We start from the raw sequence: 57,838 nt of genomic DNA on the forward strand, positions 1-57,838 counted from the left end.
TCAAGGCTCTGACGGCACGTAGCAACTGTGGTTTGGGTCAGGATTTAAATCATGTTAGCTGTATGGTGTACTGGTTTAAACTCATTTTTAAAAAACAGGATTTTGATTTTGAAACTTGTTGGCAAACAGGAGAACAAAGACAAACAATCCTAAATTAAACCACTCACAATATAAACTACCTTACTGAAGACTGAAATATTTTTTTATGTGGTAAAAGTTTTTTCCCAATATATATATATGTTGGTTTTTATATATTTTTTATCCCCATTGCTATTTTTATTGTATTTTCTTCCTTCTTCTTGTCTCTTACTTTCTTGCTGCTGTAGAATGTGAATTCCCTCAACAAAGTGCTGTTTTATCTTTATTTATTTCTTGCCATTTTTAATATAAAAAAGTTTTTGTTTCCTTTCTTTACTTTTCTTTGTTGGACTTTTCATGTTGCCCTATCATTTCTGATCCCAACCTAAAGATCTAAAGACCAAAAGGCCACAATATTCAGAAAATGCTGTTTACATGACAGTATCTTAATATGCAAAGAGTCTTAATTGCGTTGACATCACAACATTCCTGTACATGTAAGTGCATTAGTTAATTAAGAATTAACATTATCTTTTGTTCACTTTGATTGACTATAAGAGGGGAAGCTGGAGTTGAGGTCAAACTCTCCTTCTCATCTTTTTCCATCCTAGTTGTTACACTGAATGAAGAATCAAAGATTATCAGATACAATTCAAGCAGTAAAAATACAAACAGAGCAGATTTCTGACTTTTTGCAAGACAAGGTCTAATTATTTTTACTTTAGAAATTGTTGAGCTTGAAATAAAACCACAAAGATGCTCAACAGTCTTAATAGCAGATTCACCTAAAGCTCTGATATCTGATAGTTGTGTAGCTGAAGGATGACACATGTTTGTGAAAATGTGAACGATTTTGTTTTTAAAGTTTTACGCAACTGTAAAAGTAAATTAAAAATTCACGCAGGTCATACAAATTGATTTCCATGCGCTGCAAATAAATTAAAGCTGACATCAGGCTGATAATAATTGTGTAATAATTCTTGTGGAGGAAGTCAGTGAAGCAAAGCAGCCATTGAGTTAATTAAAACAGACAGACGGAGTGAAAACGGAGTCAGACAGATGAAATGATGTCAGCAGCTGTTACAGAGTTTCCTGGGATGATGTGGTTACCAGTTTCCAGGATTGGGTCACCCAGTCATTAGACTTTAAATGAATACCTAAACCTCTTCCACCAGCTGACAAAAACCAGCGCTACCCGTGGTTTTGAGCTCAGAGACTCCCCAGTGGTTGGTTTTAGCCACAGAAAAGAGACAGAAGGTAAAACTTAAAGAAGAACTAGCATTTCTCGAAGTAATGCATACTGCCCTCCACTTTTCATGTCAGAGCTTTGGACTAAAACTTGTCATGCACAGTCACATGCAATAATGTGATATGTCAGGCTCAGAGAATGTGTTGTGAATGACTCTCAGCTACTACCACATCAAATTTGTAGCCATTTTTGTCTCGGTTAATGTTGATTGGCTGTGATGGCCGTGTTGAACTGTTCTGACATCAACATTTATTCAGTTGTAAATATTTATCCAATGTCTATTTTCTTTTTTGTAAGTTTCATTGAAATTTATCCAGCGGCTCATGAGATATTTTGCTAACAGACAGACAGATTTGGCTTTAACAGTTAATATCAGAGTTAGCAGAGTTACCAACTGTTAGCAGTCAGAATATGTGTTAAGAATCAGACTCATCTACTACCAGACCAAATTTTAGGTCAGGAGTTTTCACCACTTTTGTGTTTTCTTTAGGTCAGTTTGCTGTGGCACCTCCTGCATTGGTCTGACTCCAAAAGTTAATAGGTTGTGGATGTACATCCAATGATTACATTCTGCAAGTTTCATTAAAATCCGTCCAGTGGTTCATGAGATATTTTGCTAACAGACAGACACGTGAACACATGCCCACACACTCAAACACAGCTAAAAACATTATCACCCTTTGGCAGTGGGTGCTGAATCACAAGGGGAAAAGTCAGAGTCAGAGTCAAGTTACATTTCTGACTCTTTTTGCCAAAGACTGACTAATTCTTACCTATTTAGTCATATTTAAGAATAGTGTCAGGGAACTGTAAAAATCTGGCCTGTATTGTAACTGTGACCCGGCGTTTTGCATTATTTAAAACTGATTTAGTTTTTTTAAATCACTTTTGTGAGAAATTTCTATTTCAGCTGACACTAAAATTACACCATAAAGTTAGTTTCTGACTGATGGGCTAAGACCTTTGAGCCCTATGGTGAGGGGAAAAGAATCCATTACATGAGTGACAGTGAAAAATAACACACAGGTCATGTACTCTTGTCTGAATGGGCTCATGAATGTTTCAAATGACTCATTTTCTGCCTGTTTTATTGCAAGCTAAGTGCTTACACAGAGAGACAGGACATAAATGTACATTTCCTAAAACAAACAAAGAAAGTTGCTCCAGTTTTGTAAACCAGCACATGCATTTATGCCTTTTCTTGATCCATTCAGGTAAAGAAAGATTTGTTTTCAAAGTGTGTCAACTTTACTTCCTGGACAGTTGGTGGTCCTGTAGCTAAATATAATCGGAGATGTCTTTGAAACCCCATAACTCCACTAAAGGTTTCTCTCTCTCTTTACCGTTACCAAAACAAACACCAGTTAAATTTAAATCTCATTACCTCAAACTAATGTTCAACATCTTTATGTAGAATCAAGAGAGCTCCTTGGTGCTTCTGAAGCCAACTTTATTGCCTGAAAAATGATGGGAAAAGAAACAAAGTATGTGATGAAAGATAACCATGGTAATTGTGAGAGGTTTTTTTTTCTCATGAGCTACATAAAAGTGGTCCTCTTAGCTGCAAATGAAGGAGCATGCTGCAATATGTTGATTGTTAAAATGCAATTATGGATGACTCTCAGATGATTCAGTTGGCCTTATTATATGATACTTTGCCATTGTGAAACTTAATAATCTTCGGGATAATTGATGACATTTATGACAATTAAAAACAAACACAAAAAATAAAAACAAAAACATTACAGCCAGCAGGGGACTTTCTTTTCTCACTTCCAGCGCAGGGATTGAACAATTGCATTTATTCATATTGGTATGTAAATGAGTTATAAATAATGATTCGTTTATGTGCGATGAATGCAAAGCCGGTGATATTTTGACCCCATGAGTCTCACCACTCGTCGCACATGAATTTGTTTGTGTCATCTGCATCGAAATGTTCTCTTGTTGGCACTTCTGGCACAAACTATAGCAAAGGTGTTAATTGCTCCAGCAAAGTGTGATAACAACACAGCGCCTTGTCTGTTATTATGAGGATGAGGGAGGAGTACTGGACTGACTGCCGAGGAGATCATAGTGCAGCAGATTTAACACTTGAATGAGTTTCAAATAAAGTAAATTACTTAAATAAATTCATTCAGCTATTCAAGTTTACTTTAAAGCTGTGTTTAAGGGTTGTTTTATCAATTATTATTTTTGCAATCATTACACCTTCTTGTGTTTTGATGACTCACATAATAAATCTAGAGAAGAGATCAGCTCACACACTTTTCTGGTTTTTGGACTGTGCCACTCTGACAGACAAGTTACAAAACCTGGCGCTGCATGGCTGGACAAAATGGCACCTAAGTGTCCAGCGCCAAGTGTTGTGACGTCATTGTTGTAGCAAGCCCATGTTTGTAAAATGAAAATGGCAGCCCATGATATTACATCCTTGTCCAACTTTTTAATTTAGCTTTATTATCATCCACCTCCAAAATTTGAATGTAGATGATTATGCTTTTGCTTGTGTGTGTGTGTGTGTGCATGTTCCGGTTTGTTATCAAAATATGTAATAAACCACAAGACACATTTTAATGAAACCAGCAGAATGCAATCACTGGACATGCATCTACAACTAATTCACTTTTGTAATCAATCTGATGCAAGATGCCCATCACTGCTAACTGACTTTAAAAAATAAAAATATACAAATGGCCATAACTCAGTCAACTTTACAGATGTTGACCTAAAATGTGGTGCGAGGTACATATCAGGTCAGGTATCATATTCCTCAGAAAGGTGGGATCTGATCTCATCACCGTTTGGCCCCCAGTTGTGTGCTTTATCACTCTCAGGTGTGTGTCATAGCCTGCATACATGCCATGAAGATGAAAAGTCAGTTTCTGACTCCAGGGGAAATGCTCAACATTCCTGAGTTATGGAAAACTATGACCTCAGAGTCAGTTGGGTCAAGGCCTCCTGCTATGTGAGCTGTACCTGAAGAATAAATACTCCATGTGGAAGGATTTTACACACTGATGTGTGAGTGATTTTATCGTAACAGATGAGATTTACCTCCATGCTCAGTCTGATGCACAGACTGAGAATGAGCAACTGTTTTTTTTATTTATTTTCTTTCTTTTGTCTGAATTCAAAATCAAATGTCTTATCAAAGCAAACACAGGGAAGCAATGCCATCATTTATTTCACCATTGTGTTTAGTTATAAGGTGCTGGATGATCTTCAATGCCTTAAATGATAATTTTACTGTTTTCCTTGTTTCTCCTAAAGCCATACTAAAATACGCTGCTGCATAAACTTTCCATGATCAAAAATCCAGTCTCAAATATCCTGTCAATGATTTATTAAAAGCACCCTTAAATGCTGTAACATATGCTTGACTCTTTTCATTTGGCGAAAAGAAAGAAAAAAAAAACTTCACCAGATACATCCTGGTACAGAATAATGAGACAGTTGAAGGCCTGAAAACTGTGGCTGCACTTCTGACGTTTATGACATCTCAAGGAGAGCAAGTTATTTATTTAACTCGGGCACAAGCGTACAGGAAATGGCTAACTGCAACATTTTTTCCTCCTTACACCAACCGCTGTATATATTTAATAATTGATTCATAGAAATTGTGAAAGTTTTATTTTAATTTTTTTTATACACTGAACTTTCAAGACTTTTTCTTGACAATAAATGAACACAATACGTTCCCTGTACATAATAGTCACACACAGGTCTAAGCATTGAGAATTAAAATTTTAAAGACCTATTTTATATTCTCATTTGACATGATCAGATGTGCAATATACTGAAATTAAATGGTCAATAGACTAAATGATTGTATCCCCTTTTTTATTGTTAAGAAAATGCACATTTTTTAAAAAGTTTCTCTTTAGTGAGGTTTTGACAAAAAAAATGCTGACTTAATATATTTGATGTATTATTGTTGAAGCATTTTTAAAAAGCTACAAATGTCTGCATAGTAATGCACTATGTGATGCATGTGATATTACATTCTGACTTAACAATTAAAGACCTAGGATTTCTTGAAGAAATACAAATCGCCCACAACCTTTCATGCCATGATTTTAAACTGAGAACTCTTATGTGGGGAAATGACTGAGCTGTAGCCTATTTGATCAAACCTCATGTGACACGGGGAGACTTCACGTTCAGAGTGTGTGTTGTGAATGACTCTCAGTTACCACCACGTCACATTTGAGCTCAATATCTATGAAAATAACCGAGTTATAGCCATTTAATGTTGGCTAATAATGATTATCTGTGGTGGCCATCTTGACTCAAATTGACTCCAAAAGGCAATGAGTTGTAGATGTTTATTTAATATTACTTTCTGAGAGTTTCAATAAAATCTATCTAGTGGTTCGTGAGATATTTTGCTAACAGACAGACTGTTGATTCTAACGCAGTGCTGAAATTTTAAACAGAGATTTTGCTAAATTACCTCATTTAATTGGAGTTACAGAGCTGTTCGTCCATTTTGTTGTGGCAGTTTAAGGTATTTCATTATTGTACAGAAAAAATAATGAACATCTGATTTCAACTTGTGTGTAAGGTCTGAATGACAACATCTGATTTTATTTGAGGCTGTTTTGTAATTCAGGGCGTGAACAGTCCCAGGTGGGATGCTGAGGTTAAACTTTGTCGTGTTGTTCATTCATATTTCACAACTGTTGTGTTGCCGTGTCCTCTTCAAAGTATATGGGCTCTGTTTGATTTATGTTGACAAGTAAATGCTTGAACTTGACAAGGTCAGAAGTGTGAAAGACAACACTTTTGTTTATTGTCTCCAAGCTGAGTAGTAGGCATTAAAATGCCACGCAGGTGAAGACAATCGTTTGTAACCATGAATTTAATAGCTTCGACGTGTGCTTGTGCCCCCATCCATCTTACATTTCATCAACAAGGCATTAGGATAGAAAAAGCAGCAAGATGCTGGCGGCAAGCTAACCACTTCCCCGTCTTTAAATGCTCTTATTTCTAAGCACAAAGAAAATATACAGACATCTGTTCGGATTACATGTTTGTCTTTGCGAGGTACAGAGTAAATCAGCCAGGGGATCATTATTTGTTTCTTATTTGCTTTAATCATCGTGTTCAGGGCGGCGTGAAAGAAAGCATGAACCACATTTACAGAAACTGTTGTTGATTGACATCAGAGAAGTTAACAGGCGTCCACAGATGTAAGCGTACTCGAGGCTTTCATTATTTTGAATGTGTGGCACAGAACAAGCCTTCAGCGGCTGAATAAACACTGTAAGGACTGCTCACTGATCTGATTTACAGTAGTTTTCACTTGGAAAATAAAATACATTCTATTTAAATGAACACTATCAGTTATAGGTGCTTCTTCATTGTGCAAAAAAAACGTGTTTTCTCTCAGGATTCATTTTTATACATTACTTTATAAAGATGAAGTTTTGGCGTCTTGCGTTTGGGTTGTCCCCACAGTTCTCAAGCGTAACCAATATTCCCAGTCGTTTAAGCCCTCATAACATTGTGTCATTGTGTCAACCATGCTCACTTGACTCCTGTCACTTTTTATGGATGATGCCACCTGTTTGTAGTCTCCGTGAGTAATGTACACTCATCTGAGAAGTTTAACGTTGCATGGTTTTGCTTACAGGTCTTTTAAGCTGGTGCAGTGATCCAGTCCAAACTTATGAGATCTTTTATAAAACACATGATATCAACAGTACAGCAAAACCTCTGCAGAACGAATCGGACTTACTGTGGGCAGATCATTCCTCAAATGCAGCTCACCAGCACACGTATCATGCATGTATTTGCTCTAGTGTCAGTACATTATAATGCATGTTGACTAATGCACAAAGTGCCTGACTTCTTCTTGTTCTTTCAGCTGCTCCTTTCTACAGGGGTTGCCACAGCGAGCAAACTCAAATGAAAGTGCTTGACTCTTATGTCTTTTTAATATTAAAAACAACAACAATAAAAATCTTGTCTGATTAGAAATAAAGGTTTGACTGAAAAACACTTGCACCCATGTAGCGGAGAGGTATTTTCAACCCATAATCACATAACTAACAGTCTGACTGTTTATCCTACATTTTAGAGTAGAGAATCCTGGAAGGTCTGCTCAGAGATTATTCTTTGGCTTTAACATCTCTGTAATGATTTTGCCTTCCTGGTGCTCTTGGAACAGCCATTTCTAGGTTTTGAATTGGGAGCCAAAACCATCTAAGGGCCAAATAGCATTTTAACTATGATATACTGCTGCTGTCAAATGACAAATCTGTTTTTTTTTTTACTTTCAAAATTTTAAAACTCATTGAAAACATTTTCTCCAGCCACATATTTTATTATCATAAATATATATATATATATATATAAAAGATTGATCGTCTAGCTCAAAAAATTACAACAATAAATAAAAAAATCTTAAAATCTATCTAGGCTCACTTTTTTGTCATTTAAAATATAATAGTTACATTTCTTCACAGTTTTCCTAGCCTTTATAATTGTTGCTCTTCAGAGCAGTGAGTGTTGCCTGGATTTTATCATGGTAGAAATTACACAGCAACACGTCCCGCCTAGGCTCCAAAATAATGACAACTGTTTGATGAAATCTGCTTGTTTTTGGTTGTTTAGTCTTTTTCCTAATTTGTAAAGCTTTTAGGACAACATCAATAATAATTTAAAAGAAAAAGAATACAAGTACTTAAAATACATACTGGCACACACAAGAGCCCCACTAAGTGATCTGGGTAGGTCTGGGTCTAAAAGGACTTAAAGTGGGACTTCAGTCAGACAATTAATTTATTCACCATGAGGAGGTGAAGACTGTTCCTGTTGTGAAGGGGTTCATGATGACTTAAAATAAAAAATAAAAGAAATATGAAAGAGCTATACTGCCATCTGTTGGTGTCTAATTAGTACCACGAGGATTGACTTTTTTTTGTCAGATAAATGTGTCTTGGAAGAAGGGGAAAAGGACACTGTTAAACGACTGTGGACTTAATGATTAAATACCCTCAACTGGGAAATATTAATGACGGAACTCACCTTTCCGAGGTAATTATTTTTTTATTTTAATTTCAGAACTGTTTTAAATCCAGAGAAAATGGGGCGAAATGCACAGCCGTCAATCCTCGACTCTTTTTGACCTGAGGAGGGCAGCATTTCGCCACCGTTCCACTGTCCGGCGTCAACCACGAAGAAGAAGAAGAAGAAGAACCTCCTCTCCATCATGGCTGCCAGCAGATTAGCATGTTTGGGGTTAAAGTCCCTTTATTCTACATTTTGTGCACCAAAGCAGGTAGTGTATATATGTTGTTTCTGCGCTTTTTTGGAGTGGGTTTGCGCAGACCTGACACAAACTGCGAACGTGTCAGCGAGAGTAATTTAGCTGTAACTAGCTTTCTAATGTTAGCTTTCATGCTAATTACACTGGAACTCACCTTGAGCAATAACATTAAAATTTGCAATTTTATCTCGTACTATTTTACGTTATTTTCGACTAAATGAAACTTAACACGTTTCTACATCCTACTTTGAACGTAACAAAACTAAGTAATTGGTTTGTTTTGAAGTGTTGACCCGCTTTTCTTCAGTACATATTAAGTCGATCTAGGATTTCTTTCAAATTTATAACCCAACATATATCCTCAGGCTATAACCCATTTAGATAGCCATTCAGTCGCCATGGTAAAATTTTCATTTAGTGGTTTCCTTAATTTTCCTACTTAGATATGCTGAATCTTCATCATCTTTGCTTGGGGATTTTCAGATCTCACTTACTTGGTGTGTCAAATCTTTGCCATGTTTTTTAAAGTACACACGGTTGTTATGTAGTTGATATTTGTTCTCTAACTTCTTGATTCACATCACAGATATGTGTTCAGTTTTAGCTCCACATCATGTTTATCTTCTGTCAAACTGCAATAAATCGGTTTGGAAAGAAATGTTACATTTTGCACAATTTTTTAATCCACAATCCTTTCAATTGAACACAGTATGGTATATAAAAGTCATCTTAGAGTTTAAAAAGGATTTATGTTTAATAGTTTTAGATCACCATTTACTTTTTCATGGCTAGAGGACAAATATTACGACACTGTAGTTAATAGTTACTAATCAGTGGCTGTTTCAAATGTAGAAAAAAAAATTATTTATTTTTTATTCTTGCATTTGTTTGTTTTCTGACCAGCACCCTGTACACACTTAATTCTTATTATCAAAATGGAGGACTATATTTCTAAAAAGAATTTTTGAACCACCAAACTTGCTTAACAGTTATAAGACTCAAGCCTACACATAAACTATGAATAAGGGTTGGTAAATAACTAGCATGATGATTTATACTTTATTTATAGAGCATATAGCAGTTCAGATAAAACTTAAGTTAAACCCTTCCTGTAAAGATCTTGTTGCTTTAATGTAAACACAGCTGCACAAAGTCGTTCAGCTTTTAATGTTTGGAATTGTGTGTCAAACAAAGTTTGAACTGTTCGCTCAGTATATGACCGGGTTAGGTGGCAGTAATTGCATGTTGATGTTGAGCAGGCACTGAGGAGCTGCTGGGGAATGGTGGAGCAAGTGAGAAGTCACTATGTTGACTGGAGGATGCTGAGAGATGTCAAGAGAAGACAGATGGCATTTGACTATGCAGATCAGAGGCTGCGGATTAATGCACTCAGAAAGAACAACATCCTTCCCAAAGAGCTTCAGGTAGAGTGCGGTATTTCCATTTAAATACAATTTAACAGGCAATGAATGGTCTATAAGTAAAATGTGATTTTGAGAAATGCTCTTCAGTGTTTTCATTTAACTTCAAAGCTTTTCTGTTAAATAAGTCATTATGTCATACAAACTTCACCATAAAATGTCTGTAAATATTCTTTTGTTGTCTAATTTCTTATTGTAATCGTCACCATAGGCATTTTTTATGTACAGAGAAGGTATTTACTAAAATCATGGTGTTGAGTTGTTTGATGTGTAGAACCAGTAACTAAGGTGATTTCAGTTCATTTAAACTGCAAACAAATGAGTCTTTGGAAATCATTGCAACATATTTTGCAGGCAATAGCAGACAAAGAGATTGCAGCACTCCCCAGAGACAGTTGCCCCGTGAGGATACGGAACAGGTGTGTGTTGACTTCCCGGCCTCGAGCAGTGAAGAAGAGATGGAGATTGAGTCGTATTATCTTCCGGCACCTAGCTGACCACAATCAGCTGTCTGGGATTCTGAGGGCGAGGTGGTGACTGCGGCCTTGTTGGATACCGTCAGACTCTCTCCTGACAAGATGTTAAACTGGTCAAAAGCAGGAAGCCAGAACATTTTCAGTTCAATCTTCTGGATATATTACATTTGATGTCTAATAATTTGCTTTTGTTTTCTTGTGGCATATTTAAAAAAAAATCTCAATAATTTGTCTGACAATAATTGCAAGTGTCCATTTAACTCACTGTCCACAAAAATAGATGAATAAATATTACTTTGCATTACATTTTTACTGCCTTTTTTTTCCTGTGGAAATTATGTGGACATCAGCATTTTTTTAACTGTGGTTAACAATTTTTTCTTAAGAATATTTTTACTTGATAAAGCAAAATATGTTAAGTAATTGTAGCTACCTACCATAGCTAACTTTCATGTCATTGTTTCTAGTGTTAGTTGGATTTAATTGCCCATTAAAATGATTGTGTGCTTATTGCCAAGAGAGTATTTTATTGCTAAAAGGCAAGAGGCTATAAAAAACAAAGATAGATCATGTATGTCAAAAACACCTGTACTTCATTTAATCAAATGAACTGGAGCCAGTTGTTGAACAGGTATGGCAGTGATTGATGTGTTTCAGCTATCAATCAGGTCTTTAGCCATTAAAAAAATCAGGTCTAACTTCTGGATCTTTAAGCAACCATATAGGTAGACCCATTTTGTTTCAAATGAGTCAGGTTTATGTTGTACATCAAGCAAAATACAACAAGAAGATGCCCAATTTACAAAACGGAATTAAACATTCACTATCACAAACAGTGTTAAAACCAGGAAAGGTGGAAGTAAACTTATCTTTTTAAGAGAATAATGGTTAAAATAAAAATCCGTTATTGTTTATTTTTATGTAGGCGTTTGCTAGATAAAATGCAATGTATTTTTTTTACAAACATGCTTGTGCACCCATAGTTTGTTTACTACAGCACTAAACCGATGTTAACTCTTCTGGCCAGGTGGTGGCGGTACTGAGCGTACAGCTTTTGGTTGCCAACCACTAAGAACAGAAGAAGAGATTCACTATTCTTTATTGACACATCTGTGACTAGGGGGCAAACGTTCATCCGAACACACCTGATAAGGACAACACCAAAATGGATTTAAGCGAGCAGGTGAGCATTTTTTACCCAACCAGAACACGCAGAGACAAACACGACTTGGGGTGTTTTTGTCAGACATAGTTGAATATACTGGATGTTAGCGATAGCAGCGCGTTGCATGCTAGGTCTGAAAGCGCCGCAAAACTCCATGTGGGGAATTATATTTTCGTCTTTATTTCCAAGTCATGTCGTTTTGCTAAAACTAAAACGCCTATTTACTGGATATAATTATACTTTCTAACCATGGTTGGCAGAGTGCGCCTGAAGCTTAGTTGGTAACGTAGCTTGTAGCTTTGAATGGAGTTTGCCAGAACATTCCAGTAACTTCATGCTAACAAGCTACAGCAGTGCTGGACGTTGGAGGCTGTTACTAAGCAACGGCACGAAAGTCAGGATGTTTTAGTAAATATTCAAAATATCTAACATCCTTTTAGCTAATTAGCTACGTTGTTCATCATCATGTGATATTTTAGAAAGTAAGCAATGTCGTTTCAAGGTGCCTTTTGCTGCTACGTTAATCTATTGGTTCTACAAGCCCTAACTCATTGTTATCTTAAATTAAAAAAAAAACATACACATCTGCATGTCTTATGCAGTTTTAGCTGCTTAATTATTTTAAATGCTTAAGTTTTTCCCAATTCACAATAATTGTTTTTTTCATATAGTAGCAATATTGATAAATATATATCAATATGTATCATATAAAAGAAGACTTAGTGTTTGCTTTGCAATAATTTTCCAATGCAAATGTTTGTCATTCAGACTCTGTGAAGTGTACACCTCTGTAGGAATAAGTAATTTTGTTTAGGCCCCAGAGATATTGTTTACATCAAACAATATTTACATTTTAATATAAAATTGTGACTGTATAATAGCATTTTATATTGTTATAGATGATATAAGTTAACAAACAAATGTACTACCAGAGACATTAACAAAGATATCAGATGTCTTAAGGTCATGTCCATTTGTTTTCCCAACACTGTAGATGGGGAGGTTAACATAAGGGAAATGGCAAATTTTACACCATAATATGTACTGACACTAACATGTTGCTGCTATTTAATTTGTCCACTACAGATTAGTCAGCTAGAAGCAGACTTGCAGGAGCTGGGTTCCCTGTTGGAGAAGGCAGAGAGGAAAAGGGTGCAGGAATTGTTAAAGCAGGAGCAGAAGAAGGTGGAGAAAGAACTCTCAAGCAAGCGACAGCAGCGGGAGCAACAAGCCAAGAGAGATGCAGAGCCTTCTGCAGCGTCCAAAGCATCTTACACAGTGAAGATCACCAGCTATGGTAGGGGGCTGTTGTTTACGATGCGTTTATGAAAGTGTAACAGCTGGAAAAAGTATTTTTAAACTGTTCGCACTCTTCCATCTTTTCTGCAGCGTGGGACCAGTCTGACAAATTTGTCAAAATTTACGTGAATTTGAAAGATGTGCACAAAATTCCATCGGAAAATGTGGAAGTGAGCTTTTCAGACAGGTAACGTGGTGATCTACAGGTAACATTTGGCGTGTTCGCTCTTCATGAAGTATGCAATTAAATGTACTTATTGGCTCTGTTGCAGATCATTTTCAGTTTTGGTGAAAGACCTAGATGGCAAAAATCATCAGATGACCGTTCTCAACCTGCTACATCCAATCAATGAAAGCGACAGCTACAAAAAGGTGAATGAAACTTTCTTTTTTTTTTTTTTTATTTGCAAGGGAGGTCATACCTTTTTATTGTTGGTCTGTTCCTTTTAAAAAGCAGCCTGTTGCTTGGTTCTCATCTGTTCTTTGACTTATCTTACAAGATTTTGTCATCACACTGCTCCAGTTAGTTCTTCTTTTTTTGCCTAATTTAGATTATTATAAATCTGATATATTTGCTCTTTTTAACGTGAAATAATCATTTTACATCAATTCTTTATCAGCAAGCTTTGAATCAAAAGTCTCTCTTATAAGTAAGTGGATTTACAGTAGCCTTCAGTTAATTTTTCTAATAATTTGATGTTGTGTTGCCAGAATTGTGTAGGTTTTGGTTAAATTTAATGTTTCGTTGCTAAGCTAGCTCTCAAAGAAAAACATCAGCCACTTATGTAACAATCTGTGAGGTGCATAACTACCTCTTTAAAATGTTCATCACTGTTTTAATGCAAAGAATGTGCATGCATTTTGCTTTATGAAATGCAGTCTTAATGTTCAGTTTATTTTGTCCAGTTGACTGTCTCTCATTGCCCTTTTAGGACGAGTAACATTTGCTCGTGGTTTTCATGAACTGATTGATTTAAATAATTTTACTCCAGATTCTTTGATGCTTTTAATCTGTGGCATTGATATTTTTATAGCGCAGTTGTAGTTCATTCCTCTGCCATTTGACTTGCTTGCTTATTGTCTTTGCTTGTCTTAATATTTCTCAAAAAAAGCAAAGGCAGACATTTTTTATTAGAGCTCAGTTCAACCTTGTATAAATAAGTGTTTAAAAAATATATAAATAAATAACTGAATTTAGAAGAAAGGCTAAAAGTTACACAACTGGCTACCCATTGATAATAACACCACCTCTTATTGCAACATTTTGTTCTTTTTTTTGTTTTGTTTTGGGCATATGTGAATGTAATATTTGTTTTTTTATTTTGTCTTAGCCAATATTTTTAGTCTTTTTTTTTTTCAGATACACAAAAAATTTGTCTCCACCAGCCAGAGACAAATTCCTTGTGTGTTCTTTACACACTTTGTATATAAGAGTGATTCTGATTTTTGGTAAATTCTGATTTTAAGTTGAAGTAATGATCCTTAACAAATGAAAGCATTTAAAATGACCTTTACAAAATGGTTTTACTGAACACAAAGCCAAATACCTGTTGCCAGGTCAAATAAAAGCACTCATAAAACGCTACTTCAGTGATCACATTGTATTTTTTGTCCTTATTTAGATAATTTTCCATAACCAAAAGTTCTGACACTTTTCCTTCCAGATAAAAACTGACATGGTGTTGGTCATGTGCAAAAAGCAAGCAACAAAGAAGTGGGAGTGCCTTACCTCAGTGGACAAGCAGTCCAAAGAGAAAGAGTAAGTTCAAACTATTTAGTGGACATGACATTTGAGCATCAATCAGTTTTGGCCAAGATTGAACCCACAGCACAACATGCATGTGCACATATTCAAGACAAGAATGCCGCTCAGAAAAGCGTGCAAGTGCCGCTGTAACATATATCCTCTTCTCTCTCAACAGTAAACCCAGCATGGATGAGAATGCAGACCCCAGCGAGGGCCTCATGAGCATGCTGAAGAAGATTTACGAAGAGGGAGATGATGAGATGAAGAGAACGATCAACAAAGCCTGGTCAGAGTCCCAAGAAAAGAAGATAAGAGGGGAAGAAATGATGAACTTTTAAATGTTGATTTATCCACAGCAGGACCAAATTAGCACTGTGGGGGGCTCCAAAATTTGTGACTAAAATATTTAAAAACTCCAGCTCATAAATAATAGGTGAATAATAATGTCTAAGGCCTGGATGAACTGGTTCCACCCTGCTATAAAACCCAGGCTGATGTCTTGTTAGTCACGGCTGTCATGCATAGATGTCTTCATTCATTAAAAGAGGAAACGCGTCCAACAGATGGCAGCATTGTCACAGTGATTCATTGTTGCTTGTTTAAGATTTCAACACTCGGGGAGGAAACTCTGGGAGTGCACTCTGTTTTTTATCCATAGGAGGATTGGATGTTAATGATTTCCTAGCTATGTTTTTCTGCCTCTTCAAGTTTTTACACCTGTCTTAAATTTTTCATATTTCCCTTTTTTTATGTTTATCATTCCATTCACAAATCAAATACTGCCCGCAAAAACAGAGATATTATTACATCAGCCTATTGTAATAATTCACATTTTTGCATGCATCTTAAAATTTTATTGATTTTATTTCATCTTGTTGCAAAGTAAAATGACAAGTCTGTGTAATTCCACAATGTGATCTTTTGTGTTGTTTTTTGTTTTTTTTTTGTATTGTCAGACAGTTGTCCTCTGTAACTTCCATGTATGGTTGCACTGTTTGCATTGTTATCATCTTCTCTCAATGTGGAAAACATTTCTTTGGCTGTTGTCTGCATTTGCAGTTCTCAGGTCGTGAACTTCCAACACACATTAAAGTCTGGGTGCATTTATCTTCTAGCTGCGTTGTTTTTTTTCACATTTCTTTAAGCGAAGTTGGTCGTAATAAAACATACAAGCTTTCATTTCAGTAAGTTTGTTTCAAAGAAAATAATAAGTAAGTTTAAAAGGAATTGAGTTACAGTTTTGCAGCTTATTTTGCTTTTGTAGAAGGTTTAGCTAAGTCCTTCAGAGCTCCAGTTGCAGATTTGTCCACCAGAGGGCAGCTGTGTGCACAATTTACATCACACAGGAGAAATTTAGGTTCTTCTGTGTTGTGGTTTTGTAGTCACAAGTGAAATAACTACTTTCCACATCATCAGAATTTGTGTTATTTGTAAAAATCTTACTCTCAATTCATTTTATATTGCCCAGATTATGAGGTCCTGTTTCCAGGGGCTGTTATAGCATATGATATTTAATTTATTTGCCTCATTTAAGAAGCTAGATGAAAACTCGAACCCTTCATGGGCTCCCTGTGTGAGCTACAACACAGGGTTTTTTTTTGTTTGTTTTTTTTTTTTTTTTGACGTTTCATTCATATGCTTCAAGCTGTGATGGAGCAAATCATCTGGGTTTTCTCCATCAGTTCGCCCCGCCCCCCTCCGGTCTCCGTGACGTCACGCCCCCCTATATATCCGGGAGCTCTGAGTCCACAGACACGCCAGAAGGAAACAGACAGAGAGGCGCCACGTTTCACCGAGCGTCAGGCTGCTTAAAAAGAATTATAAGCAAGAGAGAGAGAGAAAAGAAAGAAGGAGCGGCCATATATCATTTAAACACGGACTGTTTTAGCGTTGGATGGATTCTGGCTGTTTCTCCGCGGCGCAGCGTCTTTCGTGCCACAACAACATGATGAATGCGGATTTATTCAAGCCTGTTCCGGAGCGTGGACTCCAGCAGCAGCAGCAGCAGCAGCAGCAGCAGCAGACCTCTGCTGCTCCAGCGAAAAACAGCAGGAATAAACCCGAACAAGCCAAACCAGAGATGGCCCAGGTGGTGACAGACCCCAAGACGGGAAGGTCCTACAGCAAGGGGAAGCTTCTGGGAAAGGTAGGAAGCGCTTTAACCTCTGCTTTTACACCAGGCTGCTTCAGTAGTTTGCTCTGAGCAGATGGGTTTTCAGTCTGAATTAATTAGGAGGCGTTGATGCTGAATTAGAGAAGGGGGGGAAAAAAGAGAAAAAACCCTCGTGGTGGATGTGACCAGTCTCATATCTCATATCTCTTTCGCTTTTCTCCTCCCTTCCTGTGCGCGTTTTTGGTGAATGAATCAGACGCAAGGTGTGTCCAGCTCCACATGTTGGAATCTCAGGAACACTCCTCCTTTAATCCCTTTTTTTTTTTTTTAAAAAAAAAAAAAAGGCCTCTTTAATCTATCAGACAAGTCTGGACTTATTTAACCCCCCACAACAAAATGAGCGAAGTGCCAACGTGTTGCCGTGTCGGGTTTTATTTATAATTATTTTTTATTTCTTTATTTATTTCTACCCACCCCTCCTCTCCTCTCCTGCCTGCCGCAGAGCTGGTAACGTCTCCGTCACTTTCACGGTTAATGAATGCAGCAGTGCGGTCTGCTTCATCCTTTACCACCAACCCCCNCTCCAGATTTGATTGCATCAAGAAATAAAATTAAGAATAAAAAAAACAGCAGTTTAAAGCGGACTGAAGCAAATCAGTCTGTAGCACCGCCAAAGATGTCGCTTATCTTGAATATTAAATGATGCCAGCATGTTCACCGTGTTTGTTTGTTTTTGTCCACACAGAGCTTCTAGAATTGGCTTAATTATTGAATAATGAATCATTCTGATTGCTTAGACTCGAGCTGCATTGATCCTCCAGTGAAAGATTTACCTTTTTTGAGGCAGGTTATTTATGACCGTTGCAGGGTTTCAACCTGCTGCATTTTTTTTAATACCCCCATGATTCTGTTTCTCCCAAGGGTGGCTTTGCTAGGTGCTATGAGATGACAGACCTGTCCAACAACAAAATGTATGCCGTGAAGGTGATCCCACAGAGCAGGGTCTCCAAACCACACCAGAGGGAAAAGGTATTCGACTTTCTTTTCCAGGGCTTCTCCTTTTTTCTGTCTCTTGCATAATAATTTAAAAAAAAAACAACGACCATGTATTCCCAGACTGATCAATTGTTCAATGTCGACAGATTACAAATGAGATCGAGCTGCACAGAACCCTGTCGCACAAGCATGTGGTGAAATTCTCTCATTATTTCGAAGACCAAGAAAATATCTACATATTCCTGGAGCTCTGCAGTCGAAAGGTGAGTCTCGGAAACCTCCAGAATGTTCGCGCTGGCACACACAGTGGCATGATTGGCATTGTTTTGTTTTTTTTCTTCACCTATTTTTATTTAATGCATTTGGGTTTTCCAGTAAATGTTGCTTCGCTGTTTATTGTAAAATTGCGATTCGAGTTGCGTGGGGAGTCGTCAGGAGGTGGCCTCTGCCCCGCTGACAGGACTAACAGTTCATTCGTTGTTCTGTCCCCGCAGTCCCTGGCGCACATTTGGAAAGCGAGGCACACGCTGACGGAGCCCGAGGTGCGATATTATCTCCGACAAATCATATCCAGCCTCAAGTACCTCCACAGCAGGGGGATCCTGCACCGAGATCTCAAACTAGGTAAGGGTGTGGGGGCCGTGTGGCTCACTGTAAGGAGATGGGACACCAAAAGGCATCCCAGGTATCCGATGTGACCTTAGTCATGCACATGTCATTTGTGGAATGCTGACTCAACAAAAGCGTCCGTCTCTTTCAGGGAACTTCTTTGTCAACGAGAACATGGACCTGCGTCTGGGAGACTTCGGCCTCGCTGCCAAGTTGGAGACGGTTGAACAGAGAAAAAAGTTAGTATTCTTTGGGAATTTTTATTTTTTTTATTTATTTATTTTTTTGTAGAGGTGCTTTAAAAATTAGGCTATTTTCCAGATCGCATACAGTCCTTTTGGTTCTAAGAACCTTAACTAAAACCCATTACATCAGCACCTAAGCACTTTGTTCCTCCTACAGCTTTCCTCCAGTAAGTACCCAACTGAACCGGTTTCCAGGCGGCAGTTGACTGTAGCGTTTAGATCAGAGTTTCAATACTTGTTTGACTTCTTCCTGTGGAAGGCTAGGGGAGGAAATTCTTAAACCACATTTATTGTACCTGTTGCAAAACACCGAGACTGTTTAGCATTCTTTGAGGTATTAAGTCGAACCATTGTTTTCTTCTTTTTTTTTTTCCTCAGAACAATCTGCGGGACTCCAAACTACCTGGCCCCAGAGGTGCTCAACAGGCAGGGCCACGGCACAGAGTCCGACGTCTGGTCCCTCGGATGTGTCATGTGAGTTTAGGTTTATGGCTTTATTTGTGCTTCATGATTTTTATTTTTTAAACCCAGATTATTTCATAAGCTGACAATGTTTATTGGGTTTCTTCTTCATAGGTACACACTGATGTGTGGCAATCCTCCATTTGAGACTCTTGACTTGAAAGAGACGTACAAATGCATAAAGGAAGTTCGGTACAACCTTCCCTCCACAATCTCCCCCTCTGCACAGAGACTCATCTCAGGCATCTTACAGAAAAATCCCAGTGACAGACTCACTTTGGATCAAATTCTAAACCACGAGTTCTTCAAAGTACGTTAAAGCCGCCACGGGCTCTGTTACTGTAATGAAATGTGAGCTTTTTTAGAGCTTCTGTTTATGATTATGGCGCTTCCATTTTTCCTCACAGTCCTGTTTCTCTCCCTCTCTCTTCTGATTTCAGGGTTTCACTCCTGACAAACTTCCTCCCAGCAGCTGTGTGATGGTGCCAGAGCTCCATCCTCCGAGCCCTGCCAAGAAATTCTTCACTAAAGTCGCCAAGAGCCTCTTTGGCAGGAAGAAAGCTAAAGGTAAGCGGTGATCATTTAAAGTAAACTTCAAAAGGTGCCTGAAACTAATAATAAACCGACTGGACTGTATTCATCAAGCATTTGAAACCACCTACCACCTTGTGTAAACGTGTGACCACAGTGTGCTGAATTTTTCTGTCTGTGCAGCAGATAAGATCCCAAATGAAGACAAAGACGACAAAGACATTTCCAAGCTGGTGTCGGGCATCGTCAAGTGTTCAATCAACCGGCAAATAAGCTATAAAACCGTGGGACCCAACGAGGTACGTCTTTCATCTTTTTGTTTGCTTCTCTTGTAAGAAACTGCCTTTTATTTTAAAGAACAAGTTCCAAATTTGAAAAAAGCTATCAGATTGACCTTAAAGCAAGTCTACAGCAGATGTTGCGTTGTCCTGTAAGTTATGACTTGTATACAGTGTTAACATTTATAGCTATAATTGTTTTAATTAGGTTTTTGGGGCATCCTTGTGAAGATTTGAAAAGTTCTGTCAGGTTTTGTTTTCTGCTACCATACACATAATGCACTTCATTAAAAAGGTTGCAGTCGTAATTAAAGCAGATACTAAATGCCACAGCAGCAGGATGCACAGTTGGCCTATCCCTAATCAGACCGGTCTGGTTTGTTTGCAGAGGCTGATAGGAGCTACATTGTTTTCTTTTGGCAGTGAATGTCCCTTTTATCAATGTGCTGAGGCAGTTCTGAGAACCTTAAATGGAGTCAGTAAAGCCTTAGCTGGAAACTAATATTCTCTCATGTCAAACTGCGCAAAGCAGCATTTGAAACATTTTTAATGTTTGAAACCAAACGTGACTTCTCTTGGAAATGTTTCGGGCTGTAAACATGCAGCTTTGTGGTAACATAACATAAGAAACAAGAAACCAACGGAGCTGCGTGCGAAAATGGTTTTGCCTCCTTTGCGATAGCAAGGAGTCGCACAGCATTTTAAAAACTCAAAACCAAAGAGGTGCCAATTAAAGAGGTGTTAGAAGCTGCAACGTCGTTGCTCCTCCATAGCAAGTTTGCAAGCTTTCTAAGAGCTGCTTCCTCAATGACTCGAGCAGTTTCTGTCATTTTGATTCCACACATTTTTTGGCAAGGATTCCTTTCCAATGTTCTGTGACTTTGTTGGTGTGACTGCATGTTTTTTTTAATTCTAACTTGTCTTGCTGCCCAGGTGCCCTCTCCCTCCGGTCAGCTCGTCAGCACTGTGCCTCTGGAGCAAACGCCAGCTGAGGAGGAATCCAGAAAGTCCATCTCCCGCTCCTTCAAGGGCACCATGGCCAGCAGCAGTGAGCGTAGGTTTCACTTACTGTCATAAGACATTACTTGTATTTAGTTTGCTGTGTTTTTGTTTTGTTATTGTTGTGATTGACATTTTGCCTTTTTTTTCTTCCCTCCCTGCAGCTTGTGAGGATGTCCTGACTCCTGCAGCTGTTGCCGAAGCTGCCATGAAAGTTCTTAAAAACTGCCTGGCCACCATGCCTACAGGTGAGCTTGAAGCACTTTGGTAGGATAGCAATGTTGATTAGCAAGTTTAAATTTGATAGGGTATAATCATACGGCCTCCTCTTTATATCTTGGATCACTGAGCAGCAAAATGCTGCAGCTCGTCTTTACAGAGAGCTTCAGCTCATTAGATACAGAATCATTCAAGTAAATAGGTGCTCTTCCAGGATCATTTGTTTTTTGGTTGTTTTTTTTCCCTATTGCATTAGCTATTAAGTCCTTGAAATACCTGCTGACTCATGCAGCTCTGAACACATTTTAAGCTTTGCCTTTGTAGCTTTAAAATCCAATTTGCTGAATTCTAGACTCTACAAACGCAAAACGAATGTATACATTTAGCAGCCTTTTTTTTTCTTCCCCCTTTTTAAGGGTAGTATTTCACTAACAGTTTTTTTTTTTTTTTTTTTTTTTCCCTTCCTGTCAGCTAATAGAAACCCCCCCTGCTTGTCCAGGCCTCAGTCCTTCCTGTGGGTCACCAAATGGGTCGACTACTCCAACAAATACGGTTTTGGCTACCAGCTGTCGAACAAAACCATCGGTGTGCTCTTCAACGAGGGAACACATCTCAGTCTTTGTGACCAACGCAAGTAAGTCTATTTATAGTTATTCTGCATCGCTTTAGTTGAAATGTCAAGTAAATGGACTCGTTTAAAACTACTCTTGAGCTTCTGAAGCTTTCACATAATCAAAGCTGGGAGTGTGATTTCAATTCTAAAGTATCTTCTTTTTTTTTTTTTTTTTTCCTCCGAACAGGACGGTTCACTACTGCTTGACCAACAACAAACACTTTACTTTCCCAACCCACTTGCTACCTGAGCAGCTTCGGAGCCAGAAACAAATTGTTGAACTCATGGCCAACTACATGGAGCAGAACCTGATGGAGGTATGAGAAGTAGCTCAGGATCTTAATCTTAAAATGTGCATTAATATCTTGTTGCTGGTGCCTTTTTTTTTTTTTTTTTAAATGTTAATGTTTGCTAACTAAAACCTTTCTGTCCTCCTCAGGGTGGAGATCTGCACTGTGAGGAGCAGCTCTCTGGTTCTCCTCCTCTGCTCCTTCAGTGGGTGAAGACGGACCACGCTCTCGTCATGCTCTTCAACAACGGGACCCTACAGGTGCAAGCAAACTCCTAAATGTTACACTTTAAGTGCCACTTTTTGGTACAGGTTTCCTAACATGTTTGTGGCTGGTTTCTTTAGGTGAACTTCTACACGGACCACACAAAGATCATACTGTGCAAGTCGTCGGATGACTCCTACCTGCTCACCTACATAACCCGCGAGCGCATCTCCTACACGTACCTCCTCAGCATGCTGAATGAGACGGGCTGTACCTCGGAGCTACGTCACCGACTCAAATATGTGGTCCAGCTGCTCCAGCACCACACTGATGCCTGAAAGGACTGTTAAGCACCTCCTTCCCAGGCTGAGTGGTTTCCGAAGCAGGATGGACCAGTTAAACTTTTTGTTTTCTTACCTAGCCTGACGGGTTGATCTCTCAAGGCAGTGCAGAGGGCGAGTGAAGCCTGTTGACTGATGAAAAGCTGCTCAACTTGACTGAGTGATAACAATCTTTTCTGGACGATAAGTTTGAATGATCTTTATGAACGTTGAGCGGTTCTGAAGTTTTCCCCCAAAGAAGCAGCTGTCTCGTGGGTTTGTGCCTACCCAGATTATGCCTGGAAGGTATCGATACCTTGCCTGAAATAATGGATTCCCAGAGTGGGCTTTTTTTTTTTCTGTTTACTCACTCGAAACCACAGCTGTTTGGGTGGACCTTTGAAAGCCAATGACCCTGCAGCTCGTCGGCCAATAGCCGACGAGTGCAGGTACGGCATTTCAAAGGTGTCTTAAACACTAAACTTGTTCCAAAAAAAAAAAAAAAAAAAGCTTACTAACAGAACTGGGTTGACCTTGTGGTTGAAATGCAGTAAGGCTCACTTTTCCAAAAGCATTTTAGCAGCAAGTTCTTCCTCCACATAGACTGCAACTGTGATCATTCAGCTGAGTTGCTTTCGGAATCAAGAATAGTTTGACTTGTGAAAGAACCTCCTACCCTCAGTTGATTACTGGCTTACATGGCACACAATTTCTTTTTCTTTTTTCTTTTTTTTTTTAACTGAGCCAGCTGGATCACTAGGTCTTAACCTCACATGCACAAGTAACATTTCTGACCTTACTATTATATATATATATATATTTTTTTATTTCTGGCTTGAGTTCTGAGAGTCATTGCTTCTCCTGCTCCATGGTCACCTTTTTTAGTTTTATTTCACTGATACGGTACACAACATGGACTACGGGAGCAACACAGTTTTTGCACTTTTTTTTTTTTATGACCAACTTTGTCAGGAACCCCATTTTATGCAGTCACTTAAATTTTACTTGTTTTTAACTAGCTACCAAGTGGTTTGGTTTTAAAGTGTTTCAGTTTTAAATTCACTTGCAGAAGGTGAATGTGTGTGTGTCCGATATACACACACACGTGCCAGTAAACAAGTCAAACTGAGGGTTGGGAGGTGGGATAAAAGTGCCTTTCTGAGGGATGTCTGCATAGTGCAATAATAACCTGTTGATGAATGTCGAGCCGGCTACAAACAAGACTTGAGATGGGTTTTACTGGTGGAATTTACTTTTGTGCTTTTGAGCCAAGTTTAAAAGTAAATCCAATAGCACTACACTCTCACTACCTGGTATAAGCTTTTAGAACAACAGTTATCATAGAAGTATATAACCCAATAATATCTAACTATGGAAAGAAGAAATCATTGTACTCTGTCGTACTGTACTGTAATCCTTATCGGTTTACATTGCTTTCTTGATCCGGAGTTGTATCCCTAAAAACTGTGACCTGGAATGCAAGTATTTTTACTTACAAGTGTTCCCAAAAAAAAAAAAATCAAAAACTCAACATTGTGAAAGCCATCTGCCAATTCAGAAGAGTCTTTATTTTTTTGGCACATATTGTCTCGTTTATTTATATTTTTATTTATACATGTTTTCTTTTTATTTATTGTGTAAAATGTTATGCTCTTGACACGAGGAAATGTTCGATTCAGATCACTTTTCTTTTTTTTTTTTTGTTTTGTATGTGATGTATTTTGGGGGAAAAATGGGACAAAAATAAAGTTTATTGAAAAAATTTGCTTCTGCTTTCCGTTTCATATTACACATTTCAACATGTAGCATTTTCTGATATTTGTTTATTTCTTGAACTTATGTCAACTGCAGCAGCTTATATTGTCATAGCTTCTTCATCTAGAATTTATTTTTCCAAAATGATGGGGGAGCTGGAAAGCATCTTCAAACTTTCATGGAAAAAATAAGTTTGTTTATTTGGATGTGCCACTATAGCTGCCAAAAATTTTTGCTTGATTCTTGAGTTTTAATTTTCATAGGCTAAAATAAATTCTTACCTTTTAAAATTGAGCTTTGTGGGTTCAAATCTTGCTGCGCTGTGATCTTTAACTGCAAGAGACTAAATGTTACATTTGTTTAACACAGTGGAGTGTTTGAAATGTGCCCACTCAGAAATGCAGCCTTGGCATGCCTAATAAATCTTGTTTGGCTGAGTTGTGATTAGGCCTGCAGCTGACTCGTATAGCTGAGGCTTCACAGAAGACTTATGGTATTTTTTTTTTCCTTCCTTTTCCTGTAATCACTGATGCAACGGTCCCACCAGTAAAGAGTTGCTGTAGATCATGCCTCCAAACTATGCTACAGGCATTAACCTCTACTTGGTTATGTACATGGATTTATTTTTTTTTTGGTATCCAGCGAATTCTGTCATTTCTGAACCAAACTTGTAGAATAAAACAAATCTAACTAAATCCAGCTAAAAACGATTAAATGCCTGCCATCCCTTCAAGGGTTACATATCGTCTGCCAGTTTTGATGCCAAAGTTTTAAGCTAAAATCATTCTATGTTTTGGTCAAACCTTGTATATGATGTCATGCACAATCTCGTGAGATCTTGTGAAACGTGCTAGTGCTCTGAGTATGTGTTGAGGATGACTCTTAGCTACTAACAGACTAAATATTGGCTCAATATCTGGAAACTTACTTGACTTATAGCAATTTCTGTGTTTGCTAAGTTTAATTAGCTTCGTTGGACATCTTGAATTGGGTTGACTCCAAATGTTAATAGGTTGTAGATCTATCCTGATCAGTTTTGGTTCTGGAGGGCCACTATCCTGCATGTTTTAGATGTCTCTCTGCTTTGACACACCTGATTTGAATGACTGAGTGATTAACAGGCTTCATTAACAGCACTTGAAAACCTGCTAAAGAGTTGGGAAACAACTAAAACATGCAGGATAGTAGCTCTCCAGGGCCAGGATTCGACACCATTGTTGTAGATGTTTAGCCTATGATAATGTTTTGAGTTTCATTAAAATCTGTCCAGTGATTCACAAGAAATTTTGCTAACAGACATAAAGAGTTGACTGTAACAGTTAACGTCAAGGTTTCAAGCGAAAACTGTGTGCAATGTGTAGTGATTGAAATATGTGTTGGGATTGATGTTCAGCTACTACTATACCAAATTTTAGCTCAATAATTTAAAAACTGGCTAAGGTACAGCCATTTTTGTGTTTGGTTGTGGTGGCCATCTTGAATTGGGTTAATCGGTTGTCGATGTACATCCAATAATTACTTTCTGAGAGTTTCATTAAAATCCATCCAGTGGTTTAGAGATAATTTGCTAACAGTCCAAACAAACACAAAGTCTGGGGATGAAAAGGCACAAAAGTGTCTTGTCATGATTTTTGCTTACAAATTCATCACTGTTACCAGTTTTTAGTCACAATACTTTCAAAATGTCTTGAGAAGATGCATAACAAATGCCATAAGAATAAAAATCAGGGCACAAAAAGCAGAACCAGTAGTTTAAAGTTTACTCTGAAGGTCTTCTACATTTTGTAGAAAGCCACAGGATAAACCTGTTCTTCTTCATTGGCTAAAAAGTCTCTGATGCTCTTTTATTGCCTTTTGCTTGTACCATATATGGCTATGGGGTGTCTCTTATGGAATTAAAGACACAGTAAAGCACAGTAATACTATCTATAGGAAATTTTATCATGATAACCATAAAGACTGATAATGAGTTCATCTCTTGTGCCAACAGCCAGAAAAGATAAGCTCAGGAGGACTAAATCAGCTGATTTATTTTAATTTTTTTTTAAGCTGAGAGGATAAGACACTTTCTCAAAGTGGTAGTGATTAATCTACTGTATCTGCAAAGTAATAAAACAGCAGAAAAGAGAGAACAAAAGTAAGAGGTCATCTCATATCAAGAGGGCAGATGCAATGTAGGTAACAGCTGTGACTGTTTCTGCAATATCATGCTTCTGAAACTGTAGAGAGTTTCTGATTGCTTTTTGTTTGTGGAGATTAAAATCAGTGAATGTTTTGACAGCATGTGGCCGTTGTGTCCAATGTGAAAAAGGCAAACTCATGCAGGATCTGCTCTCGTGAGCTCTCATGTGTGTCATCACCACAACAATAATCTTGTGTTACACGTGAAGCGCAATTTTGTGCAATTATATTTTTTTACGACGCAATCAAGTCCTGAGCGAGATCTGCAGCTTGTCTCGTCGATAGACTGGCAAAAAAATAATGTCTAAACATTGTCTAAAGTGTGATTTATTTGAGCTGCTCATTCAAAGGCTTCTGTACGCACAATTAAAGTTAAGGAAACTACTTTGTTCAACAGACATATTTATTAAAACAGCTAGGTAAAACTCTGATAAACTTCAGTTTCTATAATAGACTTAAAAAGTTTATCCTGAAAGTCTAGGCATTTAAAGTAACTCATTTAATAGGACATGGAAATAAAATTTCTAAAACTTCTTGTTTTCAAAGGGGGTAAAAATGGTTTCAAACCTGAGATTTTTTTTAATGTACCCTAAATATAAAAGAGCAGTTCAGATGTGAACACTCAGTATCTGCAGAGAGTCTCTGTTTCGGGATGAAGAAGGAAATGCGTTGTTGACGTGACTGAGAGACTCACGTTGTTGTTAAAGACTGAGAAGCATGTTGTACTATCTGCAGAAAGAAGCAAGTTGTTCTGCATAACTTCTAGTTATCATTTTTACGATCATCAACAAGAGCTTTACGGCTAAACTGACAACTACTATTCAAAAAAAAAAAAACTCACTTCATGTTAAGACGGACAAAGTACATGACAAAAACAAAATCCTCCACAGGTGCTAAAATGCTGTAACAGCTTTAAGACAAGTACAGATGCCCAAATGAATAAATATGGACACTGATTTGTGATTTCATACATGCACACGTACGAAGAGATGTTTTGAAAAGAGTGAAGTAGTACACATAAACAACTGAGTCAGAGAGTTCACCACGTGGGTCACAAGCTGACAGCACTGAGAGAGAATCCAAACAGCTTCACACTGACACAGATCCAGTTTGACTCACTGCCGCTGTCTGCGTTGTAAGACAGGTCTACTCTTTAGCCGCAAAGGTCTCAAAAGATCAACACTTGCATATTGCCTATTGCTTTGCACTCACAAGTTTTAAATAGACCATTTTTGATTTGTTAGTATGTGCTGGGGCGACCCTCAGATACGACTACTCCAAGTTTTAGCTCAGTATGTGTACAATTGTCTGATTTATAGCCAGTTTTGTGTGGAAAATAACAAGACTTCATAACAATCTATTCAAACCAAGGAGCTAAAAAAAAGGATGTTGTTCACAGCAAATCTCTAGTGAATAAATGAATCCTTGAGTTATGGTCAAAAACATCACATGAAAACCTAAACCCTAATTCATCATTGTCTATTTATGAGCTAGAAGGGATTTTTTTTTATTATTATTAATATTTTTGCTTAATCCAATAAAAGTCATTTTAGGTATACTTAACATATTGCATTTTCAGTAATCAAATAATCCAAAAATAAAACACAAGATCTCCAGCCACCACTGCAACAAGCCCAAAGACGTGAAAAATCTTTTATGAGATCTGGAGGAACAATTTTAGATCTTTTCTAAAATGAAAAAAAAAAAAAAAAAAGTAATTTGTTTAGGACATAGCAACAATAAGATCTTTAGACAGTCCGCAGCAGTTTCAGGACTGAGTTATTTCCTCAGCACTGTTCACTGCACCTACTGTTATGTACCTGAATGGCACTGAGCCAAACTTCCCTCAGCAATGTAATTTCCCAGCCACCTGCTCCGGCAAAGTCATCTTGCCTCTGTCTTCTTTTTTATGCTTTTAGTCAAACCACCTTGCTTGAAAACGCTCCACACTATCATAAAGCTTGATGGGCCACCCTTTGTTGTTATTCAGATGAAACTGCATTATACTGCATTATCTGCAGTATACTGTATAATAAAGGGAGTGTGACTTTGACAATGACACACTGCTGACACTCGGCAGCTCCGTCTGGTGTCACATACTTAATTAAACTCATTAGCCAAAAGGTGTCACTTTTTCAGCATCATCCCATTTAAATAATGTTGACAAAACTTGCTCAAACTCTTTTCTATAACTTTTGTAAAAAACAAAACAAAAAAACATTTGAGAGTGTCCTCCTTGGTTGGCACGTGAGTGTAAATAAGAGTACAGCACCTACTACTGTACACTCTCATCTTCATTTCCTACATAAAGTATACTCAAATATCTCACTCTTTGTTTGACACTAATTCCCTTAATATTTTACAAACCTCATGGAAGCTCTCTGCGGTCACCCAGACACTCCCCAAACCAAAATGAGTGAACAAGGAAGGCTAAACCTGCAAACTCCAACAGTCTCATGACGCAAAATAAGGTGCAAAAGAGTACATCGAAACGTCCCACATAACTAACATGAAATATTGCAAAGCACTTTAATCCAGTTTCTATTTTCACTTGATTTTACATTTATTTGTTGTCTGTAAATCTGATCCACAGCATGAGAATCCCCCTCCCCGTCTGGCTGCTCCAGATTAATCAGGCATCTAATTACATCAACTGAACAGACCGACTTGTTTTTAGTTACCTAGCAGGTATCAGTGTTTAATCATTATTAATCCTAATTTAAACTGATGTAATTGAATTAGGGCCAGTACCCCCCTAAGCAGGCCCTACAATGCTCAGTTATTTAAATTTGTCTTGCACCTTCATTTTCCTTCATCACTCTGCTCCAATGTCTGTTTCTTTTTTTATTCTTTTCTCAGTTAAATGTTTTTTAAGCAGCTTTATTATGTTATGTTTAAAGCAATAGTTTGTATCTTTTAAAGTGGAGTTCTGTGGAAAGGTTATCAACTATTATCTCACCCTTTGGACATAGCTCTTGACCTCAGGTTTGGAGAAATAGTTTAATTCTGACTTAATTCAAATTAGATAGATAAAAGTCATAAAACAAGTAAGAACAACACTAAATAAAAGAAAAACAAAATAAAATAAAATCAGCATATCCCAAGTGTCAAAAGGATAAGACCCTAGGATGGATCTTAAGGAGAGATTTAAACAGAGAGAGAGACCAGAGGCCTATCTAATGAGGTTGTTCCACATTTTAGGAGCAGCAATGGCGAATTGAATTATGGTTATTTGCAAGTACAAATAGTGGCTGCGGCAGCTGTAGAACAGCCTGGTGCTCTTCCATTGGAAATATTATATTTCTGCCATAATAACATCTTGATAAAAAATTATTAACAATATAAAGATTTATAAAGTTGCATTTGCTGGAAACATTATGACATGTTTAAGATTTATGGCAGCAATCCATTTTGGTCTTTACCCTATTTGGACTAGCCATTAGCTTGTCAAGCCAGTCAGAATAAACTTTAATTCTCCAAAGGGAGGTTGTTTAAAGAGGCCTGTACAACAGGTAAGACTTTAATTGTTCATAGCCTTTCTACAGAACTTCACTTCAAAGGATCTGAACACGCTCTTTAAGTATTCTCGGGCATGTGCGATTCTCACAGCAGCAACACGTTTTTGTCTTTTACAATAGAAAGACAGTTCACAAACACTTGAAATGATTATGCTTCCCGTTTGAGGGTTGTGCGTGTTTCCCCCTCACATTTAAAAGAAGAATGACTTCTCTGGTCCATAAAATCTTTGAATGTGAGTCAAGACGAAGCGGGTGGCACTGCTAAAAAAAAGTCCATTCCCTTCCTTCCGTTACTGTTTCACTGACCCTTGGCCCCGTCTTGTTCCTGCTCTGATGTGTGTGTTTGCACTGGCTGAGGTTTACCCCTCATGCAGGATCCAGTTGCTGATGTAACATTTCTCCCTGTAGGAGCTACGCTCAGTCCATCACACACACTCATCTACGTCACACTGCAGTCCTACAGGAAACGTGTGTTTCCTTTTACAAGTCAGCTTCTGTTTCCCATTAAAAGCACAAAGGAGAATGCCATCCGCTGTAGTGCGGCCAGACTGAAAATTTCTGTCCACATTTCAGTGACTCAGTGGGGACTTGCAAAAAAGGAAGTATTTTCTTGGACTACTGAGCCGTTTATTAAAGATAGACTTTTAGAGCTTTTAATTAATTTTATATCCATTGGATCAGTTGAAATTTGGTATCACCAAGAAGATATATGCTAAGCTGTTTGAAGAGAAAGTATGCCTCTACAATGAAATTCACATGTGCCATAAAGAATAAAGCCTTTTTGTAACACTGTCCCCAAAACATTGGGGATAGTGTTTTACTAAAAAAACATTCTTACAGCATATATTCTTATATTGATATCAATGATTCTTGCTAGAACTTGTCATACTCATACACATTTCACAGCCACGTAGTGGTTCAGATTGACACATATAGTTTTGCAAATTTTCAAAATTATTACAAAATTAATTTCAAAAAGTGGCAACTTGATGGTGCATTCATTCATAGAGTGTCCTTTCTACTGAAAGGCTCTGGGTTTGTTCCTTGAGAAATGGCTGGGGAGTTCTGTGGAATCGAAAAAACATACATGTTTGGTTATTAAATTTGCTTGAGGCGTGAGTTTGGGTGTGCGTGTTTGTGTTTCTGTATTAGCCACCTGTGAAGGCGTGTACCTCAGCTTTCACTAAATGGCAGAGATAAGCTACAGCTCTCATCCCTCAACAGGATGTCACAAGTAAAAGGGATAGATTTGAAAAATAGATTAATAAAGACAGAAAAAAAATCACTGTGCTCTAACCTGTTGGGACATATAAATGGACATGAGCAGGGGACTTTGGCAGTGGGATTCTTTTGGATTCTGTGGGTTGCAGAGTTGGGCTTTCCACTGGCCTTGTTCCTGTGCTTCATGTAGCTGCTCGGTTGGAATGGGATCTTAGAAGTTCAGAGGCAGCAGCCGTTTTTTATGTGTTCTTTGAGTCAGTTTGTGGTAAAGGGGGGACACATTGACTGGGGAAGGCTTCCTCTTTTAGGGAGCACTGTTGCAATGGCTAGCTTGATGTCTTTGGTCTGCACTGATAATGATGAAGACTTAACAATAAAATCAATCAGCATAGTATTTTTTTTATTATTTAGACTTCCATCCATTCCGGGTCAACTGGTGCCTGTCTCCTCCAGTCACTGTGCAAGAGGCAGGGTTCACATAGCACAGGGCCACAAACAAGCATTTACACTCTCACCTAGGGACAGTTTAGAGTTACCAATTAATCTAGCATGCATGTTTTTGGTCTGTGGGAGGAAACGCACACATGCACAGGGAAATCACACAAACTCCACCCAGAAACGATCCAGGCCACGAGGCGATCCTGTAATCTTCTCGCTGGGAGGCACAGCTCTAACAACTGTCCACCGTGCCACCCCTTATTTAGACTTCTTTTTCCAAAACACAATCAATGGACATTCAGCACTTTTACATCTCTTGATTTGTGTTTATTTTGCCCCATCTTTCCACCATGTCGTTTTCTTCGTCCTTTGGTTGGTCTCCTTATTTGTTCTCGCTAATGATCAGCCACTTTATTTCCTGCTGTGACTTCAGGACATGAATCCGCGCCCAAACCAAAGTCAAAGCTATAGGAAGTCAAACATCTGGAGACATGCAGACAGATGAGATGAGAGGGGGAGAGCAAGAATTCTGCCAGACTTCTAACTGCTCTGGGACAATTTTACCTAATTAGTAGCTTCTGTTTTCTGAAGAGCTTCCTCTCCCTCCACCCCTCTGTATGATGTGTGTGTGTTTCTGTATGCGTGTGTGTGAGAACTATTGTAAGTCTCTTTCCTCATGAATTCCTGCCAAGGCCACAAGCTGAGGCGCATGTGAGTATGTGCAGAAAAATTTATGCTTCAGGAGGGTTACTTAGCCAGCACTGGTTTCCTCACCGGAACAAGCGCGTTCTGACTCTTTTCTTTTTTTATCTGTTTCATCACAGTGTTTTTCCTTCCCATGAGTTGGATCTCAGACCTGGTGCATCCTACTCCATTGTTCAGACTTGTACATTCATTTCCCAGATTAATTTTTTATGTTTATGATTTTCCCATCTGCACATTTAACCCGTTACACACCACAATATGCTTCCCTTATCTGTTTCCATGGTTTCTTCCTGCTTGTTTTCCCCCAGTTTGGTTCTTTTTTATTGCCATAGTTTACTTTTTTTGAAACTTGAAACCAAAGCTATTAAGCATAAGACTAATAAAAACCCAAAGTCATTATTTGAATTTTTTCTACAGGCCCCTGGTGGTGCCAGATGGTTTGATACAGGGAACCATGTGGGAAGTTGTTTATTAGAACTGTTTGAGAAAGGGGAGGCGCTTTCAGAAAGTACTTTGCTGCTACATGATTGATCTGGCTTAGTGAAATAAGATGAATAAAGGTTGGTTTCTCATTACAACACAGCCCCCCCCCCCCCCCCCCCCCCCCCCCCNCAAGTCCTCACATGCCACACCCCTAGGCGCTTTGTGGTCCAACAAGTTAGGTTTGCTTATCATCATCAGATTTTTTTTTTTAAAGTCACATTATGTACAAAGACAGGATGATTCACCTTGTAGCTTCACCCTTACCCAAAACTATTTGTTGAGTCACTGCAAGATTTATCCTCTATGCAATGAAATCACATTCGTACAAATGGTGGTTAGATATGCCAAGCCGCATCTATCGCAACACACTTCAACCAATCAGATCAAACACCAGTGGAGCAAGATTATGAATCAGAATTTGTCAAAGCCAGGAGATAACTGTCATATGTCACTTTTCATCAAATACAGACACAATATCAAGTTTTTATAGGACACCTGTTATGCTAACCTCTTTAGAACCTATTTTCTCAGCCAGCTGTCATATCTAATTGCATTACCCGCATACTGCAATATATTATTGTATTTTTATTGCCCACAACTGAAAGGTGAAGGCAGACAAAAATATTTAGCCATTAACTATATGAGTCAATTCTGTTTGTCTGTTAGCAAAATATCTCATGAAACACTGGAAGGATTTTAATGAAATTTCCATGAAATAATTATCGGACATACTTTTACAACTGATTAACTTTTGGAGCCAATTCAATTCAAGATGGCCACCACAGCCAACTGACCCTCAAAACACAAAGATATTATTAACTCAGTCAATTCCAAAGATATTGTACTCAAACCTGATGTGGTTGTAGCTCAGACTTACTCACAACACACAGTCCAAGTGGTACTCATTGCATGAGATTTTTGCTTCAAACTTTAATATTAACTGATTGACTCAACCCTGTTTGTCTGTCTCAAAATATCTCATGAACCTCTGGACAGATTTTAATGACGCTTTCAGAAAGGAATTATTGGACGTACATGTACAACTGATTACCTTTTGAGCTAAAATTTGATGTGCTAGTAGCAGAGTGTTATTCACAACACATACTATGAGTATGACATGTCATGATATCGCATGAGATTGTCTATAAAGTTGTTTTCAAGGCTTGACCAAAACTTGACTTTTAATCTGTAGTGTGGAAAGTTGTGTTATTTTAAAATTTACACTTTATGAATCTAAAACCTTCAGTTAATTCCAGAGACTCACGAAACAACTGTTTTGTAAAAGCTTGTGGGTTGATACCAAATTTATGAAAATAAACACTAGGTTTATTTGGACCATCATCTTCATCATCATCGTTATTTTTAGGACAGCATCACTACATAAAGGGCTTTCATTTTGTTGAGCAGCAGCCCAGTCAAATCTGGAGCTGTGCCTTTTCAAAGAGTGTGTGTGTGTCTGTCTCTCTGTGAATCTTGTTAAAACACATCTTAGCAAACAATGAGTTCATACGTATGTGAGGCAGATAAACAATCTATTTATAAAGCTGAAAAGTCATGGGGGTCTACAGTGCTTTAAGTTGTACTCCGTGGAAAGATCACTATGAGTAACTAACATCCGGTGGTACACACACATATGCAAAAAAAGCATTCACCTTCCTGTTTGTCAGGTTCAGAGGAAGCTAGATACAGCGCCCACACAACTACAAACATTAAAACAGGAAAAAATAGCAACACCTACGCAGTCAACTTTTTGTTTTTCATTTGATTAAAAGTATTTAGATGCAGTTTACTGCTGCTGTTGGGACTTTATTAATAAAATTTAGCATTGACTCTGAATTTAAATATGTAACTAACTTAAGAATTGGGGAATAAAAATGAACTGGTCTGAAAATACTAGTTTTTACTGCAATGTTCAGATGCTGCTGTAAAATTTGGCTTAAACAATATAAATATGAATGAGTCATTTGTTGATAGAAAGTGATAATAATGTTTATAACTGAGGGAGTAGGAGATTTCTTACTGTCAAATTCATTACCTAAACACCACTATTTACCTGAGAAATGTTGCTTGTCCATCCCTTCATAACCACATTGTACTAATCTTCCAACATCTATTATTCAGCCTGATAAAGCACATAGTAACACAGTATGTCACTGAGTCTCCAAAGACACAAGATCTCAATTTAGCTGAACACCTTTGGGATTTAGTGCAATGGAAAATTTGCATCATGATAGTGTTCTTTAGAGCTTTCATAAAAAAAAAATCTAAAGACAAATCCCATTTCACCCTTTTTCCTAACTTTTCATCAATATTCCTATGTTTTGCACATTCACTCTGAATGGAAGGTTGTGTCGATCATTTTTGTGAGGTAAAACTTCAACCTAAGGGCCTAGGTGTAGGGATAATGCAAGGGAATATGAGAAAATTGCATTAGATTGTGTCCAATCCAATTCTATTGTGGTGTAACCACTAATTAAGATAGAAAGTATGTACTGTCACAGTTATTATTTAGTGATTCTTTTTCAGCAGCAAACAATTAGAAAGAGCATTTCCTATTTTTCAAAGCATCATGTCCACCCCCCTTAAATAATGTGGGACCAGCTTGTGTTAATCCACTAATGTCTTTGGAAGAGAGAGACTGTGCTGACTAGACAGAAACTCACAGCACTGTGAAACAGATGGCCAGAAGACAGTAATGCAGAGGATGCAATGAGGCTCCAGATTAAGTTTTCTAAACAGATTTCACAGGATTTACGCTGCAAAGGGATGATACATTATAGCCTTAAATGCTCTTTAAATCAGTCATTAGATGAAAATTCCGGTGTAGGGAGAATTGAGAATGTCATCAGTATGTCATTAATTTGATCTGCTGAAAATTTAGCTGTTAAAAAGCAAAAGAAAGGGATCTGACCCTACTGTGGTAAACAGAGCTCATGTGATGCATTCGGAGGCACGGTGGAGGCTGACAGCTGATCCCTTGATGAATGAGATCATTGAGAATAAATAGATCAGCAGCCTCTGCTCATCTGATCGTTAGCAGTGATCAGTCAGGTCAACCCTTCACATGACTGACAAACAAGTGAAAATATGAATGAGCAGCCTTTTCAAAGCCGACTGAGGTGGCAAGATGATCTGCAATTTCCTCCTGCTTTGTCTAATGAAGTCAAAGCAGATACACTCTGAAAGCATGAAATTACAGAGAGCAAATCACATCTTTTCTTCTGATATTTATAATCAACTGCTGAAATGAGAAGGTGAAGCAGCCTGTGTGTGTTCTATTTTTTTTTTTTTTTACCAAAATGCTACTACAACCTCTTGACAAATTTTAATGAGATTAAATCAGATTAACTTTTAGAGTCAGCCCAATTCATGACGGTCACCACAGCTAATCAGTACTAGCCAACATAAAAATCTCTATATCTGGTGGTAGCTTAGAGTTGTTCTCAACACATATCCTGAGCATGACATTGCATATAACATTATTTGCACGGTTTGACCCAAATGTGTACAACAAAACATGAGATGATCTTAGTCTAAAACTCTAGCATGGAAATGTAGAAGAAATGTTAGACCTTTAATTAAATCTAATCCCATCTCATTAAGCTGACACAGTCCAAGGTGTCACTCAAACCTTTTTTCTGCTTCTTTTTTGTTTTTTAATTTTCTGCTCATCACACAATCTTCACTAGCTGATCAACTTTTATCAGATGTGACAAGCATGAGTCTACAGACATGTGAGGGAAGCAGCTGATACCCCGAGTGTACTCTACAATGAAACTCCAACAACTTTGCGGAAGTTGATGTTGTGTCATTCACTTCTCTTTTCCAGAATCCAGCACTGTCATGCTTGAATTAGATTGGAAAAATCCCATGTGATTCCATGGTGAAACCATAACACCTGATCAGGCTCATGTGGGCAATATACAGCTTTCAAATAATCATGTTTTTGAACATGTGGTGGACAGTGTGAAAGTGAAACCACAAGAAAAGTAACAAATATTGCTAATGTAATTTTCACGTTTTTTTTTAAACCCGTCTTTCAGCTAAAATGTTTCAATGTGAGCTCTTTTTGTGCACCACAATGCAAGCCTTCTCTGCTCTCTGAAGGCTGTTTCCCTTCGAGACACTGAAAAGCCTCCCACTACAAGTATGTTTGAACTGCAATCAATCTGCTGCAGCATAGAAGCATGTTGTAGGAGCTGGCACCCTGAGGTCTATCACACATCTCAATGGGACTCTTTGTGCTTGGTTCATTTCTGTGTAGGGGGAGCTTTTGAAAATACCCCCACGAGGCTCTATTAGCTCCTAATTTAAAGTTGAGTCTTCAGAAACACACCTAAAAAGAGACTTTAAAGTCCTTTGTGTTTTAAAATCCCAACAAATCAAGTTTTTGTTTTCTTTTTATAGCAGTCAAATTTCACTCCCTTCCTTTGTTTCCCTCTGTCCCCGTTTCTCTTCCTCTCTCGTCTCTCACCATTTCTCTTTTTGCTCTCCACAAACCCAAACAGACATTAGCCCTAAAGAATGATTCCAGACCAGGCAGGCTGATAAAGTGGTGGGGAAATCCCATAATGAGGATCATCTGATACACTTGCACTAACAGCGGGCCAAGTTTCACAGTGACACAAAGTTCAGCTCAGATGAAAAGCTTGTGTGAAAACAACACGCCGGGCTTTGAGTTCATTCTGGATTTACTTCTAAATTAACTTCACTTTTGGAAACTTAGAGGGTAAATCTTTCAAGGTGAAATGAAAAATGTTTTGAAGCTAACATAACAAAGTCATAAAAGGTGCTTGTTTTCAGAGTGTCACATGTTTAAAAAATTACACTAATTTAAAATTAATAATAAAAGATTTTTAAAAATTGCCTCTCACACAGTGACTGCTGGGGATAGGCACCGGCTCCCCACAACTCGGAAGGGAGAAGCGGGTAAAGAAAATGGATGGATGGATGGAAGATTGAAAAAATTACTAGGGTCATTTTCCATGATCACTTGAAAGTGTGACATATCAAGTGCTAAACACAGGAACGCAAACAAGGCAGTAAATAGTAAATAGCAAATACGGATAATGTGGGGGTGAAATGGTGTGTTGCAATTAATTGTGTAAACTGACCCAAAACAAAACTGTCATTCTTCAGCTTCCCAAAGGACAAGAAAGTTTGATGGATGTGGTTAGTTTAGCTCTTGGTGATAATTACAATCCAAAGTCTGGTGACTGACTGTGCAGTTAATGTTTTGAAGAGGACCACCTGAGATACAAACCGTCAATAGAAGAACCGCCACCTCCTGGTGTCCAACAACCACTGGCCGCCTCCTGCTGTCAGACCGGCAACTGCCAACTCTAGCTGTCTGGATGGCAAACTCATTGAAGGCTATGTGACATCATTGTAAAGCTTGGGGGTTCCCCTTGTGAATCGTGGGGCTCAAGTTCCTGACAGCACCCTTCCAGACTCCCCTCAAAAATGTGTGTTTTCAAACCAGTGCTTTTGTTAAAACTATCTTCTTCTTCTGCTTCCTTTTTCACTGATAAACACTGAGACAGTAACCTCCTAAGTGTCCTACAGTGGACTGCCACAGCTGGCCGCGGCATCTTCTATACGTCACCAACCAAGGAGGTAACACGGTCCATAAAAACTCTAAGAACAAGTCATTAACATTTTAAATCAGAGAAATGGACCACTGGAGTGATTTATGATAATGTTTAACTAAAAGAAAATTGCAAAAACTCATTATTTTAATATTTTATTTAATTTCACCTTTAAATAAACATGGGAAGTACATTTGATGAAAACACAAAAGACAAATTAGGTGATTAAATCCATTTTTATTGACAAGTAGAGCCATAAAGATAGAAAAGAACCCCTTGTCTAATTACAGTTACAGAGCACAATTCTTGTTTAGGATCTGAAACCATGCAGAAATAACACAGGCGTTGTAGGGAAACTTTGTTTAGAGAATGGGGAAACATGACCTTTAGTGGCATTAAGAACAGCACATTACCCCCAAGGCATACTGACAAAAAAGAATACACATAAAGAGATAAAAAGAACTAAATGTAATGCAAAAGAAACGAGGGGAACATCCCACAACTTGACTGACTGAATGGAATCAAACTCAGTGAGCCATGATAATGGGATTATCATGCTATATTTCAAGATGTCGAGTGCCACAGCCAAAGTAGTTGTATGACTTTGTTTACTGCAGCCCTGGAGCTGAAACCATGATGGATGATTTTTCTGTCAGCCACCTATTTCGGATTTGTCCCAAGTCAGAGTCATAGGAATAAGATACTTTAGCTGATGGTAATCAATCACCAGGACCTGTGATGTAAGAGACTTGCTTATCCCATAGACAACACAAGGCTACAATAATAATATTACAGAGCCTTATTACAAGATAAAACATGGAGTGTTTGTGATGCTTAAGTCCTTACAAAATTGATGATATAAGGATGTTATTGGTAAGTGTTCTTACATATTTTTCCAGTTTGGATGGGAACGCTTCGAGATTGTAAGTCTCAGCTTTAGGACAGGAGACGTGCTTTGTTTAAAACAAACAACTAACAGTATTTAACACACGCTGATGTGTGGAGTTCACATTTACGTCTGTAAACACAGCCTGCAAAGTGTGACGTCACGTAGTCTTCTGCACATGCAGGTCATTTCAGAGCCTTAGACTGTTCACGCTGAAGTCTGATGAAGGCCGCATTTCAACTGTAATGTGAATAATGAACAAAAAACTTGGATCTCAGCAGAAAAACAGGAACTGAGCATTAAGACCTGTATGGTGAACATAACCCAAGTAATTTTTATCAGAAAGGAGATGCAATTAACAGATAAAAAAAGAAAATACTGCATTCGAGTCAAAGATGCACCTTCTAATGTTGCCCAAGTATTTCATGCTCATTTTTATGTTTTAAATATGACCAATTTGATCTCCATGACAGTAAAAACAAGGGAACTTGCTACATGGTAAATTAAGGTTTAAACAGTAATCCCCAAACAGTAAGAAACATCAGCACACATCTGCTGATATTAAATGACAAGCAAAGCTGACTAGCTGATAAAAGGCTTTGCATTTTTCTGAAACTACCTTTTCACATCTGTGCTGTTTTATGTTGTGTTGTAATAAAAAAAGGTAACTCTGGGTTTACAGACTGTATGATACTTTAACTCAGTCTTCATGATAATAGGCACTATTTTCCTTGAACTAAAACTTGATTGTTGTAATTATGATGTTTTGAAATTAATTCAGACTGTTCTTGTGACCTAAGTGTGGACTATTAAAATTTGTTTGTAACTTCAAACATTTTTTGTGCCCGTTTTTATTCTCACTTTGCAACCCAAGCACTTAATGACACAGGGAAATTCTACTGGGAGGAACTAGATCAGTCACTCTGTCATTTATGAACATGTGAAACAGATGTCATGTTAAAAATGAATGTGGAGGAGGGACAACAATAGTTCTTTTAGTCAGCAAAACAATCCCCCAAACCAGTTTTGGATCTCCCCTCAACAGCCCCCGCTCGCTTTTCAGAGAGTCTTTTTAATGTGCTTCAGTTTAGGTGTGGGGCTGTCCCACGGCTGCTGCCTTCACCAGAACAGCTTACGGTGTGGATTCATTATCTGCCCGGTTTAATAAGAGGATCCTAGAAAACAATGCAGACTGTCTGAGTTGTAAATGTGTTGACAGAGGTGTTGGCGTGAAGGCAAAACCAAAGTGAGACTTATCTTGAAAGAGCCATAGAGCTGTCTGTTTGATGATGTGGGGTTTTCTGGCTTCCTGTAAGCTCCCTCCTGTCAAACCAAATAATGGACCAGAAGAATAAGTACAGCAAGATCAAGGTTGGAAAAAAAAATTAAAGGCTGTTTAGCACATCAAGAACTGATAAAGTTGTAGGAAGACAATCAAAACTAATGACTTATCTTAATGCCTGACTTAAATACAGCCAACTATAAACAGCTGGCAGATAGATAGGAGTGGTATTTGGTGCCATAAAACATCTGCTGTTGTTCACTCAGTAAATATTTTTCCACCTCCTGCAGCATTTTATTATCTTCATGTTTGTTACTCATTAAAAAAAGAAAGCTTTTCATATCAAGTAGTATAAACACAGCCGTGCTTTTAAATGTAAAAACTATTATTTTCCAACAGAATATTGTTTTTGACCTCTCTATAGTCTTTTGATTTTTAAATGCATAGCTACCGTAGTCAACAATAATATTTCTCAAATTAGTTTCCGAGGAATGTGGAGGAGGAAGTGAATAAAGGTCAGTGGTTAATAGTTAACCGAGTTGGTAACTCTGTGTAAGACTGAAAATTTTTAAGAAAGTGTAAATGTCATTAGTGTTCACCACACACAGCATGACTTTTATTATTATGTATCACTTGCATACCAAATTCATTAACCCTTAAAGAGAGCCTACAGCACCCAGTCTGATAATCACAACAAACCAGACTCAGACCAACATGTAGCAAAATATTATAATAGAAAGTATTTTTTTCCTATACATTTATGAGTGGTTTTATTCTCTAATACATCTGTCTTCCAGAGTTTAGTCATAAATAGTTGACAATGATCCCTCTTTTAAGCAGAATTTTGTTGTGAGGTAAAATGATTTGATTAAACCAATTAAAGAGTTAAAGCCATGTCATTTCCTTACAAGATATTGGCTTCTTAAACACTCGTCTTTGTTGTTTTCTTGGTTTTCTTTATGTTTTTATGTTAATGATAAAATATGTCACTTACAAGTGCTGTATTTAAACAATCACAGTGATTTGTTTTTATTGCTTTCACTAATTATGTGTTTAGTCATGATTACAAAATCAAAATAATAAAAAAATAAGATTAAAGGTTGGGCTTACTACTTTCAGAGAGTCTTTCTGCTCATCATTTGGCAGTGGATGAAACGTAATGTGAAGTTCAGGTTAGGAGGTGATCAAGATGAAGGTTGGGTGTCTGCTACTCTGTGGTGAAGAGGTGAAATATGAACCTCCTGCAAATCAGCATTGAAACAGATATTTAATGGATGATCTAACTGGTATAACATTTTTAATCACAGACTACTGTGAACTGTTTATATAAAGAACAAACAAATGCAAAGGTAGGCAGATTTATTTTCACCTTTGCTTTTCATTCTCCAATAAAACCTGTTATCATTCTTTATTGTTTATCTGCAAAGCCTGGTATTTACAGCCATACTTCTGTATTATAAATCTCTCTGTAAAGCTGTTTTCGATTAGCCCTCCTGAAACCCTCGGAACTGAAGAGAGGAAGAGAAGCCTTTGTAACCTCGGGTCCATTTGACCATAAGGCCACAGGAGGGTTTAACCCTGTTACCTGAAAATGATGGCAGATTTGGAAAGAGTTCAGCTCAGGGAGTCCGTGTCAGTCCGTGCAAAGCTTTAAAAAGTTGTTTTGAGTTCAGCACACCCCTCTCTGGGAGCTTACAGAAGGTTCAGGGCAACTTTTACAGAAACGAAACTCAAACTGGGAAGAAAATTAAAAGTATGAAAACTTGTTGGGAACATCTTTTTTTCTGTCTGAGAAACATTTCCTGATCCATAAAGTGTTTACAATTTTAGGATTTCCTGTAATTTCATGATTTACACAACCCTACTGTAAATTATAAATAAGTAAAAAAAATACACTAGATAACTGAAGCAAATACATAACTTATGAGAGAACTTTGTTGTTTTGGAGATCTGTATTTACACTATGTTGTCTAAAGAGGAATCATAAATTATGATAATACACAAAGTATAATAACAAAAATGTGTTACTGAGTGAAAAACAAAGTTTAATTATTTTAAGTTTTATTCAAAAGATTATGCATGAAGAAAACAAGTTCATGTAGAAAAATCCAATGACATTAAAGTATCCTGTCATCTTTAAATGACAAGGTACAAGAACAAGAATTATGGAGAGCAGAAAGGAAAAAAAATGTGATCAAAGATAATAAATTAGCATTTCAGGTGTCTTTGGATCAGACCTGTAAGAAAAACCTTTCCTGTTTACAGAAACACTTCTGCTCAGATTTGTTAATCAAATTCCTGGTCTGAGCATCACAGTAGAGTGATTGTTTAGTCTGTGAATGAGATAGGAAAATCAGTTTTTCTTTTGGTCTGCTTTCATTCTGTAGTAGATTTACCTATATGCTTGGATTTATTGTCATCCTGCCCCATTTTTTGCTGAGGTTTCTCTGGCAGGCAGCCACAAAATGAGCTCATTCTGTGTGACAGGGAGCCCCGGGCAGGTATCATAAATTTCAGGACAGTTATGTTAGCCGAGAGCCCTGCTGGAGAGTAGCCACACTACAATATTGTCTTACTTTATGAACAATACATAGAAACTGCTGATTATTCTTTAGGACTTCTTCCCAACTTTTGTACTCTTGGGAATTTTTGACAACCATTTTTAACTGAAAATATTAAAAATACCAACATACATTATTTTCACTGAGATGATATCAGGGACTGAAAGACAATTGCAGTCAAACACACACACAAAGACACTTTTACATTAAATGTGTGAAGAGAATGTGTAGAACTCACACAATTTTTCAGACATGATTTTTCACACCAAGTCAAGGCTTACATGGTAAAATGATTTATTGATGGAGTTTATATCCATTAAGTTTTAGAGGTATGACTCAAACAGCAAACATGCATATACTTTCAATATGATTAGGATTTCTGACACAGCTGCGCACAACTTTACCCGGTAAAAAGAATTGCCAGTGAAAGCTGCTTCAGTTTTTTGCTTTAGTTTTAATGTGCATTTTGATGTAATTGGCCTCAAATTTGCTACACTACAATTTGACAAAGGTGTTTACAGTGTTAGTTATGGGTACAACTTTATTTGTGAATGTTTGAATGAATAATTTACATATCATTAGTTAGCGTAAATTTACTAGAAGGTATAAACATATTTGATAAAAAAAAACAGTTTTACTTAAAGTTCAAATGACTATTGCCTTTATAATTTATCTGTTCTTGCAGCACAGCCATGAAAAGGGACTCCTTGTGGTATTAATCACACTGTGTCGTGTCAGATCAGTCTGTCCTGATCACGTCACACATGTCTAAGTCACGTCTTCATTCATAACACAGTGTGTCTTTACTTACATTTGTATTCCTCAAAGTACAAGCCCAAAAACAAAAAGCTATTGTTAAAGGTACACTCATGCACTATTATTATTACCTATTTTTAGAAATAATATTAATAATATGTACCATTGAAGTACCATTTCCTCTGTAATTAAGCATGTTCAAGAGTCACAACACCAAAAAGTCACTGTCAACTGACCACGCACATAAAAAAAACACAGCCATGAAATACTCCCCCCACCCCACATATACTCTCCACCCCTCCAGAAAATAATTAAAAAAAAGAAATCAACCTAAACTAAGCTTTATAGTAGCAAACTACAATTTTCAAAAGCCATTTTGTAATAACTACTCTATAGCTTTCTAATAACCATCTGACACCCCAGCCCCCGTGTCACATGTAAAATATCCGGGGTGCCCGATAGCGTGCAATTAGGAGCAAGTGTGACATTACTGTCACCTTCCACCCACTAAAACAGAAGCCTTGCACTCAGACACAGAAATGAGGCATTAGCACATTAAAAGATGTGTTGCCATGGTGATGCAACAACCCATAATCACACAGTGAGTGTTTCTCTTGGTGAGTCAGCCAGTGTTCATCCATATTCATACACAGAGAGCTATTTTCTTGCACATATTCTTCATATGCTGCTTGTGTGTGTCTATTTTTGTGTGTGTTAACGTAATTAAGAAGCACATACGGAAATCTAGCTTTAAATTCAATGATTGTCCTCCATTCAGTTCATAGATTGATGTGTGTCTCTGTGTGTGCGTGTGGGGAGGGGGGACTCTTCTCTGTAATGTTTTCTCCAGCGACCACCTGCCTCTCACCGACTCGGCCCCATTTCTTTTCTTGTCTGTTCTGTTTTGCCTCCTCCTCTGATGTGTTTTCCAGAAACCTCTCCGGGTTCCTGCTTTTTATCCCCAGAATCATGCTGGGTCTTGCATAAACCAACATGTAGAGCCAAAGCGAGTGGTCTGTAATCCTCATTAAAGGCTACAAGAGCACAGGCTTGTGCAAATAAAGAGATTTTAAATGTGTAACTTGTTTCACGAAGCCTTCACGACAGCTTCGTTGTCGTGAATTAATGAATTCAACCAAAGCGTAACTATTAATGAGTTACTTATTTAGGACGTTGAATCACTCTTTTAGGAATGTGTTTTCTTTCAGCGTGTTCTGTGTTGTTATGGGCCACAATAACAGTTCACACATTGGCGGAGTAAGTATTTCACACTTAAATGATCTCATCATATTTAATCTAAATCATAATAAAAAATACCAGGTTTGAACTTGCTGATGGCAAAGCTATTAATTTGACACATTTTTGTTTTTTAACTTTGCAGATACTTGTGTTTTAATATCAATGTCAAAACTATACATGCAGTTTCTTATTCCATGCTTTAATTTTCTATGTTTATTGCCTTTTGACCACAATATTTTTTATTTTTAGTCTTTAATTATCCAAGAATAAATGTTTGTGAAAGTTTTTTTTTTTCTGTAACCAGCCCCCCCNCCCCCCCCCCCCCCCCCGGCTTCACAGTGCACTGTGTTTTATTGCTGAAGAAGACCTTCGTTTCCCGTTGTTCCTGGGTGAATCATAAACCGGACCTCATGCAGGGCAGGTGATCTATGGCAGGCCGGTGCGAACTCTTCGAAGTTCCTTTCTCAGCGGCTTTAAATAAGCAGCGCTGGAAACTTGAAACAGTCAGCACTCGTATTACAGTCGTTCAGTCTGTTTAGCTACACTTTACTGAGAAGGGGCAGTTCAGGGGAGGGAGAAGAAAACAGATTCAGACACAAATCCGTTCAGCTGAATTCCTCAGCTGGGTTTAGGAGTTTAGGCACCAGCTGTGACAGCTGCTGCTGGGCGTCAGTGTAAGTTCTGGCTCCTCTGAGGTGTGATGAATGGTTGGTTTTACTGCTAAAGCAAAAAAGTGTTTAATCTAAATATGCCTTCAGTAAATAACATTTAATGTCCTCTCTGACTGTACAAATAAATAAATAAAGTATCTTAATGACTTGCACATCTTCTTATAACCAAATTCTACAAAAAAAAATGCATGTCATGCTTGCACTGCTGATTAGGTCAACATAATAACACATCTGGCAAACACTACATACATCTGTTTATTCGGTTTTTATTCCCACAAAGGCTGTTGGGCTCAACATGATGCAGTACACTATCCCAGCATGCACTGGACAAGACAAATACAGTCCAAACAGGTTGCCAGATATGCATGCTGGACAAGACACAAATATTCAAAATATGGTACAATCTTATTATTATTTTTTTTTTACAAATTTTTGAAGGCATTTGCAGATGGTCATAGCCTGTCCACTAAGTAATGTGGTTTTTACAGTATAAGTATTTTCTTTCCTTATATCATAGGGGGGTTTATAAACTGGACAAAAGGCACATTAAATAATTTCATTAAAGTGTTTTAACTAAGAACTACAGTATGGTTTGTTTTCTTCTTTCTTTTACAGATAAGATGAGATAGCATTTCTACAACACGACAGTCAAACGTTTCTTACACTTTAAAGATGGCTGTCAGTTACCGTTTACACAGTAAGTAAAAAGAAGAGCAACAATAAAAACAAAAATTGGTCATAAAATTTTCTACTAAGAATAAAATTTGTGAAAAAATAGCTAGCATATATAAATTATTTATTTATTCCATTATTTACATGTTGCTTCCAAACTGTAAAAGTAAAAATGTTGACCAGACAAAAGAGAAAGACATGGAGCATATATTTGTCTGGTATCTGAGAAGAAAATATATCAGGAATCCAGTCAGAGTAGTTATCCTTTTAGCAAAACAAACTGATTTTCAGAGTCAGAATCAGGTGGCTGCTGCACTTACAGTCAGCTTACACCTGCATTTGAATTACTCAGAATCTAAACTAAATTTTATTAAATATAGTTGAAAAACAGAAACCAGCAGCTCACAGTGTCAGACCACTGATGCAGTGTATGTACAAGTGAAAGCAAATTGTTGAGAAAAAAGAAGTGAAGTCACAACACAGAAATGTGTTTTAATAAGACAGAGAAATGTTAAAAGTATTGACGAAACTAAGAGGGAGATATGGCACAGAGTATTATGTGAACATGCTGCAGTTCTTCATGTTCAGTGTTTCTTCCCAGAAAGAGACAGAGCGAGGCAGACCCAGTCAGGATCCAGTTGCCATAGCAGCTGTAACTTGGTCAGTAAGATGCAACTGTGGGAGCAGCATGACTCTGCATAATGCACCGACACTGAGCAGACGTAAGCATCAAACGCAAATGTCGCCATGCTGATGATGATCACATTCTGTTTATTGGCTTATACAGCTATATTCCTTTTTTTTAAAAAAATATGTGGTTGCTATGTTTCAGTTATTTTGCTTATAAAAACATGTTGCTTTTTCATTGTGACCTTTGACAGAAACCACTGAGCACAAACATTTACCACGAATTTACACGTTGCAGCGATTAGCTTAAAGGTTGTGCCAGTAAGGAAGCTATACAGTATTTGTATAGTGCCTTAAAATCAGCTGAATTCTGCCTCAGACATAATTAAAAGATGAATGCCTCAACAACCCACCAACATCTCCAAATGTACTCTGGAAGGTACTGTTAGTAGATTGTTTCGAAAGAGCCAGCACATACTGAATCTGTAGTTCAGCTGTAGCACAATAGAGGTTAATTAATTTCATTGTATGTGAGAAATTTCTAATTACTTTCAAACCTGGCATGGAATTAGACTGAGTTGATTTGTCATGAATCACCAGTTGTTTTATAATCTTCCACTTTGTTAGTTATGCTTCAATGATCAAACTATTTCTAATGAACACTGTGGAAAACATTTAAACGCTCTGTTAAAGCACTTCAAATGCTTAGCTAAATCAATCTGTGATGAATGCTGAGGTTTGTTTTCTATGACATCTTCTGGGTTGAAGCTGTCACTTGTTGTCATTTAACTTATACTGAAATGCTCCATTATTCAGTCTCACGCACTTCTATAAAAGGAGCTCGCTCAGATCTTGTGAAAAAATACTGGATGCAGTTCTTTAAAATTAAACTCGCAATTTAAAAAAATAATAATAATTGAATGAAACAGCTAGTGTTAGACCTCGTGATAATTTAGCAAAGCCACAAGGTTTTCCACCCAGATCATTAGTCTGGGAGAGAAAAGGATGTTTAATCAATACAATCTCCAGATGAAGTACGTCATGCAGCTGTTGTCAGAGCGGATCTTTGCAGGGAGAAAACCAGGTTAGAGTGATTCATGACTGCCAGTTTGCATTCCTTTACCGGAGACAGTACATTTTTATAGCCGTTCAGTAAACTACGAGAAGAGCATCCTTGCAAATGAACATGTTTTAATAGATATAGCCACCATTACTTTTGAGAATGGGTTCACATTCTTCTGACCTGTTGATGCAATCAAATAAATCCATTTTGCATTGTTTGTGCATCAAACTAAGCATCCAGTGCAGTCAGTTAAATTGTTGTAATACTATATTTGTCAGGGTCTACTTATTAAACCAGATTTGGCTGATGGAGCTTAAACAGATTTAACATTTTTTGTTTAGAGCAGCAAAGACTACAGATGACAGGGTGCAACATCCACCACACAGGAAGCCGTGCCAAAGGACAGCCAGAGATTCCAGAGAGCAAAGATGTAAAACTGCAGCGGTATTCACTCACAGGCAGCCAAGCAGCCAGGTTTTCAGACACAGACAGGCAGTTCCCAGAGGGACATCTTCTGTGAATAAAAATCACAGTCCAGGCAGGAGGCATCATTTTCTATCATCCAGACTTCCTTTATTACCTCTCCCTCTACCTCATCCCTGTCTGTCCTCAAACTACTGCCCTTATCATGATTGCATGCTTCATGTCCCTCCTATTTTCTTGCTTTGACATTAAGCCACGCCAGATTTTTATTCATTCTTGAATTCTAACTCATTCTTATTTTCCTCCACTACTCCTACGGTGCATTATAAACAGATTGGGAATATAACTGCGTGTCTTGGAATAGAAGCACCGGAAACACAGGGCAAAACACGAGGCAGAAAAACAGAGGAAGAGGCAGAGGTGATGTCACAGCCCAGACGTGATCAGCCTACATAACAGAACCACCGTTACACCAGTCAACCTCACTGCCATCATACACTCCACAATGATTACTGTATTTGTTTATTCATGCTTTCAACACCCAAATTGATATTTTTAGATATATTCAGAGAAATAAGTTCTATACAGCATTCAGTTTATTCGCACGCATGCAGGACTTTTATGATGATACATTATTGGGTTACTGACAAACTTTATTCTCTTTTTTTTTCAAACTTAAAAGTCTTCTGCCAGCAGTTTGATATATTTTGTTTATCAGCTGTGTGAAGACTAAAGCAGCAGATAACTCTCTCCACCCAAAATTGATCAGAATGCTTTGAACCTCTTTCCAGTAAGTCCAATCAACTCTGACATGATCGATTTTATGAATTATTCATAAAGAAATGCAAAGATCAATGAGAACGTAACATGAGCAATGTGTTACATTCAGTGTGAGATAAGTTAAAAATGATACTCGTTTCTTTTAACTAAAAATATCAGGTATGATCGATTAAAACCATAACTCAATATTCCCACATTTTTATACAAATGAGATGTATAATGTTCAAGAAAAAACATTCACAGTTACGCTTCCACAATCTTTAAATTCACTGTAAAGACATGAAGAAGGCCTAAATAAATATAATATCTACAGCTGCTTTTTAATTTCTGCTTAGCAACTTTAGTTCATTTAGCATTGTCTCAGAATGAGCATCAACAAGCGGGGTTGTGATGAATAGGCTGATCTCTTAACTCAATGGGTGACAGTTTTTTAGCAGTAAAAGGATTTATGAAACCAGACTAAGCTTTAAAATGAGAAATGCACTTGAGTGACCAAAAATGCAGCAAGAGCAGCTGCATGTGACATACATTAATATTCATGTGACCCCCCCACCCCCACCCACACACCCCTTCCCAGACTGAGTTTGCTTTTAAAAAATGTTTATATGCACCCAAAAAAATGAAGCTGCCTTTATAACAACCAGTGTATAACAGCATAAGAATGACATGTAGACAGTGCATGACAACAAAGCAGACAAAAATTCATCAAAATCAGGAGGCCGAACAAAACCTCAGTCCAAACTTCTGCTATGACGAGAGCAGCCAACGCTCACTTGACACATGACCTCAAGTCCCGACAGCCACCACTACACCAACCCTAGAAACCAGCACCACCACAGCCTCCTCCCACTTCTCCTCTTTCTCTTGTCTTCATTGAGTGACTGCACGCTCCGCTGATTGCCGCAGCTAAAGCCCCTATAAACCGATGCATTTTCTCCTCCTCCACCTTATCCTCTCCGCTGACTGATCAGGGGCCCCTCGGCTCGGCACAAAAACATGGCTGCTCGTCTGTCAGCTGGAGGCACAGGACACAGCGGGCCCCTACTGACTCCTATTCAGCCCCAATGAATGACATTATTGAAATCTGAATCCCGGCTGTGTGCATGTGTGGAGGCAATGGGCTCACACCTGTCCTTTTAGTATGTCTGTCTAAGAAGACAAGATAGGGGAGGGGGAGGAGGCCAAGGAATGCGTTGATGTCCGACCAACCCAGCTGTTATGCCTTATTCCCTTGGAAAGCAGGCCTTACATTTTTGCAGCAAATGTTTTGTTTTGTTTCCTTAGTTAAAAATGTAGAGTTGAGAAGACTCTAAGGTAAGTTTGTGTTTCAGTTTTAAAGAGGTAATTCTAAAGGATGTGGCAGTGAACCAGGAAAGATCTTGAAAATAAGATTTTTGTCATTCACTTAAAACAAACCAATATCATCACATGAAAACCCCTAAATTTTAAATGCAATAGGAAGTGAGTGGGCCCTTTTATTGCCATTTCATGATTTTAATACATTTTGGACAAATATTGAAGTTATCGGTTTAAAAAGAAGAATACCACTTAAAAAAAAGTGTCCACATTGAGACATTTGGCAAACAGACGTGTGCTTCCTTGTTTGTCCAAGTGCTAAAACATGGTTTTGAGATAATTAGATCCTTCCTAGTTTGAGATATTTCAAAATGCATATTTGCACAGCAGCTCCACCCAAAACTTAAACCCACAGAGAAACTGAAATATCAGTCTACAGTTTTAATAATTTCACCATTCCACTGCCATGTGCTTTGTCGCACATGACATAAAAGGTGTAGAGATGAACCAAAATACTGGACGAACTGTTGGAGTTTTTGATATGATGTAAAACTTGCCTTCACACGTTGCCTGTTTGTATATGTACGGTACATAGTGCCTGTGGAAATCTGCAGGATCAGATAATACCAAATGCATGTCTGAGAGGAGTGTGTGTGTGTGTGTGCAGGAAATATAAATTGTCACTTTCATCTGTGGCATCAGCAAGAAATCATCTGCTGCTCGCCCATGTGATTTTTGTTTTATGTGCTCTGTGTGGCTCTTGTGTGTTGCTGGGAATCCCCTTCCAGCTCTTATCAGATTTTAAAGAGTCTTGCTCAACACTGTGCATAAAAACCACCTGTTTAAGACTGAAAGTATTTAAGAAGAACTTTTTTTTGTCTTTATTCTGTTTTTTTTTTTATTTTAAAATATTCAGGATTAAAACATCTGTTTCCTCCATCGTTTGTGCCCAAGTTAGGGCTGAAGTTCACACATTATAAAAGCCAGTAAGTGTTAGCTGCAGTAAAACTAAAGATAAATTAACGTCAATAAAACTAATAGAGAGGGGTTTATTTTTTACACACAGCTCTGATGTAGACTTTATAGCATAAATGGCATTGAAACACCCAACACACACACATCAAACACACAACCAAAGCTGCAAAGTGGTAGTTCTCAGTGGCTTCAGATTGGCATTATTGAGTTAAATGTTTGTGTCGTGTTGTTAAATAGTGTCGTTTTTGGTGCAATCATGAGACCGAAAGTTGTAGCACATGTTTTTGGTACTTTTTCCTGTGAGAGTAGCTTGCAGTGCAACAGCAGATGGAAACTTCAACCCTAACCCACTTTTGCTGTATGAATTACAAACACATCAACAGGAAGTGGTATGGCTTGAGTTGTTCACAAAAAGTTACAAAAAAATAATAATAATAAAAAAAGAAATGCAAAATGTTTAAAAATGTACACGCTTGGTTCAGCACATTTTTATTTTGTTTGTGAGAAGGAATAAAAACACTGTTGTACTGAATGCATAGTTCTAAAGGTGAAGCAGCTGTGTCTGTCTGGTCCCTCCAATTCAGGGAATTTTATTTTTTTATGGTTTCTTCTTAGCTGCTGCAGTGGCACAATCTGTGGATTTACCAAAGTTTTTCAGGAAGGCTCAGTAAAACTACATGGATGTTTAACCAGCAGTAATATAATTTTATTATTGCCCACTGCCATACAAGACAGACGATAATGTATTATCCTCTGCATGTTTGTATGTGTATGCTCATTTAAATGTCTGTTAACAAAATATCTTGTTTCATTTCCATGAAACCCTCACAAAGGTCTCTCATTGAAGTTCGGTCTACAACTGTTTAATTTTTGAAGTCAACCGGATTCAAGGCGGTCATCACAACTAGTTGCCCTTAGCAAACACTAAAATGGCTATAAATTTGTCAGTTTTAAATGTATTAAGCTAACATTTGGTGTGGTAGTAGCTGAGAGTCACAGATTCTGAGTATTAACAAATAATTCAACATTTTTGTTTTAAACTTTGGCATGCAAGGTGGTGGGCGATATGCATACACTTTAATGAATGATAGTTTTTAATTTAACCTCTTTTTAATGAATACTTAAGTATTACATATTTGGCTCAATGACCAAAGTTATTATTTTCAAGCTTATTTACTTTTATTTATTTACCCTACATGCAGAATTTTGGACCGATATGTTTTTCACCCTTTCTGGCCTAAACAAAACCCTTGCATTTCACAGAACTAGTATACCAAGGCTTTATATATATATAAAAAAGGTAATGGCCTTGGTTATCCTCAATCCTGCCTTTGAATCCTTGGCCTAATCTCTGACATTTTCTGGCAAAATAGCAGTTCAATCTTTTATCTTGGAAAGGCAGTGCCTGAAAGAATTTGACCTTGTTGCTCATTATCTGGCTTCTTGTTAATCAGTGTTTTTCCACACTAAGAAGAAGGAATGAAACTCAACATTATAGTTGGGTAGAAGATACACAATTAAATGTGCAAATATTTAATTGAACAAACAGAGGAATTGCCAATTTTTTTGAAAATGGATGGATTTCAGTTGATGGTGATAACTTTCCTTTTTAAATAGTCTGAGAGCCAACAGACATAAATTCCTCCTTTTTTGATCTCCTCTCTCCCCCTCTTTCTCTTGCTACATGCACAGACATGCCCAGACAGGAACAGAAGGGAAACCCCCGCACATGGTGTGGAAGCACTCTGCATCCTGAATCACAGGATTCATCTGCAGGCATAAGATACAAAAAGCGACTAAAGTTACATCGCTCATCTGTGAAGATTAGAAATGCTTTGTCATTTGCTACTCAGTTTTAGTTTTTTTTCTTTTTCTGAGCTCATGTGGGTGGGGACCCAGATTCATTTCAGACAAAACAACTCCCGGATCAGAAAGAGAAATGATGATGGGTCAAAGATGCGGCAGATGGACGGACAGACAGAGGCAGAATCAAACAGACACATTTATAAATATGGATGCTCCATGAATGCCAAACTAGATGCAAGCTCCTGCCCATCTGCACGCATGCTCATTGTAGAAGTTCATATAAATTTGCACATGCTCGAGTTTTTTTTTCTTCCGAGGAATGTTTGACCTTTGGCCATCACCATGAGTCCCCAGCTTTACTCCCCCATCACACACATCCACCCACACACCACATCATTTCACCTCCCTCTATCCTGGACAGCTGTCAGCAGGGACCTGGCCAAAGAAAAAGACCCATCTGTCACCTTCCTTCAAAGGTTGGAGTATCTATTTGAGTGTGTATGGTGGGAGGAGAGGAGCTGCTTTTCACTTGGTTAATCCCTGCTGTTGTCCTCTCCCGCGCGCACTGTGGCACACTTCTGAGGGATACGGCTGTTTTAAATGTAGACATGATTTGAGTCCATGTCTGATCTGCTTAGCATGTGTGTTTGTGTGTGTGTTTTTTGAGCATTAAAGCTCCTCTCTCTGGTGTGTGTGTGTGTGTGCATCTCAGCAGGTGCTTCATCATATATGAAGGAAAAATGCCATGCTAGGGTCACAAGCTTATTCATGTCAGAGGCCCAAATGTTTATGAATCATTTTCTTCAATAGCACTGAACATATGCATCCTTTCTGAAATCCAAGAAAATTAAACCAAATATTTGATGGCTCAATTTAAAGTTCGGTAAAAACTTTACTGACCACATCAGTGTACGAAGTAAAATCTAACAGCTTTGAATGAAACAAAGAAACTGCCATCTTTGAATGGCATCACTTTAAAATCATTTATGCTGAAATGTTTACAATTCATGTTAAAAAAGAAATAATGTATGTCCTTTAAATAATTAAAACATATTCCATTTGAAAATCATAATGAAACTACACACACGGAAGCCTCATTTAAACCTCCTTTTTTAATGCTCTAGGCAGTTCTTTTTTAATTATTCAAGCAACAAATTCCTTTTTTTATAGTCTAGCCTGTTTTCTTAGGAAGAGAATATTAAGCTGGAAATCCCCACATTGCTCAAGCTATTTTACCCTATAAATATCCAAACATTCCTTTTGAATTACAATTTGCGCCGTATTTAAACAAAGTTACTGTTGCTGATTCAGGTTTTCATCAAGACGGGGTGATAATTTTAATAATTTTCAAGATGTGTAGCACAGTGCAGCCAAAGAGTCAATGGAAGTTCTTTCGAGGTAGTAAGTTACAGTATGTTGGGAGGAAAGTGAGAGATAGGAGAGATTTAGAACAATGCAACAGTGTTATATAAGGGGATTTGTGGGGAAAAAACAAAAAACAAATTCATTCTCTGTGAGATTACCAAGGATCATTCGCAAACACACAATCCCTGCTTGAATACTCTTTTAGAAATGAAGGCTAGAGATTAAAGCCAGGACTAGCAGGTAAACTGCATTACAGCGGTCTTGCACAAGGCAGATATATTTCACTACATCTCCGTCTTCTCATTTCATCTCAGTGCCAATAAAACTCTGTAGTGTTCACTTTTCACTTTGCTATTCTTTAAACAGAAACTGACATATATTTCTATGTTTCTGTCCAGTTACTATACTTGTTTGGAGGAAAAAAAAATTTAAAAGACACATGTTGTCAGGTTTATTCATACAGAGAAAACTTCCAACTTAGATCATCCAACAACTGATTTTTAAGGAATTTTAAAATCTTTGATCTTTACCGAATCCAAAAGTTGTTAGAAAACATATTTAAAATAACAATAACATAAAAAAATACATTTCTTCACCCTGCTTTTCTCAGAATTTCTACGCATTAGGGATGTATTTCCTCAGTAGTGTGGCTTTGTTTAGAAAGAAAAAAATGAAACTTTTTTTATTATTATTGCTTATGTATTAATGAGGTGAAGCTAAACTTTTATCTAAATGTAATGTCTAGGATGTTGAAAAGAATGAAACAAATATCAGAGTTCTAATTTGCTCTGGGCAACCTTCTCCTGTTTTTCCACTTTTTTCCTGTTTTTCTTTTTTCTCATTTTTCTTTTTACCCTGGTCTTTTTCTGGTAGACTTGTGAATTCTGCCTTTGGGAGTGCTCCTGTCCCTCAACCTCAGCTAGATTGTTACAGTCACCACAATGAATGCTGGCCACACTCGTTAGTGAATTACTTCCTAGGGCATGTTTTCCATCAACCTAAAATGATGTGTTTCTCCTTTGGTTGGCTGTGGATTTTATGAGCAAACTCAATTGGACTTCCTTTTGAGTAACTCCTCTGAGCGAACACCACTGGATCTCTCTGTACAAGTTGGATTTCTTCATGAGTGAATCATTTGTATTTGTCTTTCTTTATGAGACGTTCATGTCTAGGCTCCTGCTCCACTCCCTCTCAGCACAGTGTTGTTAGAACACCCACCTGGATACCCGCTCTCCACCACCGTTTTAGCTCCGCTCCACCCCTTGGACCGCTGGACCTCTCACCTTGTCTTCAAGATCTGAAACAAAGACAAAACAGCAGCTTTTTTGGTTCATTATGGGCCTTCTTGTTGAGCTATTTTCCCCAGAGCTCAGCACTAACTCCTCTTTTCTCCCCTGCAGACAGTCAGAATAATCTCCTTCTGAAGCTCCTGACATTCTTTTTATTTCGTGCAATAAACCTTTTTCTGTGTCAGCCTCTGAGTCAGCCTTTTCAGTCCAGAAAAGCCCTAATGTTATGACAGGAATGTCAAACCTGAATAGTACTTTATATGTCACACATTTACTAATAATTCAGATTTATCAAGGAAATTATGGATGTGTAAGGAAGTGTTTTTTCTTGGTTTATTCATATAAATTTATCCATAACTACTCATCTGGAGAACAGTAAAGGTTATGAGTAAGAATATGAGTCTTGCCACAAAAAACTATTCATCACTGACAAACCGAAAGCAGTAAAACACTCACTGCGTGGTTAGACAAAGTTGCAACACTGCACACAGTGATAACAGCTTCGGTGCTTTGCTGCTATGATAGACAGTTTAGATGGCCTGACTGCCACCGCCTCCGTTACCTCAAAATGTTCCACCTGTCTAGAGGAGGCACACTGTTCTTCCACGTGTCATACAACATCTGTGAACTCGTGCGAGACAGATAAACAAACAAAATCAGTCCAAACCACATATATCCATGAAGTAAAAGGTACACTTTACATGTATACAGTGATGAGAATCAGAATGTTTGCTCTCTTCAAATCCATCTGGTGTTGACTTTTGACAGTGTGTGGCATCCATAGATTTAAATAAACAGTTCTTGGTTAACTTATTCTTAACATTTTTAAAACTTACTGTAATCTTACTGTATTGTTGTATGATTTCACTTGTGTGATGAAGACCGAGATACTGATGAAGACAGAAATATTGATAAACTCACAGCCTTTCTTAAAATAATCTTTCATGCGACAACATTCAAGCACCTACTGCCCACTACTTGTCTCATCTTCCTCTATTTTAGTGTTACTTATTTGAATTTTATATGTGCTTTTTGCTCTAACTTTAATTTCAGTTAGTCTTATTTCCTCTTTGGCTGGTAAAGCTTCTTTCTTCCTGTTTACTACTAAGTTTTGCTTCATGTTATACTTCTACATTTGGGTTTAGTTTTTATTTTGCCTGCTACTGAGTTTAATCTATTGTAGGGTCGGGCAATAAATGGTTACACTGGTATCTAAAAAAAGCAACAGTGCTGCTATGAATACATTCCTTAGCAACTCTGCTGTGTAACTTAATTTTACAACCAAATAAAATGACTTCAACGTACATATAAAGATGAAATGTTTTTTTAATTACCCCTTAAATTATCCCTTTAACCAGGCTTGGGACCATCACGAGAGATACACTGGCTTGTGCTCCCTAATGGCTGGTTAAAACTATTAAACAACTTTTCAATAAATGACACCTCCCAATTGATGATGGTTTTGTAATGTTATGGAAATGTTTGTCCAACTCTGTTTATTTGTATACTTTTTGATATAAATATAACTGGAGATGTTCTTTAGAACTAAAAAAAAGGCTTAGTCAATAGAAAGTTGACATAAATGCATACAAATGAGACAGTTGTGATTCACATTTTCAGATTTCTAAACAGTCAAATAAAACAAAGTGTGTGTGTGTGTGTGTGTGC

General features: G+C 37.7%; 3 protein-coding genes and 1 long non-coding RNA gene across 5 annotated transcripts; 3 read left to right on the top strand and 1 right to left on the bottom strand.

Moving 5' to 3' along the window:
• The first annotated feature begins 8,467 nt into the window (after positions 1 to 8,467).
• mrps14 (mitochondrial ribosomal protein S14) lies at positions 8,468 to 10,806 on the top strand. The gene is made up of 3 exons (XM_017422355.3): positions 8,468 to 8,615; positions 9,863 to 10,027; positions 10,379 to 10,806. Exons 1-3 carry the CDS (start codon positions 8,547 to 8,549, stop codon positions 10,559 to 10,561), a joined length of 417 nt encoding a protein of 138 aa, XP_017277844.1. The 5' UTR covers positions 8,468 to 8,546; the 3' UTR covers positions 10,562 to 10,806.
• A 737-nt stretch (positions 10,807 to 11,543) lies between these two features.
• LOC108239567 (calcyclin binding protein) lies at positions 11,544 to 15,823 on the top strand. The gene is made up of 6 exons (XM_017422354.3): positions 11,544 to 11,683; positions 12,752 to 12,962; positions 13,055 to 13,151; positions 13,237 to 13,336; positions 14,629 to 14,723; positions 14,887 to 15,823. Exons 1-6 carry the CDS (start codon positions 11,666 to 11,668, stop codon positions 15,047 to 15,049), a joined length of 684 nt encoding a protein of 227 aa, XP_017277843.1. The 5' UTR covers positions 11,544 to 11,665; the 3' UTR covers positions 15,050 to 15,823.
• A 631-nt stretch (positions 15,824 to 16,454) lies between these two features.
• plk3 (polo-like kinase 3 (Drosophila)) lies at positions 16,455 to 24,144 on the top strand. 2 transcript variants are annotated; one of them, XM_017422568.3, is made up of 15 exons: positions 16,455 to 16,857; positions 17,746 to 17,853; positions 17,967 to 18,083; positions 18,315 to 18,444; positions 18,581 to 18,668; positions 19,053 to 19,148; positions 19,251 to 19,446; positions 19,577 to 19,703; positions 19,851 to 19,966; positions 20,879 to 20,999; positions 21,109 to 21,192; positions 21,635 to 21,797; positions 21,964 to 22,093; positions 22,216 to 22,326; positions 22,411 to 24,144. In XM_017422568.3, the coding sequence occupies exons 1-15, from the start codon at positions 16,606 to 16,608 to the stop codon at positions 22,606 to 22,608; spliced, it is 2,037 nt and encodes a 678-aa protein (XP_017278057.1). In that variant the 5' UTR covers positions 16,455 to 16,605; the 3' UTR covers positions 22,609 to 24,144. The 2 variants fall into 2 exon arrangements, with proteins under 2 accessions (XP_017278057.1, XP_017278058.1); XM_017422569.3 differs by having other exon boundaries at positions 19,854 to 19,966.
• Positions 24,145 to 38,774: 14,630 nt separating this feature from the next.
• Positions 38,775 to 56,180, bottom strand: LOC119618070. The gene is made up of 3 exons (XR_005234587.1): positions 56,100 to 56,180; positions 41,758 to 41,888; positions 38,775 to 40,688 (listed from the first exon to the last, which is right to left on the bottom strand). It is a non-coding gene; the product is annotated as an uncharacterized LOC119618070 (long non-coding RNA).
• Between the last annotated feature and the right edge of the window lie 1,658 nt (positions 56,181 to 57,838).

The sequence above is a fragment of the Kryptolebias marmoratus genome, linkage group LG20, assembly GCF_001649575.2.
Source record: "Kryptolebias marmoratus isolate JLee-2015 linkage group LG20, ASM164957v2, whole genome shotgun sequence".
NCBI classification, from domain to species: domain Eukaryota; kingdom Metazoa; phylum Chordata; class Actinopteri; order Cyprinodontiformes; family Rivulidae; genus Kryptolebias; species Kryptolebias marmoratus.

Bases quoted from the DNA above. Each gene is read 5' to 3' on its own strand.
- LOC108239567 (XM_017422354.3), top strand. The intron at 12,963-13,054 runs GTAGGGGGCTGT...TCTTTTCTGCAG, and splicing joins AGTGAAGATCACCAGCTATG to CGTGGGACCAGTCTGACAAA. The intron at 13,152-13,236 runs GTAACGTGGTGA...GCTCTGTTGCAG, and splicing joins GAAGTGAGCTTTTCAGACAG to ATCATTTTCAGTTTTGGTGA.
- plk3 (XM_017422568.3), top strand. From the start codon at position 16,606: ATGGATTCTGGCTGTTTCTCCGCGGCGCAGCGTCTTTCGTGCCACAAC. The intron at 21,193-21,634 runs GTGAGCTTGAAG...CCTTCCTGTCAG, and splicing joins CCTGGCCACCATGCCTACAG to CTAATAGAAACCCCCCCTGC. The intron at 22,327-22,410 runs GTGCAAGCAAAC...TGGTTTCTTTAG, and splicing joins TCAACAACGGGACCCTACAG to GTGAACTTCTACACGGACCA.
- mrps14 (XM_017422355.3), top strand. From the start codon at position 8,547: ATGGCTGCCAGCAGATTAGCATGTTTGGGGTTAAAGTCCCTTTATTCT. The intron at 8,616-9,862 runs GTAGTGTATATA...GATGTTGAGCAG, and splicing joins CATTTTGTGCACCAAAGCAG to GCACTGAGGAGCTGCTGGGG. The intron at 10,028-10,378 runs GTAGAGTGCGGT...CATATTTTGCAG, and splicing joins TCCTTCCCAAAGAGCTTCAG to GCAATAGCAGACAAAGAGAT.